This window comes from Pituophis catenifer, unplaced genomic scaffold (genome assembly GCF_029215685.1).
Source record: "Pituophis catenifer annectens isolate HBS135680 unplaced genomic scaffold, rPitCat1.0.hap2 SCAF_1, whole genome shotgun sequence".
NCBI lineage: Eukaryota > Metazoa > Chordata > Lepidosauria > Squamata > Colubridae > Pituophis > Pituophis catenifer.
Genome location: NW_027256881.1, coordinates 266024914 through 266096850, shown reverse-complemented (window position 1 = coordinate 266096850; position 71937 = coordinate 266024914). Strand labels below are relative to the sequence as shown.

The following is a 71937-nucleotide window of genomic DNA, read 5'->3' as shown; positions in this document are numbered from 1 at the left end:
ACTTGGATGGGGTTGTTCCTCAGCAGCAATACAGTTAAGAACAGAAATAGCTTATTTACCTCAGGTAAATGGATTTTTTTTTAAAGTGCCTTTATGTCGACTGTTTTCTAGAACTCAAAAAGCAGCCTAAAAGCAGCCCCTTTCCCTCTCCCTGGCTGCCTGCAGATGCTGCTCTTCGTTTTCCAGCTTTCCTCAATTCAAAGCTGCTGTTGCATCAGCCGATGAGCTTGGGCACCTTGGGGAACAAAGAGGGCTGGAGGTGGGTGGGTGGGAGAGGCGATTTTCCGGGTCATTTGGCAATTGCATTCATATTTAAACTTCCTTTAATCGCCCCGCAGTTCTTCTCTCCCTCCTGTCCCCGAAATGTGTGGTCTCTAACGCGTCACCCGCCCTTGCCTTGCTCCTATATACTTTTCGACAGATGCCCACGAGGAAATGAAGCTCTAGTTTTGTGCGGGTTGAACGCAACGGTGTATAGGTGTGCAAAAAAAGCAGTGTATAGGTGTGCAAAAAGAACACAACCCCTTCCCAGCCAGACAGGCCTTGCTCTCCTTTTTTTTTTGAGGAGGGAAGGAGTGAGGTCTTGTGGGGAGGGGTGCGATTTCATAAAAAGCCCCCCCCCCTTTCGTGCGCTTTCTTTGCTCTCTCTCTCTCTCTCCAGAGGTTCCCGCACTTTTTTTTTTTTCTTTTCTTTGCACGCCGATCTTGCGGCTGTGCCTATTCTTTATACCCTCCTCGGGACGTCAACGGATCGGGAAGGCAGCCGGGTAGGAAGGGAAGGGAAGAGACCACCAAGCGGCTTCGGAAAGAGAATCCCACCGCCCAAGGTAGGCTTTCTCTCCCGCGATCGATCCAAGGGAGCCGAGCAGGAAGGCGAGGCGAGGCGAGGCGACTTAAGGGAAGAGTGCTGGAGATCTGGAAAGCCATCCCGACTCCCTTGTAATGCGAGCTCCACCTCGTCCCAGAGCAGGTCAGAAGCTGAAGCCTGCAGGGTGTCCTCTGGGCAGTGATGTCATCCAGATCAATACGACGGGGCGGGAATTGGCCGGAGCACTTGCTGAGGAGCGGGGTCTGTATTGGAATCGGCATTCGCCTTATCGATTGGGCTGATCAGCGAGAGCTATAAAAGGAAGGGGCTCGCCTGCTGCTTCCGACATTCGCTCCACGAAGCCCCTCCATCTCCCCCAGGCTGGGATCTCTTCCCCCACCCTCCCCAGCTTAGGAACCTCGCGGCGCGGTGTTTACGGTCTTTAGGGCTTGGAGGGAAGCCCCCTCCCCACCCCCATTCCACCCCCTCAGCCACCCACCCTCAGCCGCTCCTTCTGCTAGGATGGGGATGGAGGTCTGCAAAACCCGCGCCGCGCCCCTGGCTCTGCTGGGCCTTTGCTTCGCCACGGCCGTCAAGTCGGTGCCTCTGGCCGATGCTGGACCGCACGTTTACTACGGCTGGGGGGACCCTATCCGGTTCAGGCACCTCTACACGGCCAGCCGGCACGGACTGTTCAGCTATTTCCTGAGGATCCACGGCGACGGCCGAGTGGACGGCGCCGCTACTCAGAGTCGACACAGTAAGTAGCCTCAACGCTCCGACGTGGGTCCTCCTTCCTCCCGCTTTCAAGCAGGTCATCCTTCCCGCGGTCCCTTCCCTCACTTTTGGAAGCGGACGCTTTGGCTCGGGGAGCTTCCCCTCCTCACCTCGCTGCGTCTTCTTAACCCCAAACTCCTTCCCCCCACTCCTTCCTTTTTCGTGGCCTCTTTGAAACTGCGCTCCCTGAGAACGCGAGGAAAACCCAGATCCTGAAATAATCCCGGGCCTCCCTTGGGGCTTTCTTTGATTCCCCCCCCCCCACTTCCAAAGGATAGAGCGAACCCATGAACAAAAAGCAGGGATCTTTGTAAAGAGGAAGGAGCAAGTGGGTGGATGCAATTGGGTGGATGCCTCCTCCAAGGAGTTTGGAGGGGGGACCCACCCAATTTCTCCCTCCTCTTTACAAAGATCCCTGCTTTTGTTCATGGGCTCGCTCTATCCTTCCTGAGGATCTGGAGGCGGGGTGTGTGTGTGTGTGTGTGTTGGGAGAAGAGAGATCCTTTCCTTTCCCCGAAGGCAATTTTCCTCCCCACGGAATACATTAATCCTACAACGGTTTTTGTTTGTCCCGCCCGCGCAGGTTTGCTGGAGATCCGAGCAGTAGCGCTTCGCACGGTGGCCATCAAGGGCGTGCACAGCTCTCGCTACCTGTGTATGGAAGAGGAAGGCAGGCTGCACGGGCTGGTGAGTGACTAAACTGGTAAAATAATAATAATAATAATAAAAAAAAACCACGACAGGGATAGGCTATGCCTTCTCTTGGTATCCTTTCCTCCCGATCGGGAACGGCTTTGTCTTGCCTCTCCGCTCGCAAACCAGGCGAGACGCGCCCCACGCGGGGACTTGGGACAAGTTTGCGCCAAGGTCCTTAAAAACGTGGCGCGGGAAGGGCGCGCTTTCCCGGCTCTTTAAAGTAAAGCTTGTAGCGCGAAAGGAGGAGTTTCTTTGGGCTCGCCAGAGAAGAAGAAGAAGAGAAGGAGGAGGAGGAGGAGGAGGGGACCCCCCCCCCCCTTCACACAGGATCGCCAAGTGTTGCAGGAAGACACTGATCATTTACATTGGATTTTGGAAGGAATAGTGGGGATGAAAGAGAGCAACGGTCTTTTGGGTGCTACTTCTTGCAGCACCGTGGCAGCCTAGATAAAGGCGGGCTCAGCCACACATTCCAGAACTTACAAGGCTACAGAGTTACTATTTGTTTACGTTTCTTTGGGGACCTGTTTTCGGGGCTCCAGGCAGAAGATAGATCCTTATCGCGCCCTGTCCTCACGGTAACCTTTGAGGGAGGGGAGAAGGAGAAAGAAGCGCGTAAATCTCTTGAGAGGCCACCCACTAAGTTTGCTGGCTCGCTAGCCATTTGTGTCTGGGTCCCCCCCCCCACCCCCCGCATCCAAATACAGCTCTCCATCCCTGGCATGGAGAAAAGAATCCGGACCTCGCGTTCTTTATTGAATAATGTCAGCTCCCTTCTATTTCAGAAAGGTATAGATTCATAAAGCTTTCTGTTGGTTACCCTCCTTTAATACTCTGGAGGTGGGGTTATTTCCTTGTAGAGGTGGCCAGGTGGGAAAATAATAAAAATTAGGTGCTATTTCTGATCAATTAATGAGACCGTTTACACAGTGTACCCTTTGCGTTGTGTTGGTAGCAAACATAGTTGTATAGGAGCTAGCTAAGAGTTGGTATTACAGCAGCAGAATCCAAAGGACGGAAAGCTAACCATTGACTCCCATCTGCTGGTCATCTGGATCTTTGCAGCAAGATGTGGCACTCTTAAAATCGGTTTAAAAAAAAAACCTGCAGAAAAGGGAAGCATTGCAAGTCTAACAAGCAGGATAAATAAGAACAAACAGAGAGAAAGGAACAGAAGCTGGCAGGGTGTTTGTGAGTTTTCCAGAATGCTTGTTGTCTGGCTACCTCAACCTTTGAGCACTAGTAATGTGCTATATAGTGGCTTGAGCAGCAGAACAGTACACTGTAGATCAGGGGAGGGTTCTACTTACCTTTACTACCGGTTTGCAGTGGGGCCGCGCACGTGCAGAAGCATTTTGGTGAGTTGGGGTCGGTGGGCAGAGCTTCCCGCCAGTTTTACTACCGGTTCTATAGAACCGGTGCGAACCGGGGGCAACCCATCACTGCTGTAGATGTAGATGTGGAACTCCTTTTATTTAGATTTTAAAAAGACCAAATGGCCAGTGTTATAGATTTTTTAAAAAAAATCTTTTATAACTGCTAATGAATGAAGCACTTAAACGTTAACTTAAATACTTTGGGACTTTTTTACTGTTTTTTCCACACCAAGTATAGGTATTACATAATAATAAATAAGTATAAATAAAGATATAAATACCCTAGGAAATACTGATAGGTAGTAATGGTCATCAGCGTTACATAGCTCCCTCAATTAACCAAATGTAACTTCTCACCAGAACCTCAGGGTCACCCAAACATAATGTTATTCTGTCCTATTGAAATCAATATTCCTAATGCAATTTCAAATTGGAAAATAAGTATACAGCAAGTTGCAGTACATTAAACTGGATCCCTCATTCAACTAACCTGAACCAGGCAAGGAAACCTCCTATTTTCAATTATTTTTTAATCCTGTTGTTTTCATTGACCTTTCAGGGACTGAGTGCGTAGTTGATGACACAGCAATATTTTTGCTTATTTTTGGCTAGGAAGGGCATTCTTACATTATAGATATAATGCTTCTTACGTTCTTTTAAAGGTATAACTTTAGATAATTACAATCACTGCTTCCATTCATAATGCTCAGCCTGTTACATTAAAATTCACTTCCTTTCAAAAATGAAAATACGTAGTGTACTAAAAGTTAACTTTTCCATAGTAACTAGAGATTTAAATAGCGAGCTTCAAATCTGACATACTTTCTGCTTGGAATACGATAATACTGTTTAAAGCTGTCCCTTCATTAAAATAAGGATTATCATGTATCCTCCCAAAATATTGTTTATCTATGTAATTTTGTGCAATTATATCTATTTAGAACTAAACCTTGCTAAGCATATCACTAAAGACACTCGATTAAACTCTGAATTGCGAGCTTGTTTTTATTTTAATTAATCAATGAATCAAGAAAATAAAACAGGCTATAGACCTATACACCACAGAGGCACAATAATTGGGACAATTTACTTATTATATTTCTCCTTTCTTCCAAGTGCTTAAAAGCAGTGTAAACAGCACCCACTTGTCCAGTTTTCTTTACAAGTGTGCAATGTAGTTTTGCCTGAAAGATAATGAACGGTCCCAAATATTCCGTGATAATAGCTGAAGCTATTATCCATAGCTGAAGCAGGATTTTAAATCAGAGTTTCCCCAGTCTTCATCTAACATTAAGGAGCATGATTTTCTTTCTTCCCCTGGGTTTAGGGTGTGTCAGTGGGAGGAATTTTGGATGTACTTCTTTCTCTCTTTTAAACTGTTGAGCCTATTGTAGGGCATGCACTACTATTTTTGCATATTTCCTACTCAATTCCTATCATAATCACAACGGTGACAAAGCATGGTACTGATTTTCAAAGTTGTGCTATTAAGTGATTGTCATGATGGCAACTTCAGATTTCAAGCCGTTGCTAATCTTGACAACAGAGTAAAAACATGTTTTCCAAATGACTGACCGCCCAATCTATTGGTGAAGAAGCAAGAACCTGTATTTGAAGCCTATGTGTCTCTCTGAAGGAATTCTGCTATAAAATACTCAGCAATAAGTCATGGAATTTTCAGGCTGTTTTGTATGCCAGATAAACGTATGGTGCAGATGCTTGACTGAGAAAGAGCTTGTGCAAGAACACAATTTTCTCTTATCACTGAAGCATTCTACGTAATCAGCAATACTTTTTTTTATTGACCAAGAGTTCAGTTACCTCTAATGACTGAACCAGAGTAACACCAGAGTTTTAGGAAAAACAACGGTGGCACAAAGGAACTAAAACTTTCTGAAATGATGGCCACATTCTTCATAGTGTTAACATTTCTGAATTATGAACACCTTTGTTTCCGTTGCTCTGAATATACAATGCATTTGTTCCATTTACATCATCAAATAAGTTTTATTCCAGCTTTCCCCAGTTTTCCGGATGTCCTGGGTTTCAGTTTCCAGCATAACGTCCAGTAATTTGGGGAAGTGAAGTTCAATTAGGGCTATCAGATATGGGTTGGAAAAGCATGGATGAGCATGCAATGGCAGGAAAGAGAGTTTTCTAAAGATCTTTCTGACTTTCTAATGATTGTCCAGATTTTTTTTAATATAATTTTTATTAATATATTCTATGCATCAATACACAAATGAAATATACAATCCTGCCACCATGGTGTAATGTGAGTACATTGTCCATAAATATAAAGTCATTCCTTTATACATACATACTTGCCATCATATATATACATCATCATATATTTATTCTATCCCACCTTTTCTGGACCCAATTGTACCATAATTTCCAACTGTTATAAAATTCTGAAATTTTTACCATTGATCAATCTAGTTAATCTATCTGATTCCGCACACTCATTAATTTTATATATTATTTTCAAATCCATCGGTAAGTATTGATTTTTCCACTCCTGCGCATACGCTAATCTTGCTGCAGTAATAATGTGAATCAACAAGAACCATATATCTGATTTAACATTCAAAGGTTTTGCCCCCAACAGGAAAATCTCGGGCCTTAATTCCAAATTGATCTGTGTAATTTTCAAAATCCATTGCCGTATTTTTCAAGTCTGTTACATGACGAAGTTTGTGGGAATTTTCTCGTGGGAAATATGTATGAAAATACATACATAAAATGTATATGAGGGAGGCAAACCTTCTCCCTCAGCAACTTATAAAGATAGCCCTTGACTTCCCATCAAAATTGAACATAAAATTTCTGTGAGACGGTTAATTAAGTTTTGCCCCATTTTATGTTTCCTGCCACAGGTGTTAAATGAATCTCTGCAGGTGTTAAGAACATGGTTGTTAAATGAATCTTTAACTTTGCCTGACAAACGTGATCACATGATGCTGGGACACTGCAACCGTCATAAATATGAGTCAGTTCCCAAGCATTTGAATTTTGATCACATGACCAGGGGGATGCAGCAATAGCCATAAGTATGAAAAACGGGCATGTCACTTTTTCTGTACCATTGTAACTTTGAACCGTCACTAAACAAACTGTTGTAAATTGAGGACTACTTGTATTTCTATTAGGTTGTCCTGGAATATGTATTGAGAAAAAGACCCATTTCCAACTGTAAAAATGGCTGGATGGCACTGTCCTTAAGCAACTATTGTGCAAAGGTTGCTTTGGCATCATCAAATACAATTGGCAATTTTAGTGGGCCAAGGTTTGCAGCTAATCTGAATACGCCGGAGCTATTTTGCCAAAAATATTTATATTATTTCATTTATAGCTAATGCAAATGAAATGTAATTGATACAACTAATTCCAATCATTGTATTTAATAGTTTTCTATTTCTGTTACATTACAAATTAATTTTGGTAATGACTTTTGTCGACGTTGAAGGCTGCAGCTAAGATTTCCAGGTTTAATTCCGCACTAGAGCGTTATGTTAATATCCCTGGAATAGCCTTTATAACAATCTTCATTCCATTATTCGCATAATTCAAATTTTTGCATCTGTGTTTTTATAGAATATAAAAATCCTCCTTGTAATCTAGGGCAAGGGTAGACAAACTGGTATGCACCAGATTGTTTTGGCTAGAATTCTAACAATTGTTTACCATTACCCATGCTGCTAAAACTATTGAGAACTGAAGCTCAAAATATCTCAAAGTTACCTGATCTAAGCAGATGTCAAACTGAGATACTGAAAGGACATAAGTAAGTCAGATTGACACTGCTTATTTGCCTCATTAGGTGGTTAAAAAAAGAAACTCATTCAGTACTTTAACCCATAATTAAGTCTTGCATGACAACATTTTTATCATGCCCCAGTCTCTTTTACTATGAAACTTCCTTTGTTGTTTTCCACAGCATATATTAGTACCCACAAAAGCATTCAGTTTGAACTATGATAATCCCTTTATTTTTTATCTATAGTGGAAACAACACACAAGCAATAAATTGTTTGATGAACAATCAGGAATTGAGAATATTTATTTCCCTCCAATCAAATAAAATTGGAGAAATCAAAACGAACCTTGTTGTAAAATTGATCGCCATTCCTTTAGTAACTTGTTACAGACTATACTTAGTTATAAATGCTTCTTATAACCTAATTTATAAATACTTCCTCTGTTTCTTCTTGAGATTCCCTTAAGATTATTTTAGCTCTGTGAAATAAGAAATTCAATTTAATCTCTCTAAGGAATATCATATTTAATTATCTTGTAGCCAAATAGATAATTCCACTGATTATTTGGACAATGTTGCTTCATCTGCCATTTAAGAGACTTATAAACTCATGCAGTATGCAGTAATGTTTACTTTTTTTTCTTTTCAGCTTATATATACCACAGAGAATTGCTCATTTGAAGAGGAGATACGTCCAGATGGCTACAACATCTACAAGTCAAAGAAATATGGAATCTTGGTGTCTTTAAGTAATGCTAGGCAAAGACAACAATACAAAGGAAAAGACTTTCTTCCATTGTCTCATTTCCTACCTATGATGAACACTGTGCCAGTGGAAACTACAGATTTTGGAGAATATAGTGATACCAGGCAAAATTTGGAATCTGGTATTTTTCATCAACCAGTGGAAACTGACAGCATGGATCCCTTTGGTATCACTTCTGAAGTATCCTTAGTACAAAGTCCTAGTTTTGGTTAATAATTTCTGCTTCATTAATTAGATTTTATAGAGAAGTTACCAAGAGGTTAGGATTGTATTTGTTCATATGATAACTTAAACATGACAAATGTGTAAATATGATGCCACCTTTGTAAAGCAATACTAATTCCAAGAAAGCTATATTCATTCACCCTCTTTTTCTCTCATCTGTAAAATAGTTAGAAAAGTTCCTTCAAAATGTTTTTTTTAGAAATGAGAAACATTCAAAGCCTGCAGAATTTCTTTTGCTTTGGAAGATCTTTGGAAAGACAAACCCATAAAAACATTACTGCTTCATTGCTTCCACTTATCTCTGAGTCCCAATAACTGCTGTTCAATCAAAGAATTTGGTCATTCCTGTTCGATGTATTTAAACAGAATTAGTGTTAGAAATAAATTAGCCACAACTAAGTAAACAAAAGGGAATTATACATTTTTGATACATGCTAGATCTCACTATATTTCTCAGACTTCTGTGTTTTTAAGGAAATTGGCTATTGGAAGGTAATTATCATAATTAAGGTAATATAAACTTCAACTTTAATAGGAGAGATTAAATAATAAAACTGTCATGTTTTATTAGCAAGACAATATTTGTTGCTAAATGGTATAAAGACTTTCCAGGGATGTAAGTTTGTTCAGGAACAATTGCAACTGTATGAAGAGCTAATTTTTTTGGGGAAAAAACCAAAATTGGTTAGGCTGCAATCTAGGAAAACAAGGAAAAAGGTGATGCAGCTAAATCATTCTGATTTCTCTGTAGATTGACAACAAATGTCTATTTTGCTTACTGAACAATGTTGTAAAACTAAAATATGTGCTTCTTTAGACATGCCAAAAATGTTTTTAAAAAATCTATATTCAGTTTTAATTATTCACTTACAGATTGGATAACTTTGTCCAGACTTTCTACTACATTACTATTTTTTTTCTCAATGAAAGTAACATTAATTCTCAACAAATATAGATGAGTACATTTTCTCCCAACAAGTTACTTTCCTGATATGCTGTGACTGAAATTCCCAGAGTCCTCAGACATTGCCTGATTCTTCTCAGTAGCTCCAGGTGGAAAAAGGCAGGCCAAATAGATAAAAGCTGCCATTTCATATAGGAGATGCTTTGGATGTAGTCCAGGCTGTTTTAAATTCCTACTGAAAGTGATGCAATGTAATCTACATTAAAGTTAGCAGCAGTTCCAAAGGTGGTGTTCAAATGGCAACTGGACTTTCTTGGGGTTTTTTCCCTTGAAAATGTTTTGCTCCTCATCCAAGAAGCTTCTCTAGAACTGAAGAAGCTTCAATTAGAAGCAAAAAAACCAAGAAAAGTTCAGTTGCCTTTCGAATTGTGTCTGATTGAACAAGACCTTTGGAACAACCATGGCCCTGGATGACTGGGAATCTCCATAGACATTTAGCAGGACTTCATATACCATATTTTTCGGAGTATAAATCGCTCCGGACTATACCTTTTTTGGTGAGGAAAACAAGAAAAAGAAATCTGCCTCTGCCTTCCAGCAATTTTGCCTCATTGCAGCAAACAGCAAATAGCCTGCTTTACTTTCATTTTCGGTTTCAACATAGCTTGATTAGCACAAGAAAAAAAAATCTGCTCCCAGCAATTTACCTCCTTGCAGCAAGCAGCAGAGGCCCGCGCAGCAGTAGGCAATCCCTGCAGCCTGAAACAGCTGAGAGTCGGGAGGCCAATCCAAGGGACAATCAACTTGTGCTAATTAGGCCGAAGCTGAAATGGACTGTTTCTTCTTGCTGCTTGCTGCAAGGACATAAATTGCTGGGAGGCAGAGGCCAAGGGTGGGGGCCAGTGGGTGGGCGGGGCTACATTCAGTGTATAAGATGCACCCAAATTTTCACCCCCTTTTAGGGGGGAAAAAGGTGCATCTTGTACTCTGAAAAATATGATACTTTTTTCTTGTATGACATTTTACAAGTTAAGATTTCAATATTTACATTTTGGAAGTTTGAAATAAAATTTGGAACATTACTCTTTTTAAAAAGTTCTTGTATATAATAAGGTTGTATAGAAATCAGAAGAAAACATTTTCTTCAACTAGCACTTCATTGTCAATGCTCTATTTATGATTAATTTATTAAACACATACATCCGTTTATTTTCTTACTGTATTTATACTTAAATGTGTATTTATGTATTCCAATTTTGCCTTTCTAAACACTGGATAAATATGTAGTGGATTTTTGTAATTGTAAAATGGTCAAAACAAAACAAAACAAACCTTTAAGAATTATGTGTAAAAACTTTAGCTGTAGTGTGTAACATTTTAATAGAAATAAAATATAAAACGTGTCACCTGACTTCCTATAATCAATAAATACATGATTTAATCCTTTAAAAATATTTCACCAGTAAAAGTTGGATTTTGTGATTGGAACATATTTTGCAAATCAAACATGCTTATAATTTTGTATTTATTTTGATTTATGCATTTGTAGGTCAGGTTCTAAAGAACTATCCAGCACATTGAGACCTTGTCTGCAAATGATGTACCTGTAATGTAATGATTGAACCTTACCTCTCCTCTCTCTGGGGTCTCAGATGTTTTATATTTTCTGGATAATTTCAAGCACAATTGTTACACCTTTCAATACTCATATATTTGCCTCTTTACAATAACTATTTTTTTAGAATTTGAAAGGCAACAATTCCATAAGATTTCTTTCTAGGGCAGGTTTGCGTGGAAGATTGCTGCCACAGATTAACATGGCATTGTTTATTTATTTATCCAATTTATATAGCTGTCCATCCACCAAACCAATGACTCTACTAGCCTTTTACTGTATTTTTCGGTGTATAAGACGCACTCCCCCCAAAAAAAGTGGGTGGAAATGTCTGTGCATTTTATATAGTGAATGTTGCCGAAGCCCCACCCACCTGCCAGTCCCCACCCTTCGGCCTCTGCCTCCCAGCAATTTACTTCCTTGCAGCAAATAGCTTGGTCAGTTTCAGCACAGCCTGATTTAGCACAAGTAGCTGATTGGTGGTTGGATCGGACTCCCAGAATGCCACCTATCAGTTATTCCAGGCTGCAGGGATCGCCACCTCCCGCCGCCGCCACCCATTGCTGCTACCACTGCCTCTGCACACCCCATTTTCAGCCTCCATGTGTCCTGTTTTCAGCCTCCGGGCCTCCCATTTTTGGCCCATTCCAGATGGTGGGGATAGGCGGAGCGGTAATGATCCCTGCTACCTGGAACAGGCCAAAAACGGGACACATGGAGGCTGAAAATGGGGTGCACAGAGGCTGAAAATTGAGTGCCTAGAGGCAGCGATAGGCAGCAGCAGTGATCGGCAGCGATGGCGGTGATGATTCCCGCAGCCTGAAACAGCTGATAGGCGGTATTCCAGGAGGCCGATCCAACTGCCAATTAGCTGCTTGTGCTAAATCAGACTGTGCTGAAGCTGACCAGGCTGTTTGCTGCAAGGAAATAAATTGCTGGGAGGCAGATTTTTTCCCCCTTGTTTTCCTTCCCAAAAGCTAGGCGCATCTTATACTTCAGAGCATCTTATAGTCTGAAAAATACGGTAACTTACCTTTCTAGTGCAGGGGTTAAAGTGCGGTATTGCAGCAAACTCTGCCCACAGCCTGGATTTTGATCCTGACAGGGCTCAAGATTGACTCAGCCTTCCATCTATGTCGGTAAAATGAGGACCCAGATTGTTGGGGGCAGAGAATGCTGTAAAGCACTATGAGATAGATACCAGTCTAAATGCTATTGCTATTGTATGATCTCACAATTCAAAGGAAGCTTGGAATATCCACAATGGATTAGTCAGTCAATGCAGCTGAGTAACGTGTCTTAAAAATTCTGTTTTAGAAGGAAGGTTTTCCTATCCTCCAGCAATGCTGATGAGGTAACACTCAATTTCCTTTGATGTACTCAGATCTTGGAGACTTCAAGATAAGATAAAGCTGAAGGGAATTTTCTGCATTGCAAGATCCATTCTTACCTTCATAAACACAAATAACCAAGTCCTAGGTTATTTCTTTCCCTTAAGCAAGGAATGTATTGCCTTGAACTACAGATTATTTTAACTGCTAATCGTTAAATTTTATATTAAGAGAAAACTGAATGTAATTAAATTGCCAATTTGCCTTGTCCCCCCCCAAAAGCATTTCTCCCCCTTTTCATTACACATATGATTACCGGACACAGAAGAGCCTAACTTTATGTTTGTAAGCCACCCAGAGTCACGGAGAGTGAGTGGGGCAGCCTTATACATTTTCTTAAATAAATAAACGCCAAAATAAATATTACACTTAATTGGCTTATAGAAATGAACCAGATTTACAGTTTTAGTAGATAGTTTAAAAATGAAACTGCAATATACAGATAGTCCTTGAGTTACAACAGTTCAATTAGTGACCATTCAAAGTTACGACGTCACTGAGAAAAATGACTTATGATCATTTTTCTACATTTATGACTGTTGCAGCATCCCCATGGTCCTGTGATCAAAAATCAGATGCTTGGCAACTGATTCATATTTATAACAATCGCAATGTCTTAGAGTCATGTGATCCCCTTTTGCAACCTTCTGAAAAGCAAAGTCAATGGGAAAAGCAGATTCACTTAACAGCCGTATTACAAACTTAACTTAACTGCAGTGATTCACTTAACAATTGTGGCAAGAAAGGTCTTCGAACAGGGCAAAATTCGCTTAATAAATGTCTTGCTTAGCCACTGAAATTTTGGCCTCAATTGTGGTTGTAAGTCGAGGACTACTTGTAATGCTGAATATATTCTCCTAGCAATTTAAACTAAGGATGCTATCATTCCATGCCCTCACCTAGCATTTTAGTTTTTTAATTGCTTTTCTCTAACTTTCTGTGAAGTTCCCAAGCAATGACATATTGTCTTTCCCTTTTTGCTTGGCTTGGTGCTCTCTGAGCTTGATTGTTGGCTTGTAGACATTTCATTACCCAACTAAGTAACATCATCAATGCAATGTCTGTGTGCAAAGGCACTGATAATGTTACCTAATTGGGCAATGAAATGTCTGCTGGCAAACCACCAAGCTTAGAGAACACCAAGGACTCCACAGTTCAACTACAATATGGACCCTTTCTGCTTAGTCTTAATTTTTTCACCATCATCAAGGGAGTTAAGACTTCTCTCTTCAGCTCGGCCTTCTAAGTCTATTAATGCTTATTTTAATTATTGTTGCCTATTGAAAGTAGCTTAGTGATTCATATTACCTTTTCTGTCTGGTGGTCACAGTGGAAGGAAGAGTACAAATTGAAACTATTAAACATGAGACAACATCTAAGAATTTCTTCTCTTTCTCTTTTTTTCTCTCTCTACCCCCCTCCCTTCTTCCCTCCCTCTCTCTCTCCCTCCCCATCCCTCCTCCCCTCCCCTCCTCTCATGCTACTGGTTTATTTATCAGATTTATGAAGCCCCCAATCTCTAACTACTCAATTGAGTTTTCAAGAACACAGCAACATAACTGATACAAAATAAAATACAAAACTGTCAAATACATAATACCCTTATAATAATCTTGCATGTGGATCTAGTAGGTGCAGAAGAAGCAGGTTTCTGAGCCAGGTTTTTTACAACTTTCAGGAAGGCTGCAAAAATGGGGAGGACTCTTGCTTCAGAGCACAAGCCATCCAGAACAGCTCCCACAAAATATGCCTCCCTCTTCCTCCATCATACCTCTCAGTGGGTGGGGATCCTCCACAGGCATTCTGTTTACTCAGAATGGGTGGGTTAAGCAGTCTTATAGATACCAAATCCCTGAGCCATAAAGGGCTTTATAGGTGATAACCAACATCTTAGAATTGCATTCAGAAAGCTATTGCTAGCCAATGCGATTCCCACAGGAGTGGTGTTACATGGCAATAATAAAGTTGCCCAGTAAGCACCAGGGCCATGCTATTTTACCTCAGCTGGAGTTTCTGGGTGGTTATCAAGAGCATCTTTATGTAAAGCAAATTACAGTAATCCAGGCATACGGGTGATTATCGTCAGTATAGTACGTCTTCTATGGAAAGGCAGCCATAAATTGTGCACTGGATGGACCTGGGCAAAGACTTTCCAGATCATGGACTCCAGATCCAGATCCTCTTTTTCTGAAAGCAGCTGCGAGAGCTCAGGACTCCAAAAATGAAGGGCTTGCTATCCATAGGGAAGTGCAACCCCCGAAAAACCAATATTGGTACAACCCCAGAATCAATAAGCTTTTAAATAAATAGCTGCTTTGTCTTGCTTGGGTTGAGTCTTGCTTGGGTATCCAAGACACTAAAAGATGTGGATCAAGACCTCGGATCCTGACTCCTAGTACTGCGGCTAGTTCTTGACTTACGACCACAATTGAGGCCAAAAGTTTGTCGCTAAGTGAAACATTCATTAAGTGAATTTCTCCCCATTTTACAACCTTTCGTGCCACAGTCGTAAAATGAATCACTGCAGTTGTTAAATTAGTAACACAGCTGTGAAGTGAATCTGGCTTCCCCATTGACTCTGCTTGCAAGGAAGTCACCCAAGGTGATCACATGACCTTGGGACACTGCAACTGTCATAAATATGAGTCAGTTGCCAAGCATCCGAATTTTGATCACGTGACAATACTGTAACAGTCGTAACTTGGGAAAAAATAGTCTTAAGTCACTTTTTTCAATGCCGTTGTAACTTTTAATGGTCACTAAATGAACTGTTGTATGACGAGGATGACCTGCATTGGGAACCACCTAGAATTTGGCATAAGATAGGTAGTGGCATAAATGTTTAAAATCAGGGGTGTCAAACTGGATTTCTTTGAGGGCCAGATCAGCATTGTATTCTCTTCTGCGGGCCAGAGATGGGGGTGGGGGGGGTGGGGAGACCGGATGGACCCCTCCTGCAACACCCTGATGGCCAAAACAGGGCACAGGGCGGTCTGCAGACAGCCCCTCCAATGCCTCATTTTCGCCCTCCATGGCCTCCTGCAGCACTCTGCCAGCCAAAACAGGCCATGCAGAGGCCGCCATGTGACCTGTTTTTGGCTGGCAGAATGCTGCTGGAGGCCAGGGAGGCCAAAAACAGGCTGTGCAGGGGCCCTGCGTGGCCCGTTTGCGGCCAGCAGAGTGCTGCAGGAGGTCATGGAGGGCGAAAACAAGGCACGGGGATGGGGGGGGGGGGCCTGCATGCAGGCTGTTTTAGCTGGCAGAGGCACTGTGAACCAGTCCTTTGATATTTCAAGGCCTGCCCCGCAGACCAGATTTAAGTACCCTGTGGGCCAGATCCAGCTGATGGCCCTTGAGTTTGACATCCCTGTTTTAAATAAACAAATAAATATACAACTAGGTACTATCGGTTTATTAATGATAGCTTACCCTGAACTGCCACATTACTTTCCTTAGTGGCATATAAATGTTAACATGTAAACGTTAAGTAGGATTCTATACTGTAACTGCAGTTCCTTGCTATTTATTTATTTATCCAATTTGCTTCTAAGTGATCACACTTTATATATTTTACTTATTTATTCAATAGATTTATATGGCTGCCTAACTCACACATATAACACAGCACAACACTATAAAACTCACCCACCCACCTTGACGGTAACAAACCCAATTGTATAAGCCACAGGATCAGCTCTGTACCAACCTGGGATCCCCAGGCCTGTTGACAGAAGTATGTCTTTGGGACTTTCCAGAAAAGCAGCAAAAATGGGGGTCAACCTTATTTCCAAGAGAATGATATTCTAAACAGAGGAAGGCATTGCAGAGAATTTGGGTTCAATTCTGTTGACAGTCACCATCTGACTTTGCTACTAGAATGAATGTTAAGTGCTTAAGGCACAATTCTTAAGCATGTTTGTTCAACAGACAGTTCACTGTGTAGTGATTAACTTCAGGCAAGTAAACATAAAGTCCAAGCTGAACATACGAACTGTAAAAGAAGAGGCAGACCATGTTTCTGCAGCTAAAATTCAGCCTCCAAGAGCATGGTGATAACCTTATGAAATCCACAATGCAAGTAAGAATAAACATTCAGTTCATTATCTCAAATTTTGCAGGTAGCATTAAGGAATTGCTAGGGCTTTTAAAATGAGAATTGTGCCACCAAGTCTTTTTCTTTTGTGTTCAGTTTTTTTGGGAAGTGCCCACTGATGCCCCCCTCCCCCAAAGTTCCCGGACACTACATATAAACTACAGACTAGAGTTGCTCAACATTATTTTAAACTTAAATGGTACAGGGCACTCATTCAATTATTTAAAATTGCTCTTTATTTTTGAAAATAAATTGCCTAAGCAGATCCTATAACAGCAAAAAAGAAAAGAAAAGAAAAGAAACCCCCAAAACAAAACAAAACCTCCAAAGCTATTACAACATACATCAATGTTTAAAAGTTTTGAACCCTTTTGAATGTTTCTGCCTAATTTGACCTAACACATGGTCTGTTCTCCACACAAATGTTAAAACATCAGAACCGTACACCAGAAATAATCATAGATCACAAAAGATCAAGGATGCATGTTGCTTCTGCTGGTAACATGGTTCTCCCTTCCCACCAAAAAAAAAATCAGTAGAACAACTTTCAGAAGCAAACTTTAATGCAGTTTGTAAATTCAGATATGAAAATATTAACAAACATTTTCCCCAATTTGAATGCCAAACAGTGCATATTGCACGTTTTAATATATATCAAGCTTTTAGGAGCTGCAGTAAGCTTCACATATCGAATCAAGTTAACTGGAGCTCACAAAATTTATGCCTTTTAATAATATTTGCTGGTCTGAAAATGTGCTATCAGATTGGTTGATTTATTTATTTTTGACTATAGATTACTACATTGAACATTAGTGTTTGTATTCAATGAGCAAAAGCAATACAGTAGCCCACTGTATTTAGCTTTCCAGGTGAAAGTTATACCGGACATTCTTTCAATTTTCCTATAAACAATTACAAGTAGCTGAAGTGGGTGTTTACAGAAGGGAAGGCCTGACTGATAACATTAAAAGGATTACTCTTTCTTGTTTCAAGAGATGAGGTTATTTGTGTATCTGACCAAGGCACTTTAATGGTTATGTCTTGGGTGTTTAGAGAATCTTTGAGAAGAAAGAAAGAAAGAAAGAAAGAAAGAAAGAAAGAAAGAAAGAAAGAAAGAAAGAAAGAAAGAAAGAAAGAAAGAAAGAGGAAGGAGCAGTGAGGGAGGGAGGGAAGGAAGGAAGGAAGGAAAACTGAAGCCAGGATGATGTAATATTGAGGGGTTGGATTTATATGCAGAGACTCAGATTCAAATTCCAGTTTAGACATGGAATTCATTAGGTAATCCAAAGATAATCATATTTCTTTCCTTAACCTGACAGGTTTTATGTGTCATTCGATCATAGATATATTAATTGTTATTTGTAAACCAATGTACAGTATTTTTCAGAGTATAAGATGCACTGGAGTATAAGATGCACCTTAGTTTTTGGGGAGGAAAATAAGAAAAAAAGCTGATTGGGCCTCCCAGAATACCCCCAATCAGCTGTTCCCAGAGGTGAATTTTAGGAAGAGGTTCAGTGGTGGGTTGCTACCGGTTCGCAAGAACCGGCAGTAAAAATTTGTAGTAGTTCGGAGAACTGGTAATAACATTGGCTGGCCACGCCCCCGAACCGGTCCCCAGCCCGGTCGCCACTCGCTTACCCCACCCACCTCATCAGAGGCTTTTTTTTTTTTTTTTTACTTTTAAAAGCATTTTTTCTACCTCTTCGGCCGAAAAAATGCTTTTAAAAGTAAAAAAAAAAGCCTCTGATGATCGCACGGCTCAGCTGGGATCATCAGAGGCTTCTGAAAGCATTTTTTCTGCAATCTCTTCAGCCAAAGAGGTTGTAGGAAAAAAAATCCCTTTAAAAGCCTCTGGCGATCCCAGCTGAGTTGCCTGATCGTCAGAGGCTCCTGAAAGCATTTTTTTCTGCAACCTCTTAAGGTTGTAGAAAAAATGCTTTTAAAAGTTTAAAAAAAGAAAAGTTGGCCACGCCCACCCAGTCATATTACCACCAAGCCATGCCCACAAAATAAGCCACGCCCACAGAACCAGTAGTAAAAAATTTTAGAACCCACCCCTGAACAGGTTCCTTGGTTGTGAGCTCTGTGCCTTGCTTTTTTTTTGCTTTTTTTTCTGCCTCTGAAACTTCTGAAACTCCATTTCAGAAAAAACTGCCTCTGAAAGCCTCCAAAACAGAGCTTCAGAAAAAAAGCCTCTGAAACTCTGTTTGGGGGCTTCTTTTCTGAAGCTTCTTTTCTGATGCTTTTTTCAGCCTCTGAAACCTCCATTCGAAGTATAAAGACGCACCCAGTTTTTCACCCTCTTTTCTGGGGGGGAAAGGTGCGTCTTATACTCCGAAAAATACGGTAAGTCCTTGGGGAACAAATATGAATTTCAGAATCTTTGTGAGATTGAAGACTTTTGAAAGTTGGGGGCTGTAATAATGGATATGGCACAGATTCCCGCTGTCCGTTTATTAGTTCTAGACTTAACAGTTCATTTAGTGACCATTCAAAGTTATGACGGCACTAAAAAATGTGACATGACCATTTTTTGCACACTTACGACTTTTGCAGCATCACCACGTTGATCACGTGATCAAAATTCAGATGCTTGGCAACTGATTCATACTTTATGACTGCTGCTGTATCCTAGAGTCATGTGATTCACTTAACAACGGTGGCAAGAAAGGTCGTAAAACAGGCCAAAACTCACTTAACAAATGTCTCACTTAATAGAAGTTTTGGGCTCAATTGTGGTTGTAAGTTGAGGACTGCCTATATACCACCTTTGTTCAAGGGCTCTTGATGATGTACATAACTTTCCGTTCTGCTATTTCCCAAACAAATATAAAGTAGATTGCAGAGGGGGAAATTGACATGAGGTTCTAGATAATGAATTTATGGCCTGGGACCCAGTTGTGTTTGGAAATAGTTACTCTTTTCCAGTCATGGCCTGTAAAAGCCATTTGTTTCCCTCTGAAGCAAACCTGAGAGCACCAAAAACAATATTGATGGGGAATAGGAACCCCCCCCCTTTTGGGGAAAAAAAACCCTAAGATAATTTGAGGTGCTGATCCGAGCTCCATTTTAATTCAGACAGAGAAAAGCTATGAGCAGTTTCAAGGAATCAAAGTGATGCTTTGTAGTGGTGATGATTCCAGCCAAGCTACAAAGATAACATTTTCTGGAGAAGGTGGAGAAAGGTGGAAGGAAAAAGAAGAGGATGACCAGCTGTAAGATCTCAATAAGGACCCAGTTGCTGCATTATTCAGTTGCAACTGGCTAAAATGGTCAATGGCCAGATCACCAAGGAGAAAAGCTATGTGATTTGATGGCACATAATTGGGCAATCACTTTCAAGTTGATTGTATTATTTCAATTTTTGTAAATTGCACTGTAATCCTGTTGAAAGAAAAGATTTTTTTTTTTTAAAAAAAACCCCAACTGGCCTATTTAATTATCAGAACTGCTTTTGCTCAATACATTTGCTCAAATAGTAAAGAAACGAAAGCAAGCCACAGAAGACATTTTTTTTTCTATTATTAAACCAATGTAATTACCGATCCTCTCATTTGGCCCTAGTAAGAACAATTTAAGGACAAAAGCGTTCAAAACGGAGTCACCTATGATCATGGCAATATCGTATCATCTCCGTCAAGCAGAATTTGGGGGAAAAAAAGGCATCCAGCAACCAAATCCGTGCCGTAATAAGCGCCACCTGGGAAAGAGCCCGAGGAAGTCTGCACTTCCCAAAACAAACAGATGCACTTTCCAAAACAAACTCCCGTCTGTTTTTCCGAAGGAGACTTGCTCCCTCTAGCGGCTAACGTGGGAAAAACGGAGGCGCGCCGAGAGACTTTTCCCAACCTTCCCCGAAAGAGCCTTCGGTTTGTCAACGTGCGAGTCGGCCCCTTTCGGAGCATGCGCAAGGAGGCCGCGTTGGTTTGGGCCTTGCGGCTTGCCGTCGGTGGAAGAGACGAGCGGCGCGGCGCGACGGTTGGGGACTCGGCGAAAGCCATGGCGGCCGTTGAGGGGGAGAGCGACTCCTTCGATGCTATCGTCATGGCAGAAACGAGGTAGGGCCTGTTCGTCACGTTGTTGGCGCCGCCGCTTCTCGACGAAGAACTTTCCCCTCCTTTCGTTTTGGCACTGAACGGGATGGGGAAGGCGCGTCTCTAACCGCGGGGAAGGCCAAACGGGGCTGAGTAGCGGCATCCTCCCTTCGGCTCCTTCCTCTGCTTTAATGTCTTCGTTGCTGAGACTACGCTGAGGTTTTCGTGCCACTCCGGTACGATTCGGTTTGGTGAAGGGTCGATCTAGAAAGAGTGCAGAGAAAAGCAGCAAAGAGGATGAGGGGACAGGAGGCTAAAACATACAAAAACGGTTGCAGGAACTGAGTATGTCTAGTTTAATGAAAAGAAGGACTAGGGGAGACATGATAGCAGTCTTCCAGTATCTCAGGGGCTGCCACAAAGAGGAGGGAGTCAAGCTATTCTCCCAAGCACCTGAGGGTAGGACAAGAAGCAATGGGTGGAAACTAATCACGGAGAGAAGCAACCTAGAACTAAGGAGAAATTTCCTGACAGTTAGAACAATTGATCAGTGGAACATAGTTTTCCTAGTCTTTTTTTAAAGTAGGCATAAAATAGTCTGCAGTGAAAGAATTATTACAAGATATAATAGGATATATTACAGATTCAGTAACATTGTGACTGAGATGCGATTCGTTTCAGTTCTGTTGAATGGCAAAAGCCATAATTAAGTTACATGCTTAGAAAAAGGAAAATAAATACTCGTAAGATGGCAATGCTGGCCCACATCATTCTTACAATTTGTTAGCCTTGCATCTTAACAAATTTAGATTGAATCTGACATTTCACTCTATTACAGAGGCCAATCATATTGGTGAGGTAATATAGAAGTATATATAGTGCCATAGAACTTCAGTGTTGGTGTAAATTTTTTAGAGTATTGAAAATTACTAAAGCGATTCTTTTTTTACTGTAGATTACAAATGAAATGAGATAAATATTGTACATTAATGGAATTCATTCTTGTACAATTTATTGAAAGAAGAACCTCAAGAGAAGAGAACATTATTTGCTACTGTAATTTATGAAAGTCCCAATTTTAAACTCTTATGAATGTACAAATATAATTACATTTTAATAGAACATAATAAAATCAAGACTGGAGTTCTAAGTATGCTTAAGACACCAAACTAGAAGTTGGGAGATTATGAGTTCTAGTCCCACCTTAGCTATGAAAGCTAGCTGGGTAATCTTGAGTCAGTCACCATTCTGAACCTGACTCAATTCAGAGAGTTATTGTGCGGAAAATAGGAGGAGGAAGGATGTTGGATATGTTTGCTGCCTTGACTTTTTTGTAAGAATAATATTAAAGACAGAATACAGATAAAAATGATGAATCAGAGATAAACCTTACAGAATTCAGTAAGACTTGCATCCAAGCAAGTATGTATGCCATAGTTTATATGGGATTACAAGCTAAATGAATTTACATTCAAACAGCATATTATATAACAATTGCTTAAATCCTTTTGAAATTAATTGGAATGTACTGGATTATGTGGAATAAACATGCATGACAGTTAAATGAAAGGATATATTTATATGTATTTATATGGCTTATATGGCTTGTTCTTTCAAAATCTTTTAACAGATTTTATGGTGAAGGCTATCAAGATGGTTATGCTGAAGGAGTCCATGCTGGTGGTGTTGAAGGAAGACAATATGGAATACAGCAGGGTGCCAGAATTGGTTCAGAAGTATGTTTTAAAAGTTAAAATTAGTTTTTTGATTTAAAACAGTATTCTCTTCAGTGTGTATACGCTGACATGTACATTAAACACTAAGTGAACTTTGTAGTTTTTATAGCTCTGTAACTATAAACACATGAGCAATAATGTTAGTGATTTTAAAACAAAATAAAATAATCACTTCTCAAATTTACAGATAGGGTCATACCTTGGTTTTGCACTGACGTGGCAACAGTTGCTTCAGAAAACATCAGATGAAAAATGCAGGTAAATTTAGGGGGAGGGGGAACTGTTGTTACCCACTGGGTTGGATCAAATTTTGCATCCTGAATATAGAACAGCTTCTTACTATCAAGGAAGTTATTTGATCCAGTGAGGAATTCTCATGGGAGGAATGCTGATTTGGGAGAAAGATTTTTGTTATTTCTCTCTCTCTGCTGGAAATTTGTTTCCAGGTGCATTGAGCAGTTGCTGTCATTGTAAAATATGTAGAATTGGTAGCAACAGAGAAAGGAGAAAATCAGTAAAATACTCCCCCACCTTTTTTCCTTTCTATCAGTGACAGCATTCTCAACAGATCTCATATGTTCAGTATATTATTGTTGCTAGAAGGTCATTTTATATTCAAATACTTTTCTTGTGGATTTAATTAATTTCCAGAAAAATAACTTCTTTTTCTGCTTAAAAAAAAAAAAAGCCTAGTATAGTAAGGAAGAAAATATCACAAGTGTAAATGAAGAGGAAATTGGTGACAGCCTAAAATATATATCAGAGTACCTGGTGAAATTAGATTGTGTGTGTGTGTGGTGATGGAATTACATTAATTGAAATAGTATTGAAAAAGTATATCAGCAATTGTACCAGGATGAAATTAATTGGATATGACTTCAGCGGTGTATCAGCAAAGTTAAGCAGAAACATAGCTTTCAGTTTTCAGATGTTTTCAAGTGCAACAACCTATGGTGTTTGCTGGAACTGATACTGTTGTCAGTTTTACTGGATGTAGCTGTTTAAAATTACTACACTTTTCATTTTGATTTAGCTGTGTAATAATAACACATACATTTATTAAATGTATATGCCCAACTCTAGTGACTCTGGGTGGTTTACAGTTGTTAAAACATTTAAAAAACGGAACAGTGCAAAAAATACAAGCATAGCAAAGAACAAAGTCCTGATAAGTAGCACTGTTTAATTGATTGAAGCTGGAGCATACAACCTGCCAGGTTGAACTAGTTGGTTAAATACTATAGGAGGCAGGAGATCCCTCAAGTAACCTGATCCTATGCCATGTAGTATTTTATAGGTAACATCCTGTACCTTGAATCCCACCTGGAAGCAAACTGGCAATCAGTGCAGTTTGTAAAGATGTGTTACATGGACATACTAAGGCATGCCTACCACTTTCTGTGCTACTGCATTGTGGACCAGGTGGTTTTTCAGGCTAGCCTTACTTAGAACATGTTGCAATAATCAAACTGTGAGGTGATAGTGCATGACCATCTCTCTGAAGGGCCCCATGTGGTAGGAAAGGGTGTAATTGGTACTGTATATGAACTTGGGTAAAAGCCTTTTTGGTCCCAGCTGCCACATCTCACTGAGTAGAACTGTGAGTCCAGGAGACCCTCCAAAATTGTGCACGATCCTTGAATGGGGAAGAGCAACCCCATCCAAGATCAAAGTGAATATCCTCAGATCTGGGAAGTAAAAACACCTACTGCCTCCAGACACTGGAACAGAACCTCAACTTGGCTGCCTCAGAATCAAAATATATAACAAATGTCATCAAAGTATTGATGATATCAAACCCAAACTGGCTGGTGACCTCAACCAGAGGTCTCATGTAAATGTTGAAAAAGAGGGGAGAGAAAATAACACCTGAGGTACTCCACAAATGAGAGGCTTAGGGAACAATCTCTCACCACCAAGTAACACTCACTGGACTAGCCCCGGAGAAAGGAAGAGATTCACCATAAAATGGTGTCCGCAATGCCCCCATCCCCCAACCCATGGAGCTGGCTCAGAAGGATACTGTGGTTGATGGTCTCAAAAGCCACCAAGAGGTCAAGGACCATAAGGGTGACCAAAGCTGTCTCAGTACTAAATCCCAGCTTGAAACTTGACTGAAATGTGTCTAGAATAGATAATCAATTTCCTCCAGATAATCCATTCCTTAGCTGCAGACTGTCTACCTTTTGAGCAATCTTCCCCAAGGAGGGAAGGTTGGAGACTGGTGAATAGTTATTGAAAACCATTGGTCCATGGATGGCTTCTTGAGAAGGGGGCACACCGCTGCCTCTTTCAAGGCTGGGGACAAACACCCTCCCCTTCATCAAGAAGATTGATGCTACTGCATGGACACAAATGCGAATCACTTTCCTTGCTGCTTTCATAATCTAGGAGGAACCTGGATGCAGGAAATAAGTGGTTGAGTTGATAGTAGAGAGAGGCCTGTTTATTTTTTCAGGATTCACCATCTCAAACTCAACTTGGATCATACCACTAGATTGCAGCCCAGTCACTGCAGCCTGCGCTGTATTATTGTAGCACACTGGAACTGGTGAATTATTTAGATCGTGCGAATGCAGTTTCCATTTTTCTGTTAAAGAGGTGATTTTTAATAGGCAATAATCTACTAAAGATCTGTGAGAAGAAATCAAATGTAGAAGAATATACTTTATTATTTGTAATTTGTAATTTTCAGTTTTGTGTTTGGGGAGGGTGGTTTAAGTTTTACCTCATTTTTCTCAAAGTCTTACTGCTTTATAAAGTTATCATCTTAAAAGAAGAGGCAGATTGTTCCAAAATCGTTCATTCATATATGATGAAATGCTACAAAACAAATATAGGGACATTTTCTACAGTGACTTCCATTACCTGGTGACAATGCTGACTAGAAGATGTAGATTTGGAGAAGGATTGAAATGATAGATTTGATACAGTGAGTAAATGTTCTGAATTATAAACACATATCACCTGCTGCTCTATTAATGGATGTAAAGAAGGAAACAGTTGGAATTGATCCATAATTCTAAATAGTCGAGTGTTTTTATACCAAGCTGTATAATTTGTCTTCATAGACACCATTGATTCTAAATGCTGTAATGTCAGGGCAGTATTTGAGCCTCTATTATAATAATTAATTATTATTTTTATTAATGATAGTAATCAATAGGCTTGGTTTTCTGAGTTACCCATCTTGTGAGTGTGATGTTAGAATGAATGGAAGTAGTAAAATATATTAAGACAGGGTGGTATGTAGATGGACTTTGAAAATAACAGTGTGTGACATTATTAAATCAATTTTATTTCAGTAAAAAGATAAAAGTCCTGGAGCAGTTAATAGAGATGATTCAAAACTTTCCTTTGGAAGATCCAGTTTATGACAAACTTCAAGATGACTTGGAGAAAATTAGGGGACGGTTTAAACAAGTATGTGCCCAATTTCATTGTTGGAATACAAACTGTAATTGTGTTCAAAACAAATAACATTATTGGAATGGAACATTACAGGAACAGAGGAGGATATTTAATATTTAATTAAAATATTAACATTTCTAAATTTCTTTTCTTTTTAGATTTGCTCATTATTGCACATTCCATCTGATTTAAGACTTGGTTCTGAGGGAATTTCATTTTCATTTTGAAAGCAACATAAAAAGAAAATTGCTGTTGGATATAAAAAATGGTTACATCTCACACAGAGTGATCATCTGTTCTTTTCTATCCACTGAGCAGAAAACTACAAAGATAATAACTTGATTTTATTGTACTTGAATTGTATCACTGTATCATTGTTTCAGTTTGCACATTCAAGCTCAACGGTGGCTTCAGCCTGTTGGTTAACATACTGTTCCAAAAATTAATATTACATTATTAGAGAAGAAAATTGGTCTGTGGAACATCAGCTATATAGTGTATTTTTTTTTCTTCAATTGTGTCCAATTCTTGGAGTCAGATTGGAAAAGTCCCTGCAGTTTTCTTGGCAATAATTTTTCACAAGTGATTTGCCTTGCCTACTTCTAAGACTGAGAAAAGTGGCTGGCTCAAGGTCATCCAGCTGGCTTTGTGCCCAAGATGGGACTAGATCTAATGGTCTTCTGGTTTTTAACTTGAAGCCTTAACCATTATACTAATTTTGACTCATTAATAACTTATTGCCACCGTTTATATTGAAAAGGTGACTGCAAGTAGTCCTCGGCTTACAATTACAATTGGGACTGGAACTTCTGTCACTAAGAGATGTGTTTTTTAAACGATAAACACCTGATTTTACAATCTTTTTTTTTGCTGCAGTCAATAAGTAAATCAGTAGTTAAATGAATCCATCTTTCCCCATTGACTTTGCTTATGGGAAATTGATTGGAAAGATTGCAAATGGCAATCGTGACCTGCTGTTGTAAGTACATGCTGGTTGCCAAGCGCTCTAATTTGGATCACATGACGGGGGGTGCTGTAGTGGTTGTAATATAACTTTTTTCAGTGCTGTTGTAACTACAGACAGTCACCAAATGAATGGTTATAAAATGAGGATTACCCATAAACCATCTTAAGGATTTTAAGCAGATTTTGTAAACACTGAAGAGTGTCTTCCTAAAATTGGCATTTGTAGGAAGTGAGTAAAATACATATTTCACTATATTAGTGCAAAAACCACAAATTTGAAACATGTTATCAGTGTATCTGTAGTTTTACAAGTGTATCTCAGATGGGATGTGTGCTTTATTTGTAAATTAATTTTGGAGGCTCCCAGATAAACTGATTTTTCTGTCAGTAGCTTTCTTTTTAGGAACAGTAGTAATCACCATTATTATTATGAAAGTGCTAAGGTATATTCTGAAAATAAAGTTTATTTGGAAAAAACACAGATGAGGACCAGTAGAGATTTTTGTAGCTTGCAGAAAGTGCTTTCGGAAGCCAGTCTGGCACTCTCTTGCTGCACATTTTGTAAATAATTTTAATAGACATTTGGCTTGTGGGCATGTTCTATTATGTCCTGTTTCTCTCTTATCATTTTCCTACCCTTTGGCAGTTTAGAGGAAATAAGTGGCAAACTTGCCAGTCCAAATTCAGGCTGTCGTATGAGTTCTTTCCTTTTATGCCATCATTTGAAATTGCACAAGGAATAACATATGTATGTATTTATTCATTTTTAAAGCATGCATGCCACATCTCAGGCCCAGGTTTTCCTGGGACACCATACAAGAATAATAATTAAAATATAATAATACAATCAATGCAGTAATCAAGTAGTATGAGTTCCAATGCAGCATATATTTACCAAGTCCTAAAGCTAAAAGCTCTTTTGCCTGGCACTGAAAACAAAGGCAGCTGAAGAGGAGCAAGGTTAAAATTTTGTTTTGAAGTGGCAGCATTTTTCTTCTTGCTTTAAAGCCTAAAGATCTAAGCCCCTATCTTCAATATGCTGTATTTGCTTTTTTAAATAAAAAGTTTAGTGTATTTATCTTTGCTTGTGAACAACACTATAGGAAATAAATCATTTGGGGGGGGGGGTTACAAGATTTCCCATTCCTTGCACTTCATTGCTGGCTGGTTGTATTTGCTGCTTTGGGCTGAGAAAGATCAGGATAAACCTGAATTGTGTTAAAATTCTATTACATTCCTTCATGCTGTATCTGTATGATCAAGATTAACTTTAAATTATTGAGATGTTAGAAACCACTGATTAGGGCCACCTAGTGGGAAAAATAATTATATCAGTTTTCAAATTTAAAATTCCAATGTTTTTGTTAGAAATGGTAAACAGTTTTAACTAAATTGGCTTTAAGAAGAAAGTTTTTGTTTTAAAAAATGGAAGTGCAATAACTCAGACAGTATTTACTGAAACAGCTGAATGCTCTTTATTTATATATTCAATGGACACTTTACCCATAACTGAAGATATATTAAAAATTGTACTGTTAGTATTATCTGTTGTATTGATTGTAAGGTTGGCCAAATTCACTGCCTATTATGTGTTATATTCTGATATTTGTACTAAAATATTACTTTCTTCAAAGTGATTCTTACTGTAATTCAGTCTGTTACTTAAAGTAGCCATCTGTGAAAGTGCTCTGTTTTAACCCGTTTATTGACAATGTTTTTATTTCAGGGAAAAAGAAAATTAATTAAAACACTAATATGGAAGCATAAAAGAAAATGAATCCTGTGAAAACCCTTAATCATATATCTGTGTAAGGGGAGTCTGGAAAAGCAGTTGATAATATGGTTGATTTGCAATCAAAATATGCTTTTCAACAGTTCTTCTAAATTATCCAGAAACACTTTTGGATAATACAAGGAGGAAGCAAAAGATAGAGTACTATGTGCAAATAATTCTTTGTTCAAATACTATGGTGTGCAAATAGTTCTTTGTTTAAATACTAGGGTAAGAAAAATTTGTGACACTAGAACAAATGTCATTTTGAAATGTCAATTTTTAGAATATGACTTTTTATACATCAACACTGTTACTAATCAAACTTTAACACATAATTGATGTGGGTTTCCAAAGTATGTGATTTAGGTTTTTACATCAAATTACCCACTATTAAATACAAAAACCTAATTATTATTTTTTTAAAAGATAAAACTTTAAAAAAAAGTTTTTAAAACCCTGTTACATTCAATGTAACTACCTCATTTTGGTGGAAAGAAGAAAAATTAGTAACAAATCCACCTGCAAAAATTGTTTAGGAAAGGCATTGTTAATTGCCTTATATGAACTTGATTTATACAACAGAGATTAATCTCAGTTTGAAAGGTTTCTGAAACCTAAGATCCATAAATGCTTTTATATCTACCCCATTGTTCTTCATGCTACCAAATCAAATATACACTATGCCAAGTGCATAATGTCTTTTTCCAGGCGGCACTTTTAAGGTAAAGATTTAATTATATCAAAGACTGTACAGGGAGTAACACAACCCAGATCATTAACATGTATAAGAAATTACTCCCTTGTTTAAAAATTTGCAGTGATGTTTGACACAGACAAAAATGACCCTTCTGCTTTGATCCTAAGTAGTGTATTATTGCCTTTTGTTTTCCTATCTACTATGCAGTACATTTAGTCAGATAGCTGTTTGAATGTATTTGGAGGAAATGTTTGAGTATTTATTGAGATTTAGAATAATTTTTTTTTTTTAAAACCTAAATGTGATGCTTTGCTTGACTTGGTGTAGCACATCTCGTTTTTGTGTTGAATTTACTATGTTCCTTCTCTGCCCAACACCTGAAGCCTTTGAAACATTATCAAAACATTTACAAAAGACAGTGAAAATAGTCAAATGCAATGAATATATAGATAGTATGTGAAAAATATAAAACACTTCATTGAACAGTAGGCATTCAGACTTTTTTCAGACTCTAGAAAAGCCACTCAAAAAGTAATGTTTTCATTTAGCCTATATTGTCCTGAAGAAAGCATTCCATAAACAGGCGTCATCAGGACAGGGGGCTTTGCTTAAGATTTTCTAGCTTGCTACCAAAGGCTTTAATGTCAGGACCACAATATCAATGTGGACCTGTAAGTTAATTGACTGCTATCAAAGGATTGACAGAGTGGTCATATCACTTAATTCTAGTTCATAAATGTGCAGTTTTATTTAAATTAATTAAGTTTCCAAATTATCTTCTCATATGCATGCTAAGGCTGCAAAGGAGAAGTTACTGATAGAAGTGATAGCAGGATGTTAGGCCTCAAAAGAGGGACTATTGGTAAATCAGTCTGTTGATATGCTTAGTTTTTTCCAATCTATGTCTTTATGATCTGTTGGACTGCAGTTCCCATACATATTGTAGCAGAAGTCCCATTATCAGTATGGCTATCGACATGAAAGGAATATAAGATACCCATTGTGGTGGGATTCATGCAACTTAATTCTGTACAATGTTCTTTCTAGTATTTTCAGTCTTTTCTTTCTGTACATAGTGTCACATCTTTTCTGCCCCAACCCACCTAACAAGATGGAAAAGGGCAGAACTAATTTTATTTATGCAATTTTTATTGCATCCAGCATAGGAATCATTTTCACTACTACTGTATATGATTCATGTTGTCCTTTTCCGCATCTTCTCTAAATTGCTTAAACTGGGGGTGCCTTAACTATACATGACATTCCAGCAGGAGTCAGGAATGGTCAGATTCAGAACCTGCATCTGTATAGGCATGATGCTTCTGGCAATATTCTTTTTTATTTTTTTCCTCCTGAATTTGCCTTTTTCTCAGCAATTGCAATCTAGATAGTTTTCATAGAGCTATCAATTATAATCCCAAACTCTTTCTTGATCAAACAATTTTTGGGGACTTAGGAAGCACACCTGAATTCAAATGGCTCTCTCATCCTGATGGCATTCCAGAACAACTTAAAGAATGTCCTAGGGCCTAGGCTTTGTAATGGAATGCCTTGTTAAGATGCATTTGTTGTACATTTTGATATTGGTGTTCCAGATTTGCCCTTTTGTTGATTTCTCTTTGTGTCTTGCATTTATCCTGATATATTTATTTATTTATAATGTGAACTACCCAGAGTTGGCCCATATTTGGCCAGTGTCAAAATTGAATTCATTCTTTCATTAAATAGCAATCTTCAGCAAACTCAGCCACCTCATTATTTATCTCAATTGCAAATAATTTATGAATACTGTAAATTTAAAAAATAATTAATCCCAGCAATGCCCTGATCCTTCTTTTTGCAAAAGTTGACTATTCCCCCACCCAGTCTTTGTAATTAAATTAGCTTAATAACTAATTTGACTTCTAGGTCTACTCTTGAATCTCGTGATACCTTGGTGAAAATCCCTTTGTAAATCCAATACAATTGATCTTGTAGATAATCTCTGTCCATTTTTGGTGACGTTATCATAAAGAGTTTGTGAGACTGAACGTATCTATGAAAGATACAATGTCCTATTTATTTATTTTTATTTGGAGTATGTAACTTTTTTTCCATTAAGGCAAGTCTAGAATCCAGGAAATATAAGCTTGTTTTAATGTCTCTGGGAAACAATAGCTAGAATCTTTGTCCTGACTCTTTCCTCCAATGAAACAGAATTTTGATTTATTTCATAATGATTTTCAATCAAGTTAACACCAAATGAAACAATGATAGTTGCAGTGGGTCTTCCTGTTTTTAAGAATATGAATAAATGCAATGCATGATGCTTAGGAATATACTCTCTTAATAGTTCTACAAAATGGGAAAATTAACTGTGGCTTTTTCTTGCATTTGAAACACGGATGCTTTTTAGAAATATGTGGAAGATAAATGAAGTTTATAATTCAGGAGCTGGGGACTAATCAATATTGCACGGAATCTTTTTTGAATGTGAATCAGCAGGTCTTTAATTTTTTTAGTTGGTGCTATTGTTCCAACAGCAAGCTTTACTCCTATTGTCCAGTGTTTGTCCAGCTCACGTTTACTGGACTGTGGGAACGGATTAGGGTTTCATGGTTTCTTCCCCCTTCTTGCATAAATGCTTGATCAAAGACATTCCTTGGATGACAAAACACTGTATACTGTGTCACACAGTCCTGACCAGACTGCATGAACAGTAGCTTAAAAACACATGCCCACATTGTTCTCTAACAAGCTATTTCTTTTTTCTTTTTTAAAAAAGGACAACAAATTTAGATTTAGACACACTTAAAAAAATAAAGACTTAATGTGCTATTTTATATGCATACATCTATATCTCTCTTATCTGTCTTCCTTTTAATGATTGTTTCTACGAATGCAACTCCATACAGTAAAATCAAAATAGAAATAGTGAATGATTATTAAACTATACATTCATGTATTCAATTTGATAATGCCATTTTTTTAAAACCCTGATTTCATTTCAATGATTCTGAAGCAGCTTGCAATAGAATGTAGCATTTAAATGCAAAATATTTACATGTGTCTGGTTGGAAAAGGAGCGAAGAAAAATGCTGGAATGGGAATTGGGAGTAATGTTAAAATCCCTCTCTGGTGTTTTGGTGTTATTATTATCCTCATAGCCTATAGGAAATGTGTCCTATAGGAAATGTGGAGAAAATTGCCTGTGTAATGCCTAGGAAGATTTCTGCTGACCCTCATTGGATGTAATTGTTACTAAAGCATTTTCTCCCAGTTTTCTGCCCTGTGATTGTTAGACTTGTTCAGTCATTCAGTTGTTTCCAAAACCTTGAGTGTCATTTCACCAGGATTGTCTGTCAGTAACTCTTTGAATTATAAGCACATGTTTGTGTCATTGGTTATAGTAACTATCCATCTTGTTTTCTGTTGGAGTCTTTAATTCCCCCCCCCCACTGATGTAAAGAAGACATCAGTGTCTTCTTTAATGACTATAATCTTTGCATTAGGTGTCCAACATAGGTAAAGCTTTCTTACTAATGACTGCTGAACTATAACTCATAATTCTTAGACTGACCATTGTTGTGCTGGCTGGAAATGTTGAAACTGTAATCCAACCCATTAGGATGAACCTATAAAAATAAAGGCTTGATCTAGGAAGATGAGCTTTTTCCTTGGGTGCGCTAGTTGGAATTCCTTGGACAGTTCCTGTGACATGGAATAAATAAGTCTTGTGTGCAGTTTCAAAAGATTTTTCTAGTTATAAAAACTGCTAAGGAAAGAAATATAGAAAATGACCCATTCCTAATGATAATAATTATGTTAATAGTGCTGTTTTGCTGATAGTAAGTGGAGATGTGTAATTTGAAACTGTAGTTTCAAGTCTGAATGTGTTCTGACTTTACTAAAAATGTTTTGATGCTGTTCCAATCATTCTCCATGTGTTTCAATTCAAGTTCCAAATACCCAAGCTTGGGATGGAATGTACTCTGCCATTCATGTGTCAGTTTTGCAGTGAGCATTTGGCTTATGCACGTGAAGATGCAAGATGATTACCACACGTAGAAAGTCTTCGTATCTTCCTTCTGAATACGTGGGAGTGTTTTAAATTGAATCCAGGAAAGGCTGAACAGATTTATACAAATATTTGTGTTAGTTCTTTACATTTGATTTAAATGCAAATGATTTGGTTTCAGATTGGTCAGACAAAATATTGGCAGTGAAATGTACAGATCAAATATTGATTGCATATACGTAATATCATTTGGTTTCCATTATTTTAGTCACAATTTCAAACTGTATTTTCGGGGCAGATATAGACAGCTGGACTTTTAAAAATTAACTGGGCTGCAAGTTATTATCCCAGACCAGAGGTACTACAGTGCATGAGTCTAGAAACATTTCCTGGTCCCCATTTTTAGTCAGTGACAGTGCTGCTTCTGTTCTTGCATCTGTGGTAACTGCTTCCTCCTGCCTTTCTCTACAGATGTTAGCCTGGATGAGTGAGCAGGTGAAATAAAGTCTCTGTTACTGATACCAGGTCTGCAGCTGGTAGAGGCAGGGAAAGTGTGGTATAGATACTTCTATACAGCAATCCCATATTAGAAATGGAGTAACAGAGTTGGGAGAGACCTTGGAGGTCTTCTAGTCCAACTCCCTACTTAGGCAGGAAAGTCTATACCATTTCAAACAAATGGTTATCCAATATCTTCTTAAAAACTCCCAGTGTTGGAGCATTCACAACTTCTGGAGGCAAGTTGTTCCACTGATTGTTCTGTCAAGAAATTACTCCTTAGTTCTAGGTTGCTTTTCTCCTGGTTTAGTTTCCACCCATTGCTTCTCCTGCCCTCAGGTGCTTTGGAGAATAGCTTGTCTCCCTCTTCTTTGTGGCAACCCCTGAGATATTGGAACACTGCTATGTCACCCCAGTCCTTCTTTTCCTTAAACTAGGCATACCCAATTCCAGCAACCGTTATGTTTTAGTGTCCAGTCCCCTAATTATCTTTGTTGCTCTTCTCTCTTTCTAGTCTTAACATCTTTTTTACATTGTGACAATCAAAACTCGATGCAGTATTCCAAGTGTGACCTTACCAAGGCATTATAAATGGGTATTAAAACTACATGTGATCTTGATTCTATCCGTTTATGCAGCCTAAAACTGTGTTGGCTTTTTTGGCAGTCGCAGTACATTGCTGGCTCATGTACTTTGTGGTTCCAAAACTGAACAGATCTTGTTATCCTTGAACAGAGAAAGTGCTGCATCTGAGTGCTACTGGCATTTTACTTGATCCAGGTTCAGCCCTGTTCATTAAGTTTTTCTTTCACAAAGTTTTCTGAAAAAAGATGCTCCAGATGAGTTTAATAAATTTAAGAGTAGGAACAAGAGTCTAATGCTGTTTATACATCAGACTGAATTAAGATTTGTTTTAAACCAGTTTGTTTAATCACTTGATTGCATACGGTAGTTAAGCTATAATTTGTGGTTTAAAGCAAAATGGCTTGATTTACAGAGCCAAAAGCTAATGAACCTTATATTTTTATCTAACACAGAGAAGTTTTAGTTGCTTAGTAATACAAATTAGCATGACCATTTATTTCAGTGTTCCTGCTTTTATCTGAAATTCTGATTTAAAGATCAAGTCAACTTATATAACTAATGACCGCCATTGGTTTAGAACTCCTATTAACCTCTAAATATGTGGACTACATAATTATGAACAAAGTGCACCCTAAACTTTAAAGGCCTCTGTAGAGATAACAAAATATACAGTACTATTCCGCAAACATGATTTCTAGTGACTCATCATATAAACGTATCTTACCAATATGCTTCTTAATCTGCTGTCTATTCATAACAATCCTAATTTATAGCCAAAAATTAATTCATTTGAATTTGTTTCATGTTTTGGTCCTTTTGGAACCACAAGTTTTAAAGGAATTATCTGGCTTCATTAAGATGGGAAAAGGACACATTCTGCTGTATTCATATTATATGGCTTCAAAACTATGTTGGCTGTTGAAATTAGGTTTGTCTGCAACTCTTATGTAAGAAAATGTTAAGTACTGGATCAGAAAGTAGACCAGTTATAATCTGTATGGACAGATAGATCGACTTGGATCTATGCTCATCAGTAGCCTTTGTCAGAGCATTCTCCCACCTGATCTCCTGGGTGCTCTGCTGTTAGATCACCTGTCCTTTTTGACCATGGGGCAAAAGTACATTTATGGAGATACAAAAGCTCATATGTGGTTCGTCTCTTCTTCCATTGGGAAACTGTATAAATTGAATCCAAAAGCACAAACAAAAAGAAAATGTGAGTGTTTTCAGAAAGGAAGCTCTGTTGGAGCACAAGAGAAGAAATAGTATTTTAAGTTCAGTTCCATTACATGGAACTTTCATTTTAGTATATTTTTGCTGTTATGCATTCTAAATGACGTAGGGAATAGTAACATTTAACCAGTAGCAATATTGGCTACTATATGAAATTAAAGTTAATTTAGGAGCTTTGTACTGGTTGGGAAACATTGTGCTCCAGTATTCTCAATAGATCTGTATTTAAGTCAACTGTAAATTATTTTTGTAACTTTTATTCAATATCCCAAATGTCATCCCAAAGGAATACCAGATTGTATACATTGGATGCCGAACACTAAATATAAATAATAATCTAAGGAACACGGCAAATCATGGCGATTGTTAATAGTGAACAACAAAACAGAAAACCAGCAGTGGGTTTTACAAATTTATTTCTAGTCTTTTAGGGGAGGTTTTTCTTGTTTGCTGGAAACTTACGTTACAGGTCTGTTGGTGACTGTGCATTTCAGACCAATGGTGACAATAAGTACAATATACATATATATAGATATATATATATAAAAAGTACAATTCTGAATTGCTTGGCTTTCTATAGATTGTTATATCAATGTGACAAATAAAGCATCTCTGTTGGCACGTGAACCTGCTTGTCAGCATTTGGCCTTTTAGTACGTACAATACTTTAAAAATCTGCAGTACACGCTGCCACTTCTCAGTGAAACATGTCATAAAACTTAACAACCATTAACTCATAAATTTTCTTGGTTGGTTCAGAGACACAGAGATGCCACAAACAGAAGTGTCTATGAGGTAAGCAGTAAGAAATGTTCCTGAAATGTGGACAGAATCTATCCAGTCCTCCTGGGTCCTGCGACTGCTAGTAGCATTACACGGCTGTTGTCTTTAGGTAGGATCTTAACTGCAATTGCCCTCAAAATGAAGTTCTAATTCTGTTTTGGTTTAGCAGCATACAGGCAACTAGATTATTCTTCACCGTACAACTTGGTTAGCTGAGATATAGAGGTGTTGCTTTCTGTTTTTGTTTTAAATTAGCATTATGCTATAATTAACATCATCAACAAAAAACCCTAATATATCATAACAGATTAAACACACAAAATACTTAATTCCAGAAGATAACCTATCATACCGCATGATGAATCCTTTCTGGTGGAAAACATCAAAAGGCATATAAGAGTTATATTATAATGCACCTTTCATATAGCAAATGTGGCTAATAACACAGCTTAAAACTACTATGATAATAAACCCCAGATCAGAAAAGGAATCCACTTTATAAAAACGCATTAACAAAAGAACCTGACATTACTCAATCTTCTGAAATGTTTGCTGTTTTAAAATAAGCACAAATTAGTTGCAAATCGCCGAGACCCATTCAGAATAATGTCCAATGCATTTATGTTTGCAGTAAACTATGAGGCATTGTGAACAAACATTAAAACCTGATCTAAACATGGTTAACTGAAGTATGAGGTATTGTGAAACAGGAACCTTTTTTGGAATAGAGCAGTAATCACATTAAGTAAAATTGATCACATAAAAAAAATCTACCAAAAAAAATGATGTCAATAATATAATTTTCTATGAGAAAATTTAAAACCTATAACATGGCAGTATAATGACATTGTATAAACAAAAAATGACCACAAAATAGCAGCAAAACACAATGACAAAGATACAGAAAAGCAATGTTAATTTTTTTTTTTTCAATTCATGCTGGGAATTTATCCATAGCAGCTCAACAGAAAATGTGGGAGCGTATGCTCCTTTTTTTTCTCCTTTTTAAAACTTTTCTTTTTTTTTTCCTTTTTTCTTTTTTTTACAATCAACACCTTAGCGGCAGTTTCTCACATACATTTTGCCATCACATTCTCCTCAAGCATCAACTTCAACAGCTATGTCCACGTCCCTTCAGCTACCTTCTACAATAATAGATACATAGCCAAGATGTGCAAATTTTCTATTTGTAGCTAAATTTTAAAAAAGGAAGGGGAAATACACTGGATTAAGATCTTTTTTTTTTTCAAGTACACCAATTGTACAGTTTTAACTATGGTCCTTTCTCGTGGTTAATGCTATTTTGAAAATATCTAGGCCAAATGTGTAACTATCTTAAAATGTCTTAAATCCTCGGGAATATGAACTTAAACTGTAATATTGAGGGTAAAAAGAAATTGTTTATTTTGTTAGAATCAAGGGGGCGATTTATTTTACAAATTATACTGGCCTTTCTGAACATCCTCTGCAATAAATATTCTTTTTAGCCTCAACTATAAATTATACATTTTAGTGTTTAAAAGCCTTCAGTTGTACAACATCTAGAGACCACTCTCAAAATATGCGTTCTATAGGTAAACCTTTTAGGTCCCTAAATTTATATTAACAAAATGAATTGGCACCAAAAAATCATCTAAATATCTTTTCTATCAAAAAGGTTAGGAAGATATCCTGGCAATTTTGTGAATGCAATTTCTCTGACTGGAATACAACCTTCAGGTGGAAAAAAAAAAGACCAAAAAACACACCTTTCCTCAACACCATAGTTAAATGCACTTGCTTTGCAATTCCAAGTTTGCAACAAGCACTTTATATATATATATATATTTATATATATATTTATATATAATTTCCAAACCATTCCATTTGAAGAAAAAATTCCCACACACAAAAAAAGGAAGTATTTCCTATACCTAATGAACTGAAAGTGCTTTGAAATGGAATGGTTTTACAACTTTTTTTAAGAGATAAGCTGTGGATTCAACCTGGACATAAGTAGGCTGTGTATCTTTTGGGTTAAAACTAGTATGTTTTATGTATACACAGGTAACTATAAAAAATAGGAAGGTTACAAAAATATATTATGTCACTATTGCAATTTCTCTTTATTGTTGGAACATATGTTAACGCCTTTCTCTGGCCATGCTAAGGTGGAACTCTAGAAGGCTTATGCACAGGCAATCCACAGGCAGAGAAGATTAACATATAATAATGATGTATGCTAACATATACTAATGTAAAGATTACATTAACCATTTATAAGGTGAAGAGGCTAAACCTAAGAGAATAAAATAAACATTTGCAGATGACTTATAAAGTGACTAAATGCATAAGCAAGCAAGATAGAGAAAAGCCTAGAACTGCATTAAAGCTATGCTTTTTAAAATGGAAAACGCACACACAAACCCAAAACACATAAAATCTATCTAAAAACACCCTCTTCTACTTTAAAAATGGTTGGCTTTTTAATATGCAAGAAACAAATCTAATACTCCCCTGGCGACGTGTGTTGCTTGTAATGCCTAGTCTGTAACATATATGCATGCATACATACACATACGTATGCAGCAAAGTTCCTAGAGAGATCATGCAGATACTACTTTATTTTTCTTTTTTTAAGACAGTTGGGAAATTAGGGAGGGTGGGTTGCCTGCTAAACTGATAAAGGGAAGGAAGGAATAGCAAGGAAAAAGAATGAATAACATTTTCCCTTCTGGTATAAAATGTTCTGGAGAAAAGGTTTTCTGGGGAGATCTTGATACCAATTCCTTCTCAGATGCCCTTTTGTCATTTGCTGGAACAGCCAAGTAAATCCAATCACTGAAGTCCTCCTTAAATATTCACATCTCTAACATCAGTGGGTGTGCAGGAAAGATCAGCTTCCTCTTCAACAGTCTTTGTTTCTGAAGATACGTTGTGTTGTTGTGCCTGGCGAAGACTAGATTCAAGGAGAGATTCAATCTGTTCTTGGCAGGCTCGTAAACAATCCTGTAGATGTTTAAGAGAAAGGGGCAGGGGAAGGACAATAAAATTTTCTTTAGAAATACAGGGAACTATCATATTCTTCCAAACAAAGGGGTTAAATACCATGGCTTCCATCTACACAATGGCATTTTTCCTTGCTCTCTTCTGTTAATGAGGAAAGAGGAATTCATTCCACTGGCAAATCTCATTCTGGCATCAAAGGATACCAACCTCCATTCTCCTAACTCAAAGGCCAATTTCACTTGAGACAGTTTTCAATAGTTATTGATACTATCTTTCTTCAAAAACTTTGGACCTATTGGTTGAAGATGGTATGTAAAAGTACCTGTCTGTCTGTCAGTCCATCCATGATATTTGACTATAGGAAGAGTTCGGCCATATATATATATATGATTTGGAGACACTGACTCAAAGCCGAAGACATAAAAGTTAAGAAATTTATTTAATCAGCAGACCTTGCAAGCAACTCTAGCAGTTGCTTGCTACCATTCTAAATAAAGGAACAATGCTTGTCTTCATTGCAAAATGGTTACTTCCTATCTTGAAAAAAAGCTATATCGGTTGTGTTTTTTTCTGGTGTAAATAAAAAATATAAGCAGCATGGACAGGTTTTCAGGTTTCCAGAAGATTTACCTTAAAAAACAAAAAAGGTGGAGGTTGGGATAGGGCACAGGAGGAACCAATGTAAAATACTGAGATAATTATCTAAACCATCCTATCTCAAAGTAAAGTAAAAATATACAAAGTATTTTAAATCAGACATACTAATAACATAATTTCAAAACAAGAAAAAGGATGTAAAGTAATTTTGCAACCAATCTTCACATCTACAACCTTCATAGGTGTGTAAAGCAAAGGAAAATTGAAGTAAGATTATAAGCACAGCCATGGTTTCACTTAGCAAACATTTTGCTTAACAATCAAGTTGCCAGTCTCGACTATAGTTGCTGAATAACGACTACTTGCATTGTGACTTCAAAGTTGTCTCCTGATCCAATATATTTTAGGTATATTGGATTACAATGTTTGATATCCCCCCAAAGCATGGGGAAGAATTACGACTATTGAAGATCATGGATGCTATAGACCTGGGGAACCAAACCGAGATCCAGAAGCACCAATGGGCCTATAGAACATCTCCACTGAGGTCCTTCAATCTATCCGATTCTCAACATTTTAAAAAAAATCATTAAAAAAAACAGATCACTTGAATATTCCAAAGAAAATTACAGCCTCTAGGCTTCAAATGTCTGTCTAGAAAATAGATGAAATATAAAAAGGAATAATAGAGAAGCAGCGGCAAGATATTTTGTCACCTTAGGCAATAACACGCACTCTAGCAGCCATTTGGTGAGGTTGTCTACAACCTACCCTCAAGATTTCAAATGGATTTGTGTAACAAGATGACCAGAGATACTCATTTATAGAAAAATGAAATTGGAGGTAATCAGGCAGGTTTCTGTAAAGTATATTAAGGTTCCTGGAAATCCTGAAAGGACAAAACAAACAAACCTCCCAAGTATCTTCCTCAAAGAATCATCTATGTATTTCATTGTATACATTTGATGGCATAAGTTGATTCCTGGTTTCTATAGCAGATCTGGAATTTCTCTGATAGAAATATGCATTATCAATTAGAAATTAAACATAGCAAACAGCCACCACCAGGTATACTCATGTTCTGGTGCAATACCTTTCTCTGTTACAACCATTGTGATAATAGTTACCTTAAAATGCACAAAATAAACAATTCCACAGTAGTTTGCTCAACTTCCCTAGCTCCCTGTTTACTCCTGTCTCTAACAAACATTGTCTCAACATGTTTAACACTGTGCATTAAGAACTTTGAAGTTTTCTTTTGGGATTGCCTTTTCTGATTTAACCTATGACATGCACTAGCCCTTGTGGCGAACTCAGTCTTCCATGATAAATTGCCGTCAAAAGTGTTAGGATGTGCATGACTGAAAATGAATGTTGCTTTCCTGAGATGGTGACCTGCCTGCTGTTTTCTTTCTTTTCTGTTTCAGTTCTGCCTTCAGAGGCTTCTTGGGTGATCTACCAGCTTTTCACTGATTCTACTGCCACAAGAACTTTCTCTACCACATAGCATTGGGATAAAATAAGATTAAAAACCCAAGCTTACAATTCCCTGCAAGGCTCTTCTGAGAGAGAGGGAGGTTAATCCTACCTCTAAGCAGATCAGACCATCAGTTACAGCTCACTGAAAACAAATAACCCTTGACCTTTACTGATTTAAACTCTAGTGTAATATTTCCTCTTGACAGAGACTATTTTAACTAGCAAAAAGAAACATCCCATATCTTTTAAGTCTTTGTGCCATACATTATTTCTCTGCTGTTGGCTTTTCCCAATAAAGACATGAAGATGGGATGTCCATTATATGAAATAACACTTTTGATCATACATATTCTCCATTAAATACCAATAAATTTCAACTCCAAAGAAAGTGTAAAGGGAAGACTTCCACCATATTTTTCTTCTCTCCTCCCTTCCCCTTCTCCACACTTCTTTTTGCTTTCAGTCTGGGAAAGTTCCGAGGTTGCCTCAACCGTAACTATACGCCATATTCAGCAATTCCATTTGGGGGAAAATGGGATACATATTTCTCTCATGGTTCTATTCTTGACTAACCAAGTGTGAAATGTTATCTTCCTAAGTTCTCTGTTGGAATTCAGTAGACTGTCTAAGATGAATATATATCCATTTGATTGACAATGAAGAAAAAATTCCCAAACCTAAAGACCAGCTGCCAACTCTATAAGTAAAATAATAGGGTGTCCAAGGCCTTATCGCTTTCGTGGTGTGTTTCACAGTTCAATACACTATCAAGAAGTAAACTGTCCCTTTTTGGTTCTGCTCTTAGCAGTCAAACTGAAATTCATTTCTATGCCACTGCACTTCAGGAAGCATTCCTACCTATCCTTGAGCTAGGAAAGAAGAAAATAGCAGTCTATAGAGGTGGCCCCCATTTAATAACCCTTGTCAGGACCATCTGAACTTGCAATGGAGTGGGGGAGGTGAACAAGTAATTTCTGGCTGTTGAAATGCCATGATTACAACTTGGGTGCTCGGCATCCATCTCATGATTGTGATGTCACAGCATCCTACAGTGATATGATTGCCATTTGTGAGGTTCCATGCCAACTTCCCACAAGCAGTCTATGGAAAGCTGGAAGAAAGTTGAAAATTACAATTACGTGAGGTTCTTGCTTAATAACTAGTGTGGGTCTCACTTAAAACAGTAACTGGGGACAGCTGTTGCTAAGTGATTCAGTCACCACAGTTTATAATCATTTTGCTTAGCTACAGAAATTCTGGTCCCAATTACCATTTTTAAGCAAGGACTACCTGCGATGTTGATAAATTCCAATCTGCCTTTGGAATTTGAGTTGGGGATGAGAGAAAGATCATTAGTTCAAACTTTGTTCCTTTTACTTATAGCTTAAATCTGCATTTAACTCAATAAGGATTTTTGGAAGTAGCAAGTTAACACTAACTTATTTTCTCTCAAGCCATCATAAAGTAAAACACAAGATGCCTCTGAATTTTTCTATGTATCAGAAAACATGGAGAACAAGGGTGGTAGAGGGCCATATCTGGGATACAGCACTCTAAAAGTTTTATGTAATGCACACATCTGGAAAAGATATTGGGTATCAGATGACAGAATACAAATTATTGGCTGGCAGTGGCAACTTCAGAAGCCATGTCTATGGAATCCTCTTTTATATATTATATTAGGTTGAACCACAGCTATATTAAGGCAATAATATAATAACCAATATAATAACCACTGTGCTACCACAAACTCCGTGGTGACGCAGTGGGTAGAATGCAGTACTGCAAGCTAATTCTGCTGACTGCTAGCTACCAGCAATTCAGCAGTTCAATTCTCACCAGCTCAAAGTTGACTTAGCCTTCCATCCTTCTGAGGTCAGTAAAATGAGGACCCAGATTGTTGGGCAAAATGCTGACTCTGTAAATCACTTAGGGCTATAAAGCACTAGGAAGGAATATATAAATCTAAGTGCTACTGCTATCATTAAAATTGTTAATCTCTGCTTCTGCTAATAAAGCAATATATGAGAGTATACTATTCTAACCGAAAATAGTTTTTTGAAAGATCACATTTTAATGAATTTCTAACTGTTAAAATATTTTACCTGTTAAATTGTATAAATACTGTAGTGCAACAATAATTCTTTCACTAGGCTTTGGGATCATAATTTATTAGAGAGCTCTTCTATAGCTGTATTGTGTTATCAGTTCTGTGTACTCATTATTTTTACATTATTTTATTATGTGTTTGTGTTAACAATTAGTTTTGTTTTTAATTTGTCTAAGTTGCCCAAAGTCTCAAGAACGCCAGTAAAATAACTATAAAATAGACTTCAATTTCACTCTCCAACCTTCATGACCATCATATCTGATAAAGAACATGAGGATGGGGCACAGAAAGAGTGGCTGTACTTTCATGCTTCTTCCTCCATACTCCGTACGTGAAAGAGATTTCAAGCAGCAATATCATACAGTAATTTAAAACATTTGTAGGCTTAAAGCTTTTCTAAGCCAGTCCTGAGTTGACATCAAATTAGTTTGCTACTTTTACTAGTTTAAAAGATGAACATGCTTAGGTAAAAACAGTAAAAATCAAAAAGGGAGGCAGCTTTAACATTTATTGTCTATTTGGAATACAAACAAAATGTTCTATGGATGAGGAGGGCTGACAAACTCCAATTTATTAATAAACAACACAGAAACCTGATAAAACTGACTTTTGCCTGACATTTATCTGAAGGTGTGAAAATGGTCTAATAATGAGGTGAGAAGCCAAATTAATGGGAGACATTTCAAGAGACTTTATTATGGTTATCAGACTTCTAATTACCTCAGATAAAAGCAAAATGGGGAAACTGGAGTCCTAACAATATAAACATGAATCATGAAGGAATTCCAATCAGATGCTATTACATAGTGCATTTTTTGTAATTAAAAGAAAATGTTTAATTACAAAACCTTCAAATCCTTAGCCATCTATCCTAGATAATAACTGGAAATATATTTCAAATTGTTCAAATGGAATTACTTGAGGAATGCAGCATTTTTTACATTCTGAAGTTCCTACTCAGACTTTTTATGGCACAGCTATACGATAACTATTATACTGGTTAAAGACCAAAATAAAGATTGCCTAAATGTTATGCCAGAAATAAATACCCCTCCCCCTCACACATATACATACATGTTTTAGAGACTATATTAACTCATATTCTACCATTCCTAATTCATCCTATAGGAATCGCAACAAAATCATCAAGAAACAAATGAGATCATCCTGTCACTGTTTTGGTAAAAAAGGAAAAAAATAGTGAATTACTGTGAATACAAGAAGTGATGTGGGTCACAGCTCCTTTAAAGTCCTGTCACATGACTTCAAATTATCATGAGCTAGGTCCAAAAATGTCTGAATGTTGAGAAAACTGCTGTTGCTTTGTATAAATGCTTGGGTCTAGATTAGCAGATTTGCACAGCATTGTGATAACTGAAGGGATTGTGGGGCTTGAAATCTAACACATCTGTGTGCACCAGGTTGTGGAAGGCTGTTCAAAGGCAGTTCTCATGTGCCTGCGTAAGAGTTTAGTTAAGTAAAACATCACTGGATTTATTTTTTCTCTTTTTATAAGAATAATATGGCATTCTAGCCTAAAATTAAAACAGCTCTTCTGTGAGTAGCACACCTTTCCAGGTGAAGTGGAAAACACCTTCCTCAGGACGAATGATCCATAGACTGAGGCCCTTTGTTCTCAGCGATAAAGCTCCTCTTTGAAAAGGTAGCTTTGCCCTTGATCATGTTATATGGAAAGGCACTGTTACACCTGGTCAGAAACATGTCATGCAACAGGATCTAACACAAACTTAGAAATCAAGCATGCTTAAATATGATTTTCTTTTGAATTCAAGATAAGTGGCTGAAAGCTCAGATGGAATTTTGAGAATATGCTTCGGGGCAAAATGGCTTCTACTGAAGACATGGCTGTTCACAAAATGGCTGCCATATGGTAGGCATGGCCAAGCCCAAAACGGTCACCGCTCAGAAAGTAAATTAGACTCCTGCAAGATGCTCTCTACCATCCCACTGACACTTTGTAACATCATCATAACTCCAAAGCACTTCTCAATAGGCTAGCTTCTCATTATATTTTACTAGAAAAACATTTTTAAAAAGTGATCTTGGAAAGGATTTTAGCAGGCATTATTTCAGACTCCAGGAGTAACAGTGGTACCTGCACACACCATGTTGCCTACCATGTTGTGCTATTACCAATATAGTAAATCAGCTCTGCTAATTTTCCAGGAAAGAACTAAACTAAACTGCTTGTGAGTTGCTAGAACAATTCTGCTCTCTTATCTGAACATTTCAGGCAGCCCAAGATTTCCACAGCAAATTCACAGTTGAAAAATGAACATTTTAAAGATGTCTTTCCCAAAAAAAACCCCCAGTCTATTAAAATATATGAAATTTGAGAATAGCTGATGAAGTTGCAGATGAAGACCTCTATATACTAAGCACTATCTTTGCACATCATCAAAAATAACTGCTTAATTCAGAAGTCCTGCAAAGGCTTTGATAAAAGGAACTGAATAAACATCAATTTTGGCTAAATTGCATCATAACATCTTGAACCCATGTAGGCTTTTAGACAGAACATTCTTGGCAAGGCTGCCATAATCCAGTGTGGAAACTGTGCAATGCATAAAAGTGCCACGTGGGGTGGGGTGGGATGCCAGTTGCAAAAGGGGGGACGGAGGAAGAGAGAAATGTTACCATTAACACAGGCTCACTAATCCTGAACATGTACAATTGACCACGGAGACAGAATCTATGCCATGGCATAACTACATTTAATATTTTTTTGAATATGAAAAAAATCAATTGTGGAATTCTGCATAAGGTGCCTTGTATGTTAGCAGTGACCCTGATTCTTAGCATTATTATCTATACCCTATACTATAGGGCGGGATATAAATTCAATAAATAAATAAATAAATAAATAAATAAATAAATAAATAAATAAATAAATAAATAAATAAATAAATAAATAAATAAATAAATAAAAATACTTGTACTATAGTAGCACTAAAACATATTTTTCCATGCTTGATTATTTTTCATCCTTGTAATGGAGACTATGGAGGACAGGACAGCCTTCAAATAGAGAAAATTATGAGTATATTAGAACAAGGTGACTATTAACAAAGCCTGGTCTGAAAGATCTTAAACATGACCCCAAAATATATTGCCTTGCTCTCAGTGGAATGCAATTTCTATTAAACTAAACACATCTTTATGAAACCTATTTGGTCCCAATTGGGAAACATGTTGAAGGCCTACAAGGTAGCAGAAGCTTGTCCCAAAATGGCATTTTGAATTGTACACGCTGCTTGCCCTAGTTTAACTCTATTTAGCCACTCTTTTGCTGCACTTAAGTGATGAATTCAGGAGCGTTGCGGTTCCTGGTTTTTTACACTAAATGCTCATAATTCTGATAAAAGTTTTCTCTCAATCTATGTCAAAAAATTAAGGATGTGTGTACATGAAAGAGAATTGTTTGAGAAATACTATAATAAACAAAACTGGCCATCAAAATGCCTCAATATATTATTCCTTGTGAGACCTTAAAATGTTTAAGAGGGTCTGTGATTGTTCTCTATCCACAATTCTCAGGGAAAGACCCTGAGAGGAGGTTGGGGGAAACACACAACGGGCACCTCAGAACCTACTTAGAAGAGAAAGATCCTGGAAAAGAGAGGTAAGGGTTTCTTAGTTGGTCTCCTCCACGCCACACAATGCCATTACTAGCTGTCCTGTGAGAAGGATCTTCAAAATTTGGTCTTAAATTATATATACTGCATTTTTATTTAAAAATGCTCTTACTGATGGCAAGAAAGACACTTGGGGACAACCGCTATAGCTGGATTGTAGCAATATTTTAAGGATATAGGATGGTTTTGGCTGTGTGCTCAGGATTTGGATGCAAAACCATAAGGCTGATTTTATTTGATACATTGTTGGCATTTGGAGACCTCACAAGAACTTATTTCAACCATCTATTTACTGGGTTTTCACATTGTTCCAAAACAAAGCTAAACTTTGTCTTAAGTTCACACACCATTATAGCATGGATCATTGACTTTAGGTCTCCCTTGTAGGCGCCTTTCCTGCCCATTCATTCATGAAAGGTTTATTGCTCACCAGTTACTGATGAGCATCTCCAGGAAGCTTTGGGGTGGGGAAGCAGGAAAAGAACCATCCAGGTTTTCACAAAATTATGGGACATATATTTTTGGGCATTTTAATAGAGGGAGGCTGAGGAAGAAGTAATTCAGCATTATTTTCTGTAGTCTCAAATAGTAAACCAATTATATAATTAGAATGCTCTTAGGATGGCAGTCTTCTCCCTTTTAACCATTTAGTAGTAGAGAATCTTCACCGTAATTACATAGAATTAAAAATACTATTAAGTTTGCTCATTGCAATAACTATGTTCCTCCTATTTTAAGTGCTGCTTTCTTCTGCAGTGCAATTACCTTTAAACCAAACCAATGTAGCTTTGATTCCCTTTGCTTAGACTAGTTTTAGCCCATATCATATGGTAATATATCTGGTTATTAATGTATTTGAAAAACACAGCAGAAGACAAGGTGTCTTGCTGTGAAGCATTCTCCTTGACTGTTTTTTTTTTTTTTCATTTTTGTATTTATAATGGAAATGTTTTAAAATTCATTTTAAAATTGTTTGCCTCCTGGAGTCAATTGCTAAGATGAGCAGCCATACAAATGAATGAATGATTAAATAAATAAATAAATAAAGCAACCTTTCAGTTTTTTCAGGACCGGAATTCACAAATAGGTTGAGTCAGCCTTCCATCCTTTCTAAGGTAGGTAAAATGAGGACCCGGATTGTGGGGGCAATAAGCTGACAAAAGTATGAAGGCTATTGCTTAACACATTGTAAGCCACCCTGAGTCTCAGGAGAAATAAATAAATAAATAAAAAATAGAACAAACACCATGTGGAGGTACACAGTTATCAATTTAAATACAAATCAGAATTCAGTGACAGCAAAATAGATTCACTTGAGGATCAAGAATCACTTACCGGATCACATTTGATAACTTTTGATAGGAAAGGTGTGAGGCATTGATAAGAGAGAAAAGAATTAGTGTTTCCAAGGTGAAGACCTTGCACTGCTGCTACCACACTACCGGCTGCAATCATGGAAGGTGGGTTTGAAATAAATTTAACATCTGTTGGAAAACAAAAAGAAAGACATTACCGTATAAACCATTGTGTATAAGGTAACACTGAAATGGTAAACAATGTAAAGGTGCAGCCTGTGATAAAACACAGAAGACCCTATTCCAATATTCACAGGCATTTATGCATATTGTTATTCCTAGAACACATCCCTGGATTATTTCTGGTCTCCTATAAACATCCCCAAGTAAATCAGCCAAGAGTTAAAGGAAACTTACATTAATTGTGTCTATCAATGACAAAGCATTTGGTATCTATGTTAGGACTAACAGATCTGGTAACAAAAAAAAAAAAACCTAGAACACTAGATGGCAGTAAATAAACTGTTGCTGCCACCCAGTGGTTGTGTGGAATTCTGCAGCCTATATTTGACAGCCTCCAACAAGATAGAATGGGGATTGTGGTTAGGCCTTATTGCACCAAACCTGAAAGGTGGGTTGAAACTTGAATAAAAGGTTTTCTATTGAAAATCCTCCTCTAACTGTTGAGCATCATTTATCTTTTGATGATAGGTTTGCTGGTGAAACTAGGACAATGTGCAGATCATAACGTTGGCCACACTTTCTAAATGTTCTCCTGTTTTCTAATCAAGCATACTTTTCTTTGTGAGTGCAATGCAACGCATCGTCTGCCAGACCAATTATATATTTACTCAGAATAAAAGAACTTGGTAAAGTTTATTCTTGCAGCCCAACATATCCTGTTGGTACGTGATGAGGTATCCTCATCACATAATCTTAGTTATCTCTTAGAAAAAGGCAAACGCACCCCATCAAATTGCAATACTCTCCAATCTGTAAGTAAATATATATGTTTAAACATTCCCTTCTGCAAAGGCTTTGTTTCACACTTTTCCCTTATCAGCAAGTGCCTGCTAGCCTTGGCAATAGGGATGGTGTAGCTAAGTGAAGGGGGTCCCACAAATTGGCAGATAATCAGTTACATTCTGATGTAACACCCTGCTGACAAGAACCTGGGCCAATTTCCAAGCTGCATTGCTGTAGGTCTTGGTATAAAACCACTCCTCTGATTGATTGGCTGTAACTGCCATCAAAAATGTTATTCCTTCTTACAACAACAAAAGTAATCATTTGCACTTTTAGGCTAAAATTCCTTCTGAGGAGGAGGATTTGATTCACACATCTGACCAGGGCTAAGAAGTGGAACAAGCTTTAATATCTAATTAATATATGCTATCCTATCGGCATCAGTTTAAGAAATATTCTTAGCAACCTGTATCTGGACAGTTCCTTAATTATTTCAATGCAGCTCTATGCTGCTGAGAATCCTCCAAATGATCTGAAGAGCTGTGTTTGGAATAGTTTTGATATATAAATTTTTATGACTTTTGAAATAGCATATGTCACTTAAAGATTCACGCCAGCATTTTATCACATTGCATCACGGTAATTATTTTTCTTTTGAATAGGACAGATCCAAAATGGCAAACCTACAATGAACTTCTTTCCAACATTCCACCCCCAATTTATCTATTAATTAGGTAAACTGAGGATTTTCCATTTCATTCATTCACATATGTGTGTGAGAGAGAGACGGAGGGGGGAGAGGGAGAGGGAAGGAGAGAAAGAAAGAAAGAAAGAAAAAGAAAGATCTATTCCATCAATAGTAGGAATTAATTTTAGACCAGTCAACAAAAGCAACAATTCCAAATTAACATTTTGACTGAGGGATAATCTACAATTAATATTGGTCCTTTACCTGAAGAGTGAAGGCAATTCATAATGCAGTAATATTTACAAGCGTAACATGCAATTGCACATTCTGAAGGTGTCAAATTACATACTAAATTTATTTAATCAATTTGTTTGCCTGCCCAATTTACAACTGTTACTCTGGGTAATTAATATCAGTTCAAATTCAAGCAAACAAAAAATGACCAAAACAAAATAGATATAATACATCAAAGGCCAACCATATTTTCTGAACCTTTGCAAAAAAAAAAAAAAAAATCATTTAATATCCTGGTCCTAGGAAAAGAACCATTTATTCCACAGGGGTGGGGCCATTCAAATTGTATATGGGGAGGGGAAGCTGATGCTGTTCTACAGGATAGGCCCATCACCAGAGGTGGCCCATCCAGTAGGTCCCATCAAATGACACTTTCATAGATGGATCAAAAGCACACCTATTCATCCCAATAGATCTTTATAGGACAAACAGAGATAATCAGATGGGTGGCTCCAAAAATAACATAGCTCTATGTCTTGATGAGTGATTTTTGTGGTAACCAACATCTTGAATTGAATCTGGAAGCCTGCTGGAGGCCAATGCAGCTCACAAAGTAGTGCAGATGGCATCATGTTTGGGAACATTAAATGTGGCCTTCTGAACCAGTTGTGGCTTCCAACACAGCAGCCTATAAGATATGCAAAGATTCCTTCAGGCAGTTTTTCCACTCTGATGCTTTACAAGTCCCAGAATTCACATACAGGCAATATTCATAGCCAATATATAATATTTGTTAAATACTGTTTAATGTTTGAGGTTCTTATTTTGGAGAGGTCTGAACTGCTGCTAGTGTGCATTATGCAGACTTTGTAAGAGTTTAAGTTCCACTTTTATTTATTACAAGCATTTGAAAAATGGCTGCTTATTGAACAAATTACAAGAGACATTTTATTAATCAAACATCATTTCCCCACTTATGAAGGATTGTTCGTAGTATTTTTCCCTTTTGAATTAAAAAAAAATATTTAAGAGCCAGATCTATTATAGATCATATTAAGATGATCCCACAGGGACTTTTGGGAATCCATTAAAAAAACACCTCCCTTTCAAGATGGCAATAAACGAGAACATGAATTCCTGGTCCCAGTCTTTCTTTCTGAGATGGGAAAAGTGTTAATGAAGTTTAAATGACCAGTTTGTGTCTGTCCCCATAACCACCCCATGTTCCCATAACAAGCCGCATGGACAGACTTTTTTTGTTGCGACCCAACAAGGAATTATTTGTGGCAGAGACCACTAATTTCAGCATATTAATCAGGGGGCCCCTCTTGGCTGTAATTGGATGCCCGCAAGTGAAGAGCGTGGCATCATTGTCAGCCTTCATCGCCTCATCTTGCACTATTGAACGCTCCAGAACAAGGGGGCTTCGGTGAGATGAATTAGACCTGACATAGCTACAATGGGGAAGAGGCCCCCTCAATTGAAGCACACATCCCCAGCAGCCTATCTGAGACTTCATCCAAAAAGAATAAACAACTTCAGTGTGGTTAAAAAAAAAAAAAAAAAGGAGGGGTGGCGGAGGGAGAAGAATGCCAGCCACCCTGAAGGGAAGACAAAGCAGGCATCTAGGCACTGTGGCGCTTTAAAAAAAAATTCCTAACAAGGCAAGTCACCCCCTTTTCCTTTTTCAATGGAGCAGCAATTCCATCTGTCTGGAGAGCCGGGGGCTATGAATGAAAATCTTTTCATTGAGCCAAATCAAAACTCTGAACATAAATCACCGGCTGCAAGATTCAACAAGTTCCAACTGGTCACATACCTTGAGACTTCAAATTTTTAAAAGCCTTGAGAATGGAACAACTAGGGCAAGCAAGGTTTCAAAAGAGAATGACTTTTATCGGGGGAAATCAATAATAGCAATAGTAATAATTAATAGTAATGATCTTGATTATGCCTAGGCAACCAGATGAACACAATGAAAAACGGTCATGCCTGATATTTATTCCTATTAATCATTTGGCTTTTATGTGCAAGAGCTTCTCCTTAGCAATGGCCTCAGCATCGCTTTTACTCTATTATATTCCTGTTCTGATTTGCAAGTCTTTATTCGTTTTAAGTGAAACTACTCATGACTCCCGCTTTTTGCAACCCAATCCTCATATGAGCAGAAAATATTATCTTTGGTAAAAACATATAACAAAACAAAGCACTGCAAAATAATCCATTTGGGCCAGGGATACAATGGAAAGAAGAGACAAAATTCTTTTCATCATCATTTTTACTTTTAGAAAAATTTTCTCTGTATCTAACACAAAGGCATGCTCACCCTAATCTTCAATCTCTTTTTCTCTTCCCCTACCTCCATTTCATCTAAACCATTTTCTTCCAGTATTAAACTTGAGAGATGTTGTGTTGGATCTTTCTCCAGGGGGCCTCTCTACCTTACATATCTGTGCTTTAAAGAATCACGAATCGGGCAAATAGGTAATTCCTACAATGAACTTTGAATGAAACTTCCATTCGTTGCAGGAGTTTGTTATTCATCCAGATGAAAACTCGGCAAAAGAGCAACACGGACATAGAAAGTCCTCAGTGTGCAACAGAAAGACAAACATCCACATCTTGGTCTAGGTATTCCCAATTAATCTAATGACTGCTAAAGATAAATTTGCCAAGATAAAACCCTATTAACTAATGTTGATTTAGGCAAAATTCACACTGACTTCCTTGGGGTTGGGGGCTCCCTTGTTGACCTCCACACTTCCTTTAAGCTTGTGTAAAACGTTTCTAGACAAGGTTTGCATTCATCAATTCATTTTCCGGTTCTACGTATGGCCATTTAGAACAATGTTTAAGATAGGCCTCAAGACCTGCCTTCTAAAGAGAAACATAACAACGCTGACAGCAGATCAAAGTACTTGGCCCTTTGCAAGCCTCCAACCTTTGAACTATTCTTGTTTTCATCATTGTGGGACTCTTTCTGCCAGCGCCACAATCCAGGTTAAACATCCCCATACCCTAAAGAATAAGGCTGGGCAGGCATTTGAAAGAAAGAGTCTATTAAACGAACATCGTGGCGGCAAAAGAGGGTGATTAAAAAAAAGCTTTTACTTAAAAAAAATAGATGATTATATTTGTTAGAACTATTCTAAAATGTTCTAAGGATTTTAGCAGCTTGGCAAAGAATCCATTTTCCAGAAAATCTTAAACTGCCATCTCTCTTTGGTAACTAGGCTTAGAAGAAAGGTAAGCTTGAAAAATACCTAATATTTACATATTTTCTGTGGCCAGCTTTCCAAACCAGACTGCAGTGGAGAAACCATTTAAAATGGCATATTCTTTTTGATGGTTTGCTATTTTTCTTGGATGTTTCCACCAATTCCATTTCAGGTGTGACATCACAAACACTGCTGAGTGTTACCTCTGGCACCAACTTGACCCTTGGAATTTATATGCCTTTCAGGTTTTCAATCTTAGATAAATCCCTGTTTTCTTGTGCCCATCTGGGATCAGATGAGTCATATACATACAAATCAATCTAAGCGATCCTGGTATGCGCGACTTTAAAACATTCAACTGGATACATCTAGAAGACCCCAATTCAGTTTGGAACAGGTTGTACGATATCCTCGCTAATCAACCTTACAAGTGTTTGAAAGAACATGTGTCCATATTGTCTTGTTCTTCCTAATTACTCTGCTTTGGCATTTTCTCCTCTCTGGCCTATTCCCACCTTTAATTTTTATTTTTATTTTTTTATTAAAAAAGCAGCAGCTAGTCTACCTGGACAACGGGAATGCAGGGCTGCATTTCTGACCCCATGCTCCTGCTTGTTTGAATGGGTGTGGCAGCAGCAATCAAGGAAATGAAACAACAGCAGGCAAAGTTTGGAGGAGTTTGAGAATGCAAGCATGCGCAGACACACAGATTGCCCTTGAAACCCAACACCAGGCCTCTCTGTGAAATCCTGGAGCTTAGTCAGTGTCTCTAGCTCCTCCTGAGGCTTTAAGTGCACATGGCTGCAGCCAAGCACGTGGTCAGACTCAACCCTTAGCCAGGAACCTTTTACAGTACCCTCTTCTTGTTTCTCCTGGAAAGGAGAAACAGAGTTATAAAGAATTCAGTTAGGAAAGACAGTCTGGGAAAGAACAAGAATGAAATCAGAGGTTCCAGGGAAAACCTAACCTATGTTTGTAACTCTGAATTCTTTTTAAACAGCAATGCAATATTCAAGTCCTAAGAGCCTAATGACCTTGCAGCCATTTACCCATTCCTGCTAGCTGAGCTGGCAACGTCCTACTCTGACACTACAGATCTAAAAGCACCAATTTCAGCCTTGAAGCCATCCAGAAATGCCACTTGCAGAGGCCAACTCACCTTTAGCAAAGTAATCCAGGTTCTGGGAGCAAGCTCATGTTCTTTGCAAGCATTAGCTTTGCTGAGCTACTGCCACCCATTTTATAGTGTGCCCCTGTAAGAATTCTGGACAGTGGAAAAGGGAAGCGGGTGCATTTGCTGGGGCACATAGAAACATAACACGCCTTCGGAGAGTGCAAGGCTCATACCTGTTGCACAGAGAGCCACAAAAGTCTGGGCGTGTTTACGGATGATCTGCTTGCTGTCCTCAGCCACAGGCATTTTATTTAGAAAATGTTCAATAAAATCATGAGGAGTCGTGGCAGCCAGATTCCATTTCAGCTTATTCACCAGAAGCAGTTCCATTTGCTGGGTTGGAATGAACAGAAGAGAAGAAGGAACAAGAAAAAAAATATGTGGTTATGAAGTTCTCTGTTTATAAATAGTTAGGCAGACAAGTTGTTTTGTTGTCTTCTCACCCTGTTCTACATCACTTCAGTTTAGGCCTTCTGCTTCATCAATTTCTGAACCCTTGCCAAATTTAGCAGCAACCATTGTGCTACAGAGAAGAACATAAATAGGCAAGGTGGGTGCCTTTCTAGATGAAAATTACATAATTCTGTTCCCTTCCCCCACCATTTCCAGACACTATCATCACCCAGCTGTTTTGAACTAATGTGCATTAACTAGGCAAATTGTTCAAATTTAACACAAGAGGGCGCTAGCCACTCATTTTATCCCCCTATCTTGTTACTGTATTTTTCCTAGAGTGAATAATATGGATTTAACATATTAGGAAATTTTCATTCAATTAATCTACTGCACCATGTGGGCTGCAGCTGCCCAGAGGTTGACAAATATCCCAAGACTAAATGCATCGACTGGCTTCCTCCTTCCCACAAGAAAATGGTTTGATTCTGATTCTGATGCATATTCACTTGAGAATAAACGTGGTTGAGTTCGATGGCACATGTCTTTCTATAGTGTGGTTGCATTGAAAACATTGCAATTCAGCTTCCATTCAAAAATAGGGAGAACACTGTTATATATTCTATTTTATCAGGAAGTCTAATAGCTTGCATATTTAAAGACTGAAATAATTTTATGGGAAAACCACATAATCTTAAACAAAAAGTATTACCTGGGAGAATGGAATTAGTTTTTCTAAAAAAAAAAAAAAAATTAGTTCCTTCCTATAATTTGCTTCCCCAATGCAATAAAAACAGGAAATTACCAGTAATTCATTAGGTTTAATGGAGTTATCAGTGTAAATACACAGTTTTTCTGCTGTTAGAGGAATAGTTTCCTTCATTTTTGAAGCCACGAACATACAAGTAGCTCCGAGTAGTTGCAAGCGGCTTTTCTTGATGGGTTCAAAAGAGAGGTATCGGTCCAAATAATTCATTGCCAAGGGGAAAACTTCTTCTTCACATTTCTGTTCCTCACAAACCTGTAAGGAAGGGGGAAAATGGGGGGAAAAAGAGAGACATGCTAGAAAGCTTTTACTCCCTGAATTAAGTTGGTCTCTTTTCTTTCTGATAACAAATATATTTTGGAGAAAGAAAGCAAAAGAAAATAAAATAATCCACAAATAATTCAGCATCCTTTATTTAGTTTTTGTTTTTTTAAAAAAACTATGAAATCTGTAATGTGCAGAAGAAGTGAAAGAGAAAGTCGCAAGAGAAGAAAATGTGCTTTTCCGAAATGCGGGCGGACATTTGGACGAAAAGACCAAAATAGGGTGTCTGAAACCCCAAGATTTACCAACAGGCAACCTCAAGAAAGCAATCTGGACTTCAAAATGTTGGGGGGGCATATGCCTTGGTGCCCCCTATTGGTTCCATTTGGCTTGAGAGTGGCTGATTCCCCCCCCCTTTCCTCGAGACACAAAGGTGGCGTCGAGAGGCAGCTGCAAGCTTTTTCCCCAGACGTCATCTTTTCAAAAAATATTTAAAAATATTTAAAAAATCACCAGAGCCCCGCAAATTGGCTGAAAACAACCACGAGGGGATCCTTTACTGATCCCCGTTGTGATAGAAAAGGGGGGGCTTCCAAAAAGACCTCCCCGAAGTCAAACTCCAAGACCCCCCATTCCTCTTCCCTCCCTTCCTAGAGAAGCAACGTGCGACATTTGCTTGCACCCAGGGTTTCAAAAATTAATTAAAAATAGTTCGCAAGCACCCAGAGCTTCGGGAAAGGACTTAAAATATAGCCCAGTCTGTCCTGATTCTGGTAGGACTCCTTTGAAACATGTCTCAAGGGAAAAACACGAAACCCACACTATTTTTTGCCGGGCGACCTTGCCGACAAGTTTCTGTAGCAAAAGCATGTCTTCCAAAGGGGGGGGGGGAGGGAAAGGAAGAGACTAAAACCACCCTATGCTCTGAACAAAGGAAAGTTTCAACCAGCAACTCCCCGAGATTTGCAAGCCAAGATCTTGATCCCTCAGCCCGGTGGCCCCGCGGGGACCCCACTTTTCTCCGCCGAGCTTTTCCCCTTTCTAATTATTAATAAACACTTGGCCTTTGCAATAAAAGAACAAAGATGGCGCATAATACTGGCACCAGGAGCACTTGCATACGTGTCCACGGATATTAATTTAAAATAAAATCCCCATCAAATGCATGGCCAGCTTGAGGGGCCACCGAAGAACCCGGGGGCGACATTCTGGGTTCGCGGGCTCTAACGATACCGCCTTGGGAATCCATAGACCTACAAGAGGGGTGTGTGCGTTGGGGGAGGGCGACTTCGGAAACTTCCAAAACTTACTCGGGCACCCCGGCTTCTGCCCGGATTCCTGTTACAGGGGTTCCCAAAGGTCTGAATCGGGCTGACAGGGCGCGCGATCGGCATTCCGCGATCTCTCGCCCGAATCCATGCAGCCCAAGAAGGACAAGCCCGACCGCTGGGAGGGGGACGACGGAGACCTCTCGGCAAGTTGTTTTAGGGTGCAGGAAGCGGGGCTCGGGGCTTAAAAGAGATGAAAGAAAAACGCCTAGGACACAAGGATCGCTTTATTTCTAGAAAGCCCGAAACTTTTGCGAAGCGCGTTTACCTCCAACATCCAAGTGGCCACTATTTTCCTCATATATGGTAAGATCTCCTTTTGCACGCACTTGAAGTAGGAGACGGAGGGCGAACAAGTCTCCTCCGCTTTCAGCATAGTCTGCAAGACCCTGTCATTGAGGAGGTTGGCATCTTGATAGGCTCTCCGGATGGTCTCGACTTCACAGCAGAGCAGCTGATGTTCCATGTCTTCTGCCACCGCCGCTGCCGCCTCCACCAACGCCGCCGCCGCCGTTCTTCTTCTTCTTCTTCCTCTTCTTCTTCTTCTGCGGACTCCAAGGGCTGAGTCAGTATGTTCTGGCGCTCCCCCTGAGTCCCTCAGATGCTGCTCGCTGCTGTGGCTGCTGCTGCCGTTGCCGCTGCTACTGCTACAGCCCTCTGGAGGCTGCAAAACTTTCTAACTTCCAACAAAACTCTCCTGTATGAGTCCCCGTGTGACGTTACTGTTGTTAAGCAGAGATCAAAGCGCCAAGAGAGAATGCGAAAGAGAGGGGGAAAGGAGCGAAGCCAAAAGCAGGGGGCCGAGCCGTAAAGCCATCCCATAGGCTTCAAGTCCTTCCCCTTTGCTTAGCTGAACAGACGCAGGGCTAAATTTTAATGCAAATGCAAATGAGGACAAGGGCTCGCTTTCTTTTCTCCCCCCACCTCCCTCTCTCTCTCTCTTTTTTTTTCTAGGGGGAAGGAGCGAAGTGGTGGGGGAAGCCCAAATGGTCTTTCCTTCCACCCCCCCCACCACTCCCCGATCAGGCAGAATTTCTTAAAAATGGAGAGGGCTCCGCGAGGCGAATGATGAATGAGGCTAGGCCACACACAGGCATGTTGGGGCAGAATATGGGCTGGAAGACGGGCTCCGGGTGCTTTTCTTTTCTTTTTTCTTCAAGAAAAGGCACACCGCCGCCCCGGTTTCGCCAGAGCACCAGGATCTAGATAGCTGAGTGTTGATTTTTTATTTCCCCCCCCCATTTTTTTTTTAATGAGAACCCCGCCATTTTCAGAAAAGAGTTCGGAATAAAAGGGCGGTAGTTGTCAAACGCCCCCCCCTCCCCATGGATTAAGGACTTCCTAGTGATCCAAAATATACGCCTTCAAAAAGTCTGTCCTTATCTCTCTGCTTGGTATCTTTTAATGTTGAAGGAGACCACCCTGTTCTTAAGGGCGACCCTCCGAGGTGTTGGGGACCGAGTCTGCACGAGGCTGGGCTCGAGCTACAGGATGTCACTACTGTATGCCATCTCGTCCGCGGTGGCCAGAAAAGCAGCATTATGGACCCAGGAAGGGCACTGCCTTGGTGAGAGAGTAGGAGAAGGGGGGCATTCAGCCTCCCCCCACCCAAGTACTACCCAGTGAAAATCCAAGCGTATTTAAGCAAGATGGTGGCTACAGTTTCTTCCAGGGCACAGAGTTGGACACGAGAGAGGAAGACGAAGTGCAGTCATTTTGCCCCTGGGTTTAAGTCCCATGCAAAAACCCAGGGAGAAGTTCTCATTCATTCTTTTCAATAGGACGGTTTGGTTTTACTTCTACCATGAATTATACAGGCGGATGCATTCCGCAAACATTTTTTAGAAAGCACGTGGCAAGTGGGTTCGCAAGCCGGTGGTGGAGCAAGCTTCAGCTCTTTGCATTTAAAAATGTTCATGTCCCCGGGGTTTCAAACACGCAAATTAATAAAATTGTATTACCTTCAGGGAATAAAAGGTGTGCAATAACCCCTGGGAGTGGCAATTCCAAGCAATCAATTAAAAGTCCCAAGCATGCCATGCTTAATATTTTTGTTAGCAAAACCGCCTTGGGAGACCCTGCATACCCAGTATTCATTTGAAATCGCAAATCTTCAACCTCCAAATGTAATTCATACTTCGAGGGCTGGGTTCGTGCTGCTCCTTTCTTTGTGTATATTATAACCTTTGCCCATGTGGTGCCTTACCCTCCTCGTGTCTACTTCTACGCCAAGTCTCAATGAGGTTTAATCCAGAATAAAAGGGCACAAATGCAATTCTCAGGCAAGGCTGTTTTATGACTTTGTTAAGAGGTAAGTGGATTCGGATCCTATGTTACTCAGCAGTAAGTTCCACTTTGTGGTGGAGCTTTCTCCCTCCCCAAAACAGAACTCAGCCTGACCTTCCTTCAAGCTGGTTGTGCGCATGTATGCCTTTAGATCTATGTCTATATGCCTTATTTTTGTCTGTGTGTGCACTTTTGTTTCACCATTCTAAGGGAAGCTCAGCCTCGCCTTTAGAAATGTTAAATAAACGCCCCGCAAATGCTAGACGCCTTGACATATAAACATAAAGGATATCTCTGCATAATTCCTGACCTCTGCCCCTCCCCATTGAAGCATTCGCGTTGGGAAAGGAAGCTAGCTACCTCTGCTCTCGATCCAAGCATTTGCGTCTCCAACTTTTATTTCTTAATTTACTTTTAGTAAATAATAGTCAGTCAATAACCAGCTACGTGCACTTTCTCTCTCCCAAACAATATTTGCTTTGTAAAATCAGCTCCCTTTCCAGTGGTTTTTTTTTTGTTTGTTTTTTGGAAAAGGAACACGGTGAGAGCAATGTTGTTTCTTCATTCATAAAAATGTGCATCGGTGTGGCAGGAGACCTGGATTTTTGAGACGGAGTGGTATCAGCTACAGCTTTTCCGGAGACCCCCTCATACCATCGCCCTCCAGCTGAGACGCCTGCCCAGAAAGATTGCCTTCTGCTGCGTGTGGCAATATTGCAGGGGCGAGATCGCCCACTTAAAACAAAATTGGCTCTAATTCCTGGAGGGAACTCCCCCCCTCCCCAACTGGGCTCCAATACAAGAGGAAACTGGAATTAGCATAAACCAATAGGGGAATAGATCTGTTACCAGGCGGATCAGGCAGATCTGAACTAGGAACTTGTTTGATTTCTCTCTGACAAGACGAAAGGGATTTGGTCAAAAGTGCCGGAATTACCGAAAAGCGTAAAAGCGAAGATGGGGAAAACTTCGCTGAAACGCTCATTCCGCTGCTGAATTTGTCTCTTTCTCCTATTCTTTGTTAAAAGATCAAAAGAGAAACATGGATCGAGACAGGCTTTTTTTTTTTTTAACCAAGACACATTTGCCGTGCTTTTTGTAAATGGTGCCAAGGTCTGTCTGGGTGCAGCTTTAAAGCTCGTTCGGGGACCGAAGTGGAACATTTGGCTTCTTAGTCCCTGCGTGATGCGGCGGCCACCTATCTTTCTGCAACTATCCCAGAAATTTACCAATTCGTATTGTCCCTTAACTCTTATGTAGAGAATCATCGCGGGAGTGTTCCGAAATAGGATTACACATACTGTGCTATTTTTCCCCGCTCCCCCGATTTTTTCTTCTTCCTTGGGCTATTTTTCCATTTCGGGAGAAAGAGCAACCAGCAAATTCTATGCCGATCCAGGGACTCTCTGCTACTTGGAAGACATGCACTTTTGCCTCGATCCCCAGCAATGGGAACCAACCTTCTTTTGTTTGTAAGAATGCCACACAGTAAATTAAACAAACCACTTCCCACATGTGTAGGTGGAATCTCACCTTGAGCTAGATACCTGATGGGCAACTTTGAAGGAGTTCTCCCCCTACTTTTCTCTCCCACCCTCGCCGCTGATCAATGTTTGCCATTGTTACAAATCTTTCCATAAAAAAGTATGCAGCTCCTTCGGAGCTCACGCTCAGCTTTACCTGGAGCGGTTAAAGCACGCACAGAGTTTATTTTTCACCCTCGGTTTAAAACACGCACACAGATCTCGGGAGGTAAATTACGATTTTAGCTTCTCCGTCCGATCAGCGACATTTTTCAACATTGCCTACCTCGTGGTCACGACCATTGCTGGGGAAGGGGGTGGTGGGGAGAGAGAGCTTTTCCTTTCTCTCAATACTGTACACGACCATCTCAGTAAAATATTAGCTCCAGACGGGGTGGGGGTGGGAGACACCTCAACTTCAGATTTAATACTACGAAAAGGGTAAGGATCCCGCTTCGGAGGGCTAAAACTGGAGAGTTCGGGAGAATTGACTTGGATACTAATTCGCCGGGATTTGGGAGCGATCCTCCATGCCACTCAATTCCAGCAGGCTTGCTTGCTTGAGAAGCTATTTTGCAAACTTCAGCCTGTATGCTTACGGGAAAGTAAGCGCCTGTACTTAGGGGCTTGCTCCTAGGTGAGTTTAGGTGGGCTCATTAGCCAAGAAGCTTCCAACTGCAAAAGGAGAGCATTATTTATCTAGATCCCCAAGACAGGGATCGGGCAACCTTGTACCTCTCCCTCTTTCTCAACACGTGAAGGAAGCGGACGCGCATTCAGAAACTGTTAGATCTTGTCTACCGATGTAAGCACATCGGCTGCCTTGTACCTTGAAACGGGCTACAGGCGGTGTATATTCCTGAGGTTGCCTACCACACCGCGGCGCGCGCATTTCCTCCCAGCCTTCAGCCTTTCAAAGCATCGTGCGACTAGCCAACCCAGTTTCTCTCGGTCCCTGTCTCCAACCAAGTATTTAACGCGTGAAATCTTAATTTTTTTCGCTTCTTTTCTCTCTCTCTCTCTCTCTCTCTTTCCCCCCCTCCCCCGCTTGGTGAGCGTGTGTGCATGGCCTCCCCGTTTCCCCCTCTCCCTGTGAGAAATTCGATATTCGATCTGCTTCCCCTGTCTTTGCGTGGATTGGATAATAGCGACATCAGGAAGTTGGAACTTCTGCGTGAAGAAGAATCTTGCAGGCAGTTTCTCATGATGTAATCAGCATTCCACCCCCTCCCCCGCGCGCCTCGCTTTCTACAAAGTATATATGCAATGCAACCCCTTGGAAATAGGGAGGGGGCGTCAGAAACTTGGAAGTTATCTGTTGCTGTGCTGGAGAGGTGTGGTTTAAGCCGAGTTTAGATCTTTTCTCTCTCTCCCAGCCTCCCGGTCTCGAGAAAGGAAGCAATAATCGTCATGGGATTATGCATTCTGACTTAAAAAGCAAAATCGCAAAGGCTCCCCCTTACGTAAGGGCCATTGACTACATTGTATCTGAATAAAAGAGGGAGATCAAAATGCAACTGGATAATGCAAATTATGATTTTTTTTCCGGGACCTGAGCACTTTTCCATAATTTCCCAGACTCTTGAAACGCTAGGAAGGGGTAGGGCGAGGGAAAATGTTAACCTACTTCTCAAACGCGTTTTGAGATTTTAAGAGATGATAGCCTTTTGTTGGCTTCTTTTGTGTGTATGTGTGTGTGTTTTTTTAAAAAAAGGGGGGGGGATTGAATGGCATCTGTATTTTAATGAGAAAAGACGCTGTTCGTTTAATTCTCCTGGTCTCCTTATTTTCCCACGCCAAATTCCTGGGGGAGGGGTAGATCCTAAGCACTTTAAAAGTTAATGCCAATCCTTCTAGGTGAGCAGGGATTGTATCAAAATCGAGACCGGGAAAAATCTAGAATGATATCGTTTTAATTGAGGCTTCTTTCCTCTGATCATTAAATGGAAGCGCGGTGAATTCCTATCATTCTTGCCTGTGCCTAAGTTAACAAGCCCACATGGTTTCTCTTATCACCATCACTAACCGTAATGTTTCTAAGAGGCGAGCCCACAAGAACAGAGAAAGATAGACCTCAAATGGTTACTGTTCTCATCATTGAATATGTTTTTTTGTGAAGCTTCCTACTTCTTAGCTCCCTCCAGGCAAAACAAAAGGCAGGGCATGGGATTTCATTTATTTTTAAAATATTGTTTTAGGAACTGGACTGGGAACAAAATCATAGGTGCAGAGACATGGAAGAAAAAATAAATCCTTTTGATTTTTTTTTTTTAAGTATCTGAGCTTTGTGTCATCCCTATTTTAAATTAAATCTATTACTTAATAGAAACAGAACTGGGATTGTTTGAACATGGAGGCCTGGCTTCAGAGTAAATATGCTCATGATTGTGTTCTTTGCTTCTGTAACGAAGTTGTTAATGGTGCAGAATAGGAAGTGGGTGAATTATTATTATTGTCAGAATACAAATAGGAATTAGGGCAAATGTCAAGCAGTTTAGGAATCATATCATAGTTCTTGGCTTGCTGCTGAGGCATTCTCTGTCACTGCTTCTCTGCACCAAATGGTGTCCAGTTGCAGTTTGTTCATTTCTAAGGGCTCTTTCTCCACAGCCACATGGATGTGTTGTCCATCCTCCTTTAGTCAGCGGTCTTCTATGTTGGTAAACTGCATCCACAGCCAACAAGGGCAGTGATGATGATGCCCGCACAGGACCTGTCAGGATTTGCTTTCAGGATTGACACTGGTGAATTTTCAACTACCCTTTCTCCTATACCAGTGAGAAAACTGAACAGCTGACTGTCCCAGAGGTTCTTTTTCAAAAGGCAACTGGACTTTCTTGGTTTTTTTCCTTTGAAAATATTTAAGCTAGAAAGTCCAGTTGCCTTTTGGAAAAGCACCTTTGGGACAACCATGACCTGGATCAGTGGTGAAATCCAAATTTTTTTACTACTGGTTCTGTGGGCGTGGCTTGCTGGGCGTGGTGTGGTGTGGCTTGCTGGGCATAGCAGGGAAAGGATACTGCAAAATCTCCATTCCCACCCCACTCCAGGGGAAGGATACTGCAAATTCCTCACTCCTGAGGGAAGGATATTGCAAAATCTCCATTCCCACCCCACTCTGGGGCCAGCCAGAGGTGATATTTGCCGGTTCTCCAAACTGCTCAAAATTTCCGCTACCAGTTCTCCAGAACCTGTCAGAACCTGCTGGATTTCACCCCTGACCTGGATGATTGAGAATCTCTGTAGGCCAACAGCTAACTGCCTTTGTGAATGTATTGGATTGGGGTGTGGAGTTGTCATTACAGGTAGTCCTCGACATACGACCACAAATTTCTGTTGTTAAATGAGACATTTGTTAAGTGAATTTTGTTCCATTTTACAATCTTTCTTGCCACCGTTGTTAAGTGAATCACTTGAAGTTGTCAGGTTAGTAACACAATTGTTAAAGGAATCTGGTTTTCCCATTAAAGTTGCTTGTCAGAAGATCTCAAAAGGAGACTACATGACCCTGAGACACTGCAACTGTCACAAGTATGAATCAGTTGCCAAAAATCTGAATTTTGATCACATGACCATGGGTATGCTGCAACAGTCGTAAGTGTGAAAAAACGGTCATAAGTCACTTTTTTCGGTGCCATCATAACTTTGAACGGTTGCTAAATGAATTGTTGTGAGTTGAGGACTACCTGTATTTCTTTCGCCAGCCTCTGTAGTGTTCACGGTGAGCTTCTCAGAGCAGGAAGGCCAGCAACAGAAAGAGGGGATCGTGCGTTGAGTTGGGCACTGCTCGCGCTGAGTGGGTTCAGGGAGAAAGTGCTATGTTGTGAGGTAAGAGAACATGGCTGCCATAACAGTTTAAATCCACATTGTTTCATGAGTCCCGTTAGCCAAGAGGAAGGGCAGGATGTGCCTCGGGAAGGAAGGTCCCAAAGCTACATTGTGGAGCACAGTGATTGCTGTCCTTTGGAGCTCTGTGTTTAGACCCCAAGCTAATACTAGTGTGTTACTACCAGGAAAAGTGACTTTAGTCTCTGCACGCCTGCTCAGTATAGCAATAGCACTAGTAATAGTAATAGCACTTAGACTTATATACCAGTGGTCACCAAACTGGTCCGTGGTCCACAAGAAAATTTTGGTGGTCCGCAGAAAAATTATTAGCATTTTTTATATTGCGCTAAATACTATTTATCTTTTTAAAAATTCATATTAGTGGTCCGTGGGATTTAAAATTATCAATTTAGTAGTCCCTGAGGTCCGAAAGGTTGGTGACCCCTGTTATATACCACATCATAGTGCTTTACAGCCCTCGCTAAGCGGTTTACAGTGTCAGCATATTTCCCCCAACAATCTGGGTCCTCATTTTACCAACCTTGGAAGGATGGAAGGCTGAGTCAACCTTGAGCCTGATGAAATTTGAACTGCCAAATTACAGGCAGAAGTAGCTTGCAGTACTGCATGCGAACCACTGTGCCACTAGGGCTCATCTTAGGGAGATGATTGTATTTTATTTAATTCTGATATTGCTCCAGTTACTTCCAAAAGCTTTCTTAAGGGTAACCCTTTGGCTTACAAATGGCTTTCTCCTTTGGAGGCTCCAACTTCATTTTCATTTAGGAAACATATGAAATGAAGCCCCAAGCTCTGCTGTGGGCTTCATTTGGAAGATCTTGATGGCTTGCTTTAGGATTGAGTCGGGCCTAGGCAAAGAATATGTATTTATGTGTTTATGTGTGTGTACCTATACAGTTCCAGAAAAGTTTGGTGGTGTATATACTACAATTAATTTCTTTTCAGGGAGGGTTATGAAGATTAATTTCATTGTTAAGAGCTCTAAAGGAAAGTAGCCTGCTGTATTAATTTTTTTTTATAATCAAGTTTTTATTATTTTTTTAAAAAATATACATATCATTGTGTGAATGGTGCGATGTTTGAGTATCATACATTTCCATACATATAAACATATTCCTAATTATTACATTCTATTTTCCTTATTCCATATTATTTACTCCTATCTTTTACACAAAATTTGAATTTTCATATAAATATTAACTAGTATATCTAAACCAATGTGCTTAAGCAACTGTATTATCTTCCATTATAATTTCAATAGTATAACCCTCAAGAAAAAAAAACAAAATTGCCCGTCTGTTTTCTCTGCTGTATTAATTCAAAGACATCGATTTCAGGTGGAATCATTGGAACTCTTCAGACTGAAGGAATTCTACCCTAAGTTAAATCGTGACTAATAGGAACTACCCAAGGATTTATTCAAAGGAAAATTGTGTCTAGCTTTCACTCTCTCTGCTTTTAAAAACTATCTTGGTTTTTGTCCTGCCACTTGTGAATTCAGCATTTGGTTTTGATATTTTTTTTTTTTTGGTGTTCAGACTCTTGAACAGAATGTTGCACATTGGGAGAAGTGACCTGCCTCTCCACATGTCTCCTCTTCAAAGGCTGAGTGGGAAAAAGCAGCTTTGTTTTGGGAGACTTGTCTTCACAGGCCAATCATCAAGCAGAAAACTCTGCAGCTGAAATAGCCACTTCATATCCTCTAGGACTGGTTTTCAAAAAGTTATAGCCATTGGAATATTTCTCAATGTACGTAGGAGTGAAATTAAGGGGGGGGGAATGGACACCAGTGGTGAAATGTAAAATTTGTTACTACCGGTTCTGTGGGCGTGGCTTGGTGGGTAATGTGACTGGGTAGGCGTGGCCAACTTTCTTTTTTTTACTTTTAAAAGCATTTTTTCTACAACCTCTTCGGCCGAAGAGGTTGTAGAAAAAATGCTTTTAAAAGGCTCTGATGATCCCAGATGAGCCGCACGATCATCAGAGGCTTTTTTTTTTTTACTTTTAAAAGCATTTGTAGAAAAAATGCTTTTAAATGTAAAAAAAAAAGGCTCTGATGATTGCGCAGCTCAGCTGGGCATGGGGGGGCAGGGATTTCTGCTACCGGTTCTCTGAACCACCCACCACCATCGTTACTGGATTGGGCGATCTGGTCCGAACCGGGAGCATTTCACCCTGGGGGACACCCAATATAGGTAGTCTTTGTTTAGAGACCACAATTGGAACCAGCATCTTGGTAATTAAACAAAGCAGGTGACTTTATAAGTGAAACCGTGGCTGTGCTTATGATCGTATTTCATCATTTCTTTGCTTTATAGACCTGCAAAGGTCATAAATGCAAGAATTGCAGTTTCGTCGTTTTTGTAATTGCAAATGGTCGCTAAATAAGACAGTCACTAAATGAAGACTGCCTGTATATGATTTCCATCCTTTTGAAGAATAGAAGTGACTTAATGAAAATAAGCACTTATAATTGAGAAGACAGCTGCTGCATGAGTCCTCCAAAATCTTTATTTTGGTATACCATGAGATCAATATTGTCTTCTCCACTATCCTCCCCAATATTAGGAAAAAATGGGTTCCTCAATTAAAAGTGTCTGGTCTCCCTCCCAGACACAGAAATAATGGCCAGGAATCTCATAGGAGGAGTCTTGTATCAATTGGAACTCAGCACGTTACCATCTTTGAAGGTTCCTTCTCCATGCATTCTAGAATGTCCACACAACAGATCTTGTGTCATGTGATGAGAGAAAACTCTCCCACCATACAATTTACCTTAGGCCAGGGGTGTCAAACTCGATTTCATTGAATGCTGTATCACGGTTGTGTTTGACCTCGGGGGGGGGGGGCAGGGGGCGTGGCCAGGGTTGGTGTGACCAACTTGATGTCACTCGTGTCGGCTTGTGGTGGCCCGAGCACTCTGCCAGTAAAAATGGGCTCCCAAGCTCCATTTTCGCTGGCAGAGGCACCATGGGCCGGTCCTTCGCTATTTCCAGGGCAGCACCACGGGCTAGATCTAAGTACTCCGTTGGCCAAATCTGGCCCCCAGGCTTTGAGTATGACACTCTTGCCTTAGGCTAACTTCAGGCTGCCTCAGCAGCAGATTGCAACAAGAGAGACATGTTCTTTACAAGCAGGGCATGTAAATGAAGCCTCACACCACAGAGCTAATTGACAGGAGTGATAGGTAAAGCAGCTGTACCTAAGAAACCAAACTCAAAAGATTGAATCCTCTGGAGGGGGAGGGGTATCTTCTATGGTAACAAATTCTGTGTTGCGAAGTAAATTGACTCTTGTTAGCAAACTAATTGGACGAGGGCAAAGTAGTTACTGGGATGGATGGGTGAAATTTCCTCTGTTTTATGGTTGAATGTTTATATGCAAGATGTTCTATTTTTATATTCCTAATTTCCAGTATGGTTGCATTGGGGTTATAATTTCTTTGTTGTTGTTGTTCTGATGGTACACACTGACTTACAACTTACATAGTCCTGTCCCATGAGATCATTTTTCCAAGTGGTAGTTTTAAAAATTCACATTTGTTTAAAAATGTTCCTTTCCTAGATATTCCCCCCAAAAATGTGGACCCAGTTCATTCCCTTTTCTAGAGTTGGTTCCTCAAGTTAATAGTGAGGTCTTAACACTCCACTGTGTTCAGTAGACTTAACTTTCTAGGAAATGTACATAAAATTTCAGCTTCATTTCATTCAGAATTCTCTTAGCTATGAAATAAAGATTTCCTCAAGTTGAGTTTGAATCCTGTCAAACTGTTAACAACTATGCAGAAATTACCTGCTACTATGTTCCTCTAGAATATTTTTCTTATCTTCCAGTCTTGTTTATGGCTCAGGAATTTCCTTAGCATCTAATGTACTAACTTCTGACACAACTTCACTATTTGGGGATCAGCTAAAGTTGTTTGGGTGTAACTTACACATATTCAACAAATTCTCCCTTTTCTTTCTCCCTTTTCTTCCTCCCTTTCCATTTCCTCCCCCAACATATTCAAAAAGTACCATTACAATACTGAGTGAAATTAGACTCACAAGATGGAAAAACTAGAAATGAGTGAAACTAGAAGTAAAGAATAAGTGGAACCTACTTAGTAGAAAAGAGGAAAACCAACTTGATGACGCATTGTAAATAGTTTGGATAGCTAGGAAAAGTCAATCAGCCAAGCATTGTGCTGTGACTCAGCTGTTCCAGAAGATAACATCAGTATTTTTAAAGGCATCTGATTTAGGCTTATAGTTTCTAGATTAAAAATGTAGATGCAGATATGTAATTTTATAAGCTTCTTAACGTATATTTACTGCAGATGCTCTTGTTTGATTATTTATTTAGCAGTAATTGTCCTGGATCATGCATTATACTAAGCTATAATATAATTTGATTTGGTTTTGGCTTTCCATGTTATATGAGCCCAAACCAGTGTCCCTTACGAGCCAAGGTTAGTTTAACAGGTTGCATAATACAAGCTAATTGCCATTTGTTCAGTAGCAAACCATAGTATGCCAGGCGAGTTTTGGCCTTCAGCCTTCATTCATTGTTTGGAATTGAAGAGAAGGAGACCGGATTATCACTGTTGTCCTAAAACCAGCCTCTCAATCTGATGTCTGTAATGCTCCACAAATGCTTCACCTGGATTGCAACAGGTAGAAGAAGACTTCCATAAGACTTCCTTATGCATAGAAAGAACTCAGATCACTGCCTCAGTGTAACTTGCCTGCACAACTTAAAGAGATGTTGCAAGGAGAAAATGGGATAAGTCTGTGTATCCTAGCCTGAGCTATTTGATAGCATAACATAAGCTTGAGACATAGATGTACTGCTTCCTTATCGTTCAGTAACTTGCGGCTAAACCTATTAAGTTCCATCCTCCCAGAATCTGAGGTGAGAAGTTCTACCATACCCGATTGGTAAGTATGTGTAGATTTTCATAATTTTTGCATAAAATAAAGAAATGCAAAAAAAAAAAAAATGCCACTGTGGTATAATCAGTGGTGGGATTCTGCCGGTTCTAGGCGGTTCGGCCGAACTATTTGTTAAATTGATGGCTCGCCCCGCCCCTTGCCCTGCCCCTCCGCACCACTATTTATTGCCAATAAATGGTGGGCGAGGGGCCGGCGAGCCAGCAATTTAACAAACGGTTCAGTGTTTTTTTGTAATTTTATTGGCCCGTGGAGCTTCAGCATAGGCTAATTAGCCCGTTGATTAGATCGGCCTCCTGATTCTCAGCTGTTTTGCTCAAGGCTCTGCTGCTTGCTTGCAAAGAGTGCTGGAGCAGATTTTTTTTCCCCTAGCTATGCTGAAAAACGAAACTGAAAGTAAAGCAGGCTGTTGGCTTTGCTGTTGCTGCAACGTTGGAAAATTAGGCAGGCAGATTTCATTTCTTTTTCCTTATCAAAAAAGGTAGGTGCAAACAATGGGAAATTTAGGGCAGAAGAGGAGAGTTCAAGATTTTAAACCACAAAAGGAAAAAAAGCTCTATTTAACTAGGGAATTGTAATAATTGAGATACTATTAATTGTATATTGTGTTGAAAGCAGAAATGGTTAAGTTGTGGTTTGGAGGAATATATGTGGGAAATTATTTGGTTTATTATTATTGGTAAATATAATTAATTGATTTGTAAGAAATTGGATTGCATGGAAATAATTGGAATATTCATGTTCATATTGATTAATATACAAAAAGATAGTTATATAACTAATTGATTTATATTAAAATGTTGAATTTATATTAAACAACTGTAATATTACATAATTAACCAATGTGAGGATGGATATAAAAATAGATGACAATGGGAAGGGGTATAATATAGAATAGAAGGGAAAAATTGAATTTGATTAAGATTAGAGATGAGGATGAAGGGTAATATTGGTTTTTTTTAAAAAAATAGATGAGGAATAAATATGGCAAAAAGGAAATATAAAAATTGTAAATTTAATTGAAATGACTAAACACTGTTTAAATTTGTGAACCGGCCAAATACTCTGTTCAAAGAAAATAAATTGTATGTTTGTATGTGTGTTTCTAATTATTGCTATTTATTCATATTTGTTCTCTTTTATTCTTTAAAGTTTAACAATTCATTCTTTATCTTAATATCTTTATATTTGTTTGGGGTTGCCTTTCTTCCATTTCTTCTTTTTTACTGTACAGCAATCTTTCTCCTCAAACCTACCACCTCTTTTCTTTCCTTCTTACTTTCTCCACCCCTGCTTCTTCTCCCTACTTCCTCTTACTTTCTCCTTCTCCTCCTCTCTTCCTCCCTCTCTTACCCTCACTCCTACTTTAATTTCCCTTCCCTTCCTTCCTCCCTTCTCTTCCTTCCCTCTCTCTCCTTCTTTCTTCCATCTCTCTTCTCCTTCCTTCATCCCTCTCTATTGCTGTATACTTTTGTGCATATGGATTACTCAGAGGACTGAAAAAGTTATTTTTGACTGGTCCTCGCACTTTTGACCACTTCTCGAACTTACGACTGTCCTCACATTTTATGTTTTTCGCCCTATCTTGTCACCATGGTGAAGAGAAGCAGTTGTGAAATGAGTGACACGGTTGTTAAGAATGCTACAATGGGCATAAATGATGACCAGTCATAAGGGTGAGGACAGGTCAAAAGTGCGAAGACCTGTCAGAAATCACTTTTTTCAGCCCTCTGGGTAGTCCTTTTGTGCATATGGACTACTCAGAGGGCTGAAAAAGTTATTTTTGACTGGTCCTCGCACTTTTGACCAGTCCTCGAACTTACAACTGTCCTCACATTTTACATTTTGCGCCCTGTCTTGTCACTGTGGTGAAGACAAGTAGTGGTGAAATGACTGACACAGTTGTTAAGAATGCCACAACGGGCATAAATGTGAGGAAGGTCATAAGTGCGAGGACCGGTCAAAAATGTGAGGACCAGTCAGAAATGACTTTTTTCAGCCCTCTGAATAGTCCCTATGTGCATATGGACTAGTCAGGAGGCTGAAAAAGTTATTTTAAACCGG

At 39.0% G+C, this 71937-nt stretch overlaps 3 protein-coding genes across 3 annotated transcripts; 2 read left to right on the top strand and 1 right to left on the bottom strand.

The window, feature by feature from the left end:
• Window positions 1–1330: 1330 nt before the first annotated feature.
• FGF19 (fibroblast growth factor 19) lies at window positions 1331–8396 on the top strand. Its single transcript, XM_070957562.1, has 3 exons — window positions 1331–1568; window positions 2169–2272; window positions 8067–8396. Exons 1-3 carry the CDS (start codon window positions 1331–1333, stop codon window positions 8394–8396), a joined length of 672 nt encoding a protein of 223 aa, XP_070813663.1.
• An 11974-nt stretch (window positions 8397–20370) lies between these two features.
• LTO1 (LTO1 maturation factor of ABCE1) lies at window positions 20371–27673 on the top strand. The gene is made up of 5 exons (XM_070957561.1): window positions 20371–20472; window positions 22079–22184; window positions 22372–22442; window positions 25490–25607; window positions 25754–27673. The coding sequence occupies exons 1-5, from the start codon at window positions 20414–20416 to the stop codon at window positions 25820–25822; spliced, it is 423 nt and encodes a 140-aa protein (XP_070813662.1). The 5' UTR covers window positions 20371–20413; the 3' UTR covers window positions 25823–27673.
• Window positions 27674–37994: 10321 nt separating this feature from the next.
• Window positions 37995–58035, bottom strand: CCND1 (cyclin D1). The gene is made up of 5 exons (XM_070935224.1): window positions 57553–58035; window positions 55732–55947; window positions 54707–54866; window positions 48294–48442; window positions 37995–39116 (listed from the first exon to the last, which is right to left on the bottom strand). The coding sequence occupies exons 1-5, from the start codon at window positions 57748–57750 to the stop codon at window positions 38961–38963; spliced, it is 879 nt and encodes a 292-aa protein (XP_070791325.1). The 5' UTR covers window positions 57751–58035; the 3' UTR covers window positions 37995–38960.
• Between the last annotated feature and the right edge of the window lie 13902 nt (window positions 58036–71937).

What these genes read in the sequence shown, in the direction of transcription:
- FGF19 (XM_070957562.1), top strand. Translation starts at nt 1,331, where the DNA reads ATGGGGATGGAGGTCTGCAAAACCCGCGCCGCGCCCCTGGCTCTGCTG. An exon ending in CGCTACTCAGAGTCGACACA is followed by an intron (nt 1,569 to 2,168) that starts GTAAGTAGCCTC and finishes CCGCCCGCGCAG; the next exon opens with GTTTGCTGGAGATCCGAGCA. An exon ending in AAGGCAGGCTGCACGGGCTG is followed by an intron (nt 2,273 to 8,066) that starts GTGAGTGACTAA and finishes TTTTCTTTTCAG; the next exon opens with CTTATATATACCACAGAGAA.
- LTO1 (XM_070957561.1), top strand. Translation starts at nt 20,414, where the DNA reads ATGGCGGCCGTTGAGGGGGAGAGCGACTCCTTCGATGCTATCGTCATG. An exon ending in ATCGTCATGGCAGAAACGAG is followed by an intron (nt 20,473 to 22,078) that starts GTAGGGCCTGTT and finishes ATCTTTTAACAG; the next exon opens with ATTTTATGGTGAAGGCTATC. An exon ending in TTAGGGGACGGTTTAAACAA is followed by an intron (nt 25,608 to 25,753) that starts GTATGTGCCCAA and finishes TTTTCTTTTTAG; the next exon opens with ATTTGCTCATTATTGCACAT.
- CCND1 (XM_070935224.1), bottom strand. Translation starts at nt 57,750, where the DNA reads ATGGAACATCAGCTGCTCTGCTGTGAAGTCGAGACCATCCGGAGAGCC. An exon ending in TTAAACCTAATGAATTACTG is followed by an intron (nt 54,867 to 55,731) that starts GTAATTTCCTGT and finishes ATTCCAACCCAG; the next exon opens with CAAATGGAACTGCTTCTGGT. An exon ending in TGTGGCTCTCTGTGCAACAG is followed by an intron (nt 48,443 to 54,706) that starts GTATGAGCCTTG and finishes GTTTTCCAACAG; the next exon opens with ATGTTAAATTTATTTCAAAC.